Below are 71,356 nucleotides of genomic sequence, written 5' to 3'. Positions count from 1 at the left end.
GTTTGTTGTGTATTAAGAGAGCTGTGTTGTTGGCCTGTATTTGTTGTGTATTTAGACTGCTGTGTTGTTGGCCAGTGTTTATTGTTTTTTTAGGCTGCTGTGTTGTTGTCCTGTGTTTGTTGTGTATTTAGACTGCTGTGTTGTTGGCCTGTGTTTGTTTTGTATTTAGGCTGCTGTTTTGTTGGCCTGTGTTTGCTGTGTATTTGGACTGCTGTGTTGTTGTCCTGTGTTTGTTGTGTATTTAGGCTGCTGTGTTGTTGGCCTGTGTTTGCAATGTATTTAGACTGCTGTGCTGTTTGCCTGATTTTGTTGTGTATTTAGACTAATGTGTTGTTGGCCTGTGTTTGTTGTGTATTTAGGCTGCTGTGTTGTTGGCCTGTGTCTGCTGTGTATTTAGACTGCTGTGTTGTTGGCCTGTGTTTGTTGTGTATTTAGACTGCTGTGATGTCGGCCTGTGTTTGTTGTGTGTTTAGGCTGCTGTTTTGTTGGCCTGTGTTTGCTGTGTATTTGGACTGCTGTGTTGTTGTCCTGTGTTTGTTGTTTATTTAGGCTCCTGTGTTGTTGGCCTGTGTTTGCAATGTATTTAGACTGCTGTGCTGTTTGCCTGAGTTTGTTGTGTATTTAGACTGCTGTGTGTTTGCCTGTGTCTGTTGTGTATTTAGACTACTATGCTGTTGGCCTGTGTTTGTTGTATATTTAGACTGCTGTGCTGTTGGCCTGTGTTTGTTGTGTATTTAGATTGCTGTGTTGTTGGCCTCTGTTTGCTGTGTATTTAGACTGCTGTGCTGTTGTCCTGTGTTTGTTGTGTATTTAGACTGCTGTGTTTTTGGCCTGTGTTTGTTGTGTATTTAGGCTGCTGTGATGTTGGCCTGTGTTTGTTGTGTATTTAGGCTGCTGTGCTGTTTGCCTTTTTTTGGTGTGTATTTAGACTGATGTGTTCTAGGCCTGTGTTTGTTGTGTATTTAGACTGCTGTGTTGTTGGCCTGTGTTTTCTGTGGAATTAGACTGCTGTGTTGTTGGCCTGTGTTTGTTGTGTATTTAGGCTGATGTGCTGTTTGCCTTTTTTTGGTGTGTATTTCGACTGCTGTGTTTTTGGCCTGTGTTTGTTGTGTATTAAGACTGCTGTTTTGTTGGCCTGCGTTTGTTGTGTATTTAGACTGTCGTGTTGTTGGCCTGTGTTTGTTGTGTATTTAGACTGCTGTGTTCTTGGCATGTGTTTGTTGTGTATTTAGACTGCTGTGCTGTTGGCCTGTGTCTCTTTTGTATTATGACAGCTGTGTTGTTCGCCTGTGTTTGTTGTGTATTTAGACTGCTGTGTTGTTTGCCTGTGTTTTCTCTGTAATTAGACTGCTGTGTTGTTGGCCTGTGTTTGCTGTGTATTTAGACTGCTGTGTTGTTGGCCTGTGTTTGTTGTGCAATTAGACTGCTGTGTTGTTGGCCTGTGTTTGTTGTGTAGTTAGACTGTTGTGGTATTGTCCTGTGTTTGTTGTGGATTTAGGCTGCTGTGCTGTTTGCCTTTGTTTGCTGTGTATGTAGACTGCTGTGTTGTTGGCCTGTGTCTGCTGTGTATTTAGACTGCTGTGTTGTGGCATATGTTTGTTGTGTATTTAGACTGATGTGTTGTTGGCCTGTGTTTGTTGTGTATTTAGACTGCTGTGATGTCGGCCTGTGTTTGTTGTGTATTTAGACTGCTGTATTGTTTGCCTGTGTTTTCTGTGCAATTAGAATGCTGTGTTGTTGGCCTGTGTTTACTGTGTATTTAGACTGCTGTGTTGTTGGCCTGTGTTTGTTGTATATTTAGACTGCAGTGTTGTTGGACTGTGTTTGCTGTGTTTTTATACTGCTGTGCTGTTGTCCTGTGTTTGCTGTGTATTTAGACTGCTGTGTTGTTGGCCTGTGTCTGTTGTGTATTTAGACTGCTGGGCTGTTGGCCTGTGTTTGTTGTGTATTTAGGCTGCTGTGTTGTTGGTCTGTCTTTGTTGTTTATTTAGGCTGCTGTGCTGTTCTCCTGTGTTTGTTGTGTCGTTAGACTGTTGTGTTGTTGGCCTGTGTTTGTTGTGTATTTAGGCTGCTGTGCTATTAGCCTGTGTTTGTTGTGTATTTAGACTGCTGTGTTGTTCTCCTGTGTTTGTTGTGTAGTTAGACTGTTGTGTGGTTGGCCTGTGTTTGTTGTGTATTCAGACTGCTGTGCTGTTGGCCTGTGTTTGTTGTGTATTTAGATGGCTGTGTTGTTGGCATGTGTTTGTTGTGTATTTAGGCTGACGTGTTGTTGGCCTGTGTTTGTTGTGTATTTAGACTGCTGTGTTGTTGGCCTATGTTTGCTGTGTATTTAGACTGCTCTGTTGTTGGCCTGTGTTTGTTGCGTATTTAGACTGCTGTGTTGTTGGCCTGTGTTTGTTGTGTATTCAGACTGCTGTGCTGTTGGCCTGTGTTTGTTGTGTATTTAGACGGCTGTGTTGTTGGCCTGTGTTTGTTGTGTATTTAGGCTGACGTGTTGTTGGCATGTGTTTGTTATGTATTTAGACTGCTGTGTTGTTGGCATGTGTTTGTTGTGTATTAAGACTGCTGTGTTGTTGGTTCGTGTTTGTTGTGTATTTCGACTGCTGTGTTGTTGGCATGTGTTTGTTGTGTATTTAGACTGCTGTGCTGTTGGCCTGTGTCTCTATTGTATTATGACTGCTGTGTTGTTCGCCTGTGTTTGTTGTGTATTTAGACTGCTGTGTTGTTGGCCTGTGTTTGCTGTGTATTTAGACTGCTGTGTTGTTGGCCTGTGTTTGCTGTGTATTTAGACTGCTGTGTTGTTGGCCTGTGTTTATTGTGTAGTTAGACTGCTGTGTTGTTGGCCTGTATTTGTTGTGCAATTAGACTGCTGTGTTGTTGGCCTGTGTGTGTTGTGTATTTAGGCTGCTGTGCTGTTAGCCTGTGTCTGTTGTGAATTAAGACTGCTGTTTTGTTGTCCTGTGTTTGTTGTGTAGTTAGACTGCTGTGTTATTGTCCTGTGTTTGTTGTGGATTTAGGCTGCTGTGTTGTTGGCCTGTGTCTGCTGTGTATTTAGACTGCTGTGTTGTTGGCCTGTGTTTGTTGTGTATTTAGACTGCTGTGATGTCGGCCTGTGTTTGTTGTGTATTTAGGCTGTTGTTTTGTTGGCCTGTGTTTGCTGTGTATTTGGACTGCTGTGTTGTTGTCCTGTGTTTGTTGTGTATTTAGGCTCCTGTGTTGTTGGCCTGTGTTTGCAATGTATTTAGACTGCTGTGCTGTTTGCCTGAGTTTGTTGTGTATTTAGACTGCTGTGTGTTTGCCTGTGTCTGTTGTGTATTTAGACTACTATGCTGTTGGCCTGTGTTTGTTGTATATTTAGACTGCTGTATTGTTGGCCTGTGTTTGCTGTGTATTTCGACTGCTGTGTTGTTGGCCTGTTTTTTCCCTGTAATTAGACTGCTGTATTGTTGGCCTGTGTTTGTTGTTTATTTAGACTGCTGTGTTGTTGGCCTGTGTTTGTTGTGTATTTAGACTGCTGTGATGTTGGCCTGTGTTTGTTGTGTACTTAGACTGCTGTGTTGTTGGCTTGTGTTTATTGTTTATTTAGGCAGCTGTGTTGTTGGCCTGTGTTTGTGGGGTATTTAAAAAAGCTGTGTTGTGGGCCTGTGTTTGTCGTGTATTTAGACTGCTGTGTTGTTGGCCTGTGTTTGTTGTGTATTTAGGCTGCTGTGTTGTTGGCATGTGTTTGTTGTGTATTTAGACTGCTGTGTTGTTGGCCTGTGTTTGTTGTGCATTTAGATTGCTGTGTTGTTGGCCTGTGTTTGTTGTGTATTAAGAGAGCTGTGTTGTTGGCCTATATTTGTTGTGTATTTAGACTGCTGTGTTGTTGGCCTGTGTTTGTTGTGGATTTAGACTAATGTGTTATTGGCCTGAGTTTGTTGTGTATTTAGGCTGCTGTGTTGTTGGCATGTGTTTGTTGTGTATTTAGACTGCTGTGTTGTTGGCCTGTGTTTGTTGTGTATTTAGATTGCTGTGTTTTTGGCCTGTGTTTGTTGTGTATTAAGAGAGCTGTGTTGTTGGCCTGTGTTTGTTGTGTATTGAGATTGCTGTGTTGTTGGCCTGTGTTTGTGGTGTACTAGGAGAGCTGTGTTGTTGGCCTGTATTTGTTGTGTATTTAGACTGCTGTGTTGTTGGCCAGTGTTTATTGTTTTTTTAGGCTGCTGTGTTGTTGTCCTGTGTTTGTTGTGTATTTAGACTGCTGTGTTGTTGGCCTGTGTTTGTTGTGTATTTAGGCTGCTGTTTTGTTGGCCTGTGTTTGCTGTGTATTTGGACTGCTGTGTTGTTGTCCTGTGTTTGTTGTGTATTTAGGCTGCTGTGTTGTTGGCCTGTGTTTGCAATGTATTTAGACTGCTGTGCTGTTTGCCTGATTTTGTTGTGTATTTAGACTAATGTGTTGTTGGCCTGTGTTTGTTGTGTAGTTAGACTGCTGTGCTATTGGCCTGAGTTTGTTGTGTATTTAGGCTGCTGTTTTGTTGGCCTGTGTTTGTGGTGTACTTAGACTGCTGTGTTGTTGGCCTGTGTTTATTGTTTATTTAGGCTGCTGTGTTGTTGTCCTGTGTTTGTTGTGTATTTAGACTGCTGTGTTGTTGGCCTGTGTTTGTTGTGTATTTAGGCTGCTGTTTTGTTGTCCTGTGTTTGCTGTGTATTTGGACTGCTGTGTTGTTGTCCTGTGTTTGTTGTGTATTTAGGCTCCTGTGTTGTTGGCCTGTGTTTGCAATGTATTTAGACTGCTGTGCTGTTTGCCTGAGTTTGTTGTGTATTTAGACTGCTGTGTGTTTGCCTGTGTCTGTTGTGTATTTAGACTACTATGCTGTTGGCCTGTGTTTGTTGTATATTTAGACTGCTGTGCTGTTGGCCTGTGTTTGTTGTGTATTTAGACTGTTGTGCTGTTGTCCTGTGTTTGTTGTGTATTTAGACTGCTGTGTTTTTGGCCTGTGTTTGTTGTGTATTTAGGCTGCTGTGCTGTTTGCCTTTTTTTGGTGTGTATTTAGACTGATGTGTTCTGGGCCTGTGTTTGTTGTGTACTTAGACTGCTGTGTTGTTTGCCTGTGTTTTCTGTGGAATTAGACTGCTGTGTTGTTGGCCTGTGTTTTCTGTGGAATTAGACTGCTGTGTTGTTGGCCTGTGTTTGTTGTGTATTTAGGCTGATGTGCTGTTTGCCTTTTTTTGGTGTGTATTTCGACTGCTGTGTTTTTGGCCTGTGTTTGTTGTGTATTAAGACTGCTGTTTTGTTGGCCTGCGTTTGTTGTGTATTTAGACTGTCGTGTTGTTGGCCTGTGTTTGTTGTGTATTTAGACTGCTGTGTTGTTGGCATGTGTTTGTTGTGTATTTAGACTGCTGTGTTGTTGGTTCGTGTTTGTTGTGTATTTAGACTGCTGTGTTCTTGGCATGTGTTTGTTGTGTATTTAGACTGCTGTGCTGTTGGCCTGTGTTTTCTCTGTAATTAGACTGCTGTGTTGTTGGCCTGTGTTTGCTGTGTATTTAGACTGCTGTGTTGTTGGCCTGTGTTTGTTGTGCAATTAGACTGCTGTGTTGTTGGCCTGTGTTTGTTGTGTAGTTAGACTGCTGTGGTATTGTCCTGTGTTTGTTGTGGATTTAGGCTGCTGTGCTGTTTGCCTTTGTTTGCTGTGTATGTAGACTGCTGTGTTGTTGGCCTGTGTCTGCTGTGTATTTAGACTGCTGTGTTGTGGCATATGTTTGTTGTGTATTTAGACTGATGTGTTGTTGGCCTGTGTTTGTTGTGTATTAAGACTGCTGTGATGTCGGCCTGTGTTTGTTGTGTATTTAGACTGCTGTATTGTTTGCCTGTGTTTTCTGTGCAATTAGAATACTGTGTTGTTGGCCTGTGTTTACTGTGTATTTAGACTGCTGTGTTGTTGGCCTGTGTTTGTTGTATATTTAGACTGCAGTGTTGTTGGACTGTGTTTGCTGTGTTTTTATACTGCTGTGCTGTTGTCCTGTGTTTGCTGTGTATTTAGACTGCTGTGTTGTTGGCCTATGTTTGCTGTGTATTTAGACTGCTCTGTTGTTGGCCTGTGTTTGTTGCATATTTAGACTGCTGGGCTGTTGGCCTGTGTTTGTTGTGTATTTAGGCTGCTGTGTTGTTGGTCTGTCTTTGTTGTTTATTTAGGCTGCTGTGCTGTTCTCCTGTGTTTGTTGTGTCGTTAGACTGTTGTGTTGTTGGCCTGTGTTTGTTGTGTATTTAGGCTGCTGTGCTATTAGCCTGTGTTTGTTGTGTATTTAGACTGCTGTGTTGTTCTCCTGTGTTTGTTGTGTAGTTAGACTGTTGTGTGGTTGGCCTGTGTTTGTTGTGTATTCAGACTGCTGTGCTGTTGGCCTGTGTTTGTTGTGTATTTAGATGGCTGTGTTGTTGGCATGTGTTTGTTGTGTATTTAGGCTGACGTGTTGTTGGCCTGTGTTTGTTGTGTATTTAGACTGCTGTGTTGTTGGCCTATGTTTGCTGTGTATTTAGACTGCTCTGTTGTTGGCCTGTGTTTGTTGCGTATTTAGACTGCTGTGTTGTTGGCCTGTGTTTGTTGTGTATTCAGACTGCTGTGCTGTTGGCCTGTGTTTGTTGTGTATTTAGACGGCTGTGTTGTTGGCCTGTGTTTGTTGTGTATTTAGGCTGACGTGTTGTTGGCATGTGTTTGTTATGTATTTAGACTGCTGTGTTGTTGGCATGTGTTTGTTGTGTATTAAGACTGCTGTGTTGTTGGTTCGTGTTTGTTGTGTATTTCGACTGCTGTGTTGTTGGCATGTGTTTGTTGTGTATTTAGACTGCTGTGCTGTTGGCCTGTGTCTCTATTGTATTATGACTGCTGTGTTGTTCGCCTGTGTTTGTTGTGTATTTAGACTGCTGTGTTGTTGGCCTGTGTTTGCTGTGTATTTAGACTGCTGTGTTGTTGGCCTGTGTTTGCTGTGTATTTAGACTGCTGTGTTGTTGGCCTGTGTTTATTGTGTAGTTAGACTGCTGTGTTGTTGGCCTGTATTTGTTGTGCAATTAGACTGCTGTGTTGTTGGCCTGTGTGTGTTGTGTATTTAGGCTGCTGTGCTGTTAGCCTGTGTCTGTTGTGAATTAAGACTGCTGTTTTGTTGTCCTGTGTTTGTTGTGTAGTTAGACTGCTGTGTTATTGTCCTGTGTTTGTTGTGGATTTAGGCTGCTGTGTTGTTGGCCTGTGTCTGCTGTGTATTTAGACTGCTGTGTTGTTGGCCTGTGTTTGTTGTGTATTTAGACTGCTGTGATGTCGGCCTGTGTTTGTTGTGTATTTAGGCTGTTGTTTTGTTGGCCTGTGTTTGCTGTGTATTTGGACTGCTGTGTTGTTGTCCTGTGTTTGTTGTGTATTTAGGCTCCTGTGTTGTTGGCCTGTGTTTGCAATGTATTTAGACTGCTGTGCTGTTTGCCTGAGTTTGTTGTGTATTTAGACTGCTGTGTGTTTGCCTGTGTCTGTTGTGTATTTAGACTACTATGCTGTTGGCCTGTGTTTGTTGTATATTTAGACTGCTGTATTGTTGGCCTGTGTTTGCTGTGTATTTCGACTGCTGTGTTGTTGGCCTGTTTTTTCCCTGTAATTAGACTGCTGTATTGTTGGCCTGTGTTTGTTGTTTATTTAGACTGCTGTGTTGTCGGCCTGTGTTTGTTGTGTATTTAGACTGCTGTGATGTTGGCCTGTGTTTGTTGTGTACTTAGACTGCTGTGTTGTTGGCTTGTGTTTATTGTTTATTTAGGCAGCTGTGTTGTTGGCCTGTGTTTGTGGGGTATTTAAAAAAGCTGTGTTGTGGGCCTGTGTTTGTCGTGTATTTAGACTGCTGTGTTGTTGGCCTGTGTTTGTTGTGTATTTAGGCTGCTGTGTTGTTGGCATGTGTTTGTTGTGTATTTAGACTGCTGTGTTGTTGGCCTGTGTTTGTTGTGCATTTAGATTGCTGTGTTGTTGGCCTGTGTTTGTTGTGTATTAAGAGAGCTGTGTTGTTGGCCTATATTTGTTGTGTATTTAGACTGCTGTGTTGTTGGCCTGTGTTTGTTGTGGATTTAGACTAATGTGTTATTGGCCTGAGTTTGTTGTGTATTTAGGCTGCTGTGTTGTTGGCATGTGTTTGTTGTGTATTTAGACTGCTGTGTTGTTGGCCTGTGTTTGTTGTGTATTTAGATTGCTGTGTTTTTGGCCTGTGTTTGTTGTGTATTAAGAGAGCTGTGTTGTTGGCCTGTGTTTGTTGTGTATTGAGATTGCTGTGTTGTTGGCCTGTGTTTGTGGTGTACTAGGAGAGCTGTGTTGTTGGCCTGTATTTGTTGTGTATTTAGACTGCTGTGTTGTTGGCCAGTGTTTATTGTTTTTTTAGGCTGCTGTGTTGTTGTCCTGTGTTTGTTGTGTATTTAGACTGCTGTGTTGTTGGCCTGTGTTTGTTGTGTATTTAGGCTGCTGTTTTGTTGGCCTGTGTTTGCTGTGTATTTGGACTGCTGTGTTGTTGTCCTGTGTTTGTTGTGTATTTAGGCTGCTGTGTTGTTGGCCTGTGTTTGCAATGTATTTAGACTGCTGTGCTGTTTGCCTGATTTTGTTGTGTATTTAGACTAATGTGTTGTTGGCCTGTGTTTGTTGTGTAGTTAGACTGCTGTGCTATTGGCCTGAGTTTGTTGTGTATTTAGGCTGCTGTTTTGTTGGCCTGTGTTTGTGGTGTACTTAGACTGCTGTGTTGTTGGCCTGTGTTTATTGTTTATTTAGGCTGCTGTGTTGTTGTCCTGTGTTTGTTGTGTATTTAGACTGCTGTGTTGTTGGCCTGTGTTTGTTGTGTATTTAGGCTGCTGTTTTGTTGTCCTGTGTTTGCTGTGTATTTGGACTGCTGTGTTGTTGTCCTGTGTTTGTTGTGTATTTAGGCTCCTGTGTTGTTGGCCTGTGTTTGCAATGTATTTAGACTGCTGTGCTGTTTGCCTGAGTTTGTTGTGTATTTAGACTGCTGTGTGTTTGCCTGTGTCTGTTGTGTATTTAGACTACTATGCTGTTGGCCTGTGTTTGTTGTATATTTAGACTGCTGTGCTGTTGGCCTGTGTTTGTTGTGTATTTAGACTGTTGTGCTGTTGTCCTGTGTTTGTTGTGTATTTAGACTGCTGTGTTTTTGGCCTGTGTTTGTTGTGTATTTAGGCTGCTGTGCTGTTTGCCTTTTTTTGGTGTGTATTTAGACTGATGTGTTCTGGGCCTGTGTTTGTTGTGTACTTAGACTGCTGTGTTGTTTGCCTGTGTTTTCTGTGGAATTAGACTGCTGTGTTGTTGGCCTGTGTTTTCTGTGGAATTAGACTGCTGTGTTGTTGGCCTGTGTTTGTTGTGTATTTAGGCTGATGTGCTGTTTGCCTTTTTTTGGTGTGTATTTCGACTGCTGTGTTTTTGGCCTGTGTTTGTTGTGTATTAAGACTGCTGTTTTGTTGGCCTGCGTTTGTTGTGTATTTAGACTGTCGTGTTGTTGGCCTGTGTTTGTTGTGTATTTAGACTGCTGTGTTGTTGGCATGTGTTTGTTGTGTATTTAGACTGCTGTGTTGTTGGTTCGTGTTTGTTGTGTATTTAGACTGCTGTGTTCTTGGCATGTGTTTGTTGTGTATTTAGACTGCTGTGCTGTTGGCCTGTGTTTTCTCTGTAATTAGACTGCTGTGTTGTTGGCCTGTGTTTGCTGTGTATTTAGACTGCTGTGTTGTTGGCCTGTGTTTGTTGTGCAATTAGACTGCTGTGTTGTTGGCCTGTGTTTGTTGTGTAGTTAGACTGCTGTGGTATTGTCCTGTGTTTGTTGTGGATTTAGGCTGCTGTGCTGTTTGCCTTTGTTTGCTGTGTATGTAGACTGCTGTGTTGTTGGCCTGTGTCTGCTGTGTATTTAGACTGCTGTGTTGTGGCATATGTTTGTTGTGTATTTAGACTGATGTGTTGTTGGCCTGTGTTTGTTGTGTATTAAGACTGCTGTGATGTCGGCCTGTGTTTGTTGTGTATTTAGACTGCTGTATTGTTTGCCTGTGTTTTCTGTGCAATTAGAATACTGTGTTGTTGGCCTGTGTTTACTGTGTATTTAGACTGCTGTGTTGTTGGCCTGTGTTTGTTGTATATTTAGACTGCAGTGTTGTTGGACTGTGTTTGCTGTGTTTTTATACTGCTGTGCTGTTGTCCTGTGTTTGCTGTGTATTTAGACTGCTGTGTTGTTGGCCTATGTTTGCTGTGTATTTAGACTGCTCTGTTGTTGGCCTGTGTTTGTTGCATATTTAGACTGCTGGGCTGTTGGCCTGTGTTTGTTGTGTATTTAGGCTGCTGTGTTGTTGGTCTGTCTTTGTTGTTTATTTAGGCTGCTGTGCTGTTCTCCTGTGTTTGTTGTGTCGTTAGACTGTTGTGTTGTTGGCCTGTGTTTGTTGTGTATTTAGGCTGCTGTGCTATTAGCCTGTGTTTGTTGTGTATTTAGACTGCTGTGTTGTTCTCCTGTGTTTGTTGTGTAGTTAGACTGTTGTGTGGTTGGCCTGTGTTTGTTGTGTATTCAGACTGCTGTGCTGTTGGCCTGTGTTTGTTGTGTATTTAGATGGCTGTGTTGTTGGCATGTGTTTGTTGTGTATTTAGGCTGACGTGTTGTTGGCCTGTGTTTGTTGTGTATTTAGACTGCTGTGTTGTTGGCCTATGTTTGCTGTGTATTTAGACTGCTCTGTTGTTGGCCTGTGTTTGTTGCGTATTTAGACTGCTGTGTTGTTGGCCTGTGTTTGTTGTGTATTCAGACTGCTGTGCTGTTGGCCTGTGTTTGTTGTGTATTTAGACGGCTGTGTTGTTGGCCTGTGTTTGTTGTGTATTTAGGCTGACGTGTTGTTGGCATGTGTTTGTTATGTATTTAGACTGCTGTGTTGTTGGCATGTGTTTGTTGTGTATTAAGACTGCTGTGTTGTTGGTTCGTGTTTGTTGTGTATTTCGACTGCTGTGTTGTTGGCATGTGTTTGTTGTGTATTTAGACTGCTGTGCTGTTGGCCTGTGTCTCTATTGTATTATGACTGCTGTGTTGTTCGCCTGTGTTTGTTGTGTATTTAGACTGCTGTGTTGTTGGCCTGTGTTTGCTGTGTATTTAGACTGCTGTGTTGTTGGCCTGTGTTTGCTGTGTATTTAGACTGCTGTGTTGTTGGCCTGTGTTTATTGTGTAGTTAGACTGCTGTGTTGTTGGCCTGTATTTGTTGTGCAATTAGACTGCTGTGTTGTTGGCCTGTGTGTGTTGTGTATTTAGGCTGCTGTGCTGTTAGCCTGTGTCTGTTGTGAATTAAGACTGCTGTTTTGTTGTCCTGTGTTTGTTGTGTAGTTAGACTGCTGTGTTATTGTCCTGTGTTTGTTGTGGATTTAGGCTGCTGTGTTGTTGGCCTGTGTCTGCTGTGTATTTAGACTGCTGTGTTGTTGGCCTGTGTTTGTTGTGTATTTAGACTGCTGTGATGTCGGCCTGTGTTTGTTGTGTATTTAGGCTGTTGTTTTGTTGGCCTGTGTTTGCTGTGTATTTGGACTGCTGTGTTGTTGTCCTGTGTTTGTTGTGTATTTAGGCTCCTGTGTTGTTGGCCTGTGTTTGCAATGTATTTAGACTGCTGTGCTGTTTGCCTGAGTTTGTTGTGTATTTAGACTGCTGTGTGTTTGCCTGTGTCTGTTGTGTATTTAGACTACTATGCTGTTGGCCTGTGTTTGTTGTATATTTAGACTGCTGTATTGTTGGCCTGTGTTTGCTGTGTATTTCGACTGCTGTGTTGTTGGCCTGTTTTTTCCCTGTAATTAGACTGCTGTATTGTTGGCCTGTGTTTGTTGTTTATTTAGACTGCTGTGTTGTTGGCCTGTGTTTGTTGTGTATTTAGACTGCTGTGATGTTGGCCTGTGTTTGTTGTGTACTTAGACTGCTGTGTTGTTGGCTTGTGTTTATTGTTTATTTAGGCAGCTGTGTTGTTGGCCTGTGTTTGTGGGGTATTTAAAAAAGCTGTGTTGTGGGCCTGTGTTTGTCGTGTATTTAGACTGCTGTGTTGTTGGCCTGTGTTTGTTGTGTATTTAGGCTGCTGTGTTGTTGGCATGTGTTTGTTGTGTATTTAGACTGCTGTGTTGTTGGCCTGTGTTTGTTGTGCATTTAGATTGCTGTGTTGTTGGCCTGTGTTTGTTGTGTATTAAGAGAGCTGTGTTGTTGGCCTATATTTGTTGTGTATTTAGACTGCTGTGTTGTTGGCCTGTGTTTGTTGTGGATTTAGACTAATGTGTTATTGGCCTGAGTTTGTTGTGTATTTAGGCTGCTGTGTTGTTGGCATGTGTTTGTTGTGTATTTAGACTGCTGTGTTGTTGGCCTGTGTTTGTTGTGTATTTAGATTGCTGTGTTTTTGGCCTGTGTTTGTTGTGTATTAAGAGAGCTGTGTTGTTGGCCTGTGTTTGTTGTGTATTGAGATTGCTGTGTTGTTGGCCTGTGTTTGTTGTGTACTAGGAGAGCTGTGTTGTTGGCCTGTATTTGTTGTGTATTTAGACTGCTGTGTTGTTGGCCAGTGTTTATTGTTTTTTTAGGCTGCTGTGTTGTTGTCCTGTGTTTGTTGTGTATTTAGACTGCTGTGTTGTTGGCCTGTGTTTGTTGTGTATTTAGGCTGCTGTTTTGTTGGCCTGTGTTTGCTGTGTATTTGGACTGCTGTGTTGTTGTCCTGTGTTTGTTGTGTATTTAGGCTGCTGTGTTGTTGGCCTGTGTTTGCAATGTATTTAGACTGCTGTGCTGTTTGCCTGATTTTGTTGTGTATTTAGACTAATGTGTTGTTGGCCTGTGTTTGTTGTGTAGTTAGACTGCTGTGCTATTGGCCTGAGTTTGTTGTGTATTTAGGCTGCTGTTTTGTTGGCCTGTGTTTGTGGTGTACTTAGACTGCTGTGTTGTTGGCCTGTGTTTATTGTTTATTTAGGCTGCTGTGTTGTTGTCCTGTGTTTGTTGTGTATTTAGACTGCTGTGTTGTTGGCCTGTGTTTGTTGTGTATTTAGGCTGCTGTTTTGTTGTCCTGTGTTTGCTGTGTATTTGGACTGCTGTGTTGTTGTCCTGTGTTTGTTGTGTATTTAGGCTCCTGTGTTGTTGGCCTGTGTTTGCAATGTATTTAGACTGCTGTGCTGTTTGCCTGAGTTTGTTGTGTATTTAGACTGCTGTGTGTTTGCCTGTGTCTGTTGTGTATTTAGACTACTATGCTGTTGTCCTGTGTTTGTTGTGTATTTAGACTGCTGTGTTTTTGGCCTGTGTTTGTTGTGTATTTAGGCTGCTGTGCTGTTTGCCTTTTTTTGGTGTGTATTTAGACTGATGTGTTCTGGGCCTGTGTTTGTTGTGTACTTAGACTGCTGTGTTGTTTGCCTGTGTTTTCTGTGGAATTAGACTGCTGTGTTGTTGGCCTGTGTTTTCTGTGGAATTAGACTGCTGTGTTGTTGGCCTGTGTTTGTTGTGTATTTAGGCTGATGTGCTGTTTGCCTTTTTTTGGTGTGTATTTCGACTGCTGTGTTTTTGGCCTGTGTTTGTTGTGTATTAAGACTGCTGTTTTGTTGGCCTGCGTTTGTTGTGTATTTAGACTGTCGTGTTGTTGGCCTGTGTTTGTTGTGTATTTAGACTGCTGTGTTGTTGGCATGTGTTTGTTGTGTATTTAGACTGCTGTGTTGTTGGTTCGTGTTTGTTGTGTATTTAGACTGCTGTGTTCTTGGCATGTGTTTGTTGTGTATTTAGACTGCTGTGCTGTTGGCCTGTGTCTCTATTGTATTATGACAGCTGTGTTGTTCGCCTGTGTTTGTTGTGTATTTAGACTGCTGTGTTGTTTGCCTGTGTTTTCTCTGTAATTAGACTGCTGTGTTGTTGGCCTGTGTTTGCTGTGTATTTAGACTGCTGTGTTGTTGGCCTGTGTTTGTTGTGCAATTAGACTGCTGTGTTGTTGGCCTGTGTTTGTTGTGTAGTTAGACTGCTGTGGTATTGTCCTGTGTTTGTTGTGGATTTAGGCTGCTGTGCTGTTTGCCTTTGTTTGCTGTGTATGTAGACTGCTGTGTTGTTGGCCTGTGTCTGCTGTGTATTTAGACTGCTGTGTTGTGGCATATGTTTGTTGTGTATTTAGACTGATGTGTTGTTGGCCTGTGTTTGTTGTGTATTAAGACTGCTGTGATGTCGGCCTGTGTTTGTTGTGTATTTAGACTGCTGTATTGTTTGCCTGTGTTTTCTGTGCAATTAGAATACTGTGTTGTTGGCCTGTGTTTACTGTGTATTTAGACTGCTGTGTTGTTGGCCTGTGTTTGTTGTATATTTAGACTGCAGTGTTGTTGGACTGTGTTTGCTGTGTTTTTATACTGCTGTGCTGTTGTCCTGTGTTTGCTGTGTATTTAGACTGCTGTGTTGTTGGCCTATGTTTGCTGTGTATTTAGACTGCTCTGTTGTTGGCCTGTGTTTGTTGCATATTTAGACTGCTGTGTTGTTGGCCTGTGTTTGTTGTGTATTCAGACTGCTGTGCTGTTGGCCTGTGTTTGTTGTGTATTCAGACTGCTGTGCTGTTGGCCTGTGTTTGTTGTGTATTTTGACGGCTGTGTTGTTGGCCTGTGTTTGTTGTGTATTTAGGCTGACGTGTTGTTGTCCTGTGTTTGTTATGTATTTAGACTGCTGTGTTGTTGGCATGTGTTTGTTGTGTATTTAGACTGCTGTGTTGTTGGTTCGTGTTTGTTGTGTATTTAGACTGCTGTGTTGTTGGCATGTGTTTGTTGTGTATTTAGTCTGCTGTGTTGTTGGCCTGTGTTTGTTGTGTAAACAGATTCTGCTGGGTTGGTGTAGTGTCTGAGTTCGGTATGAGTGGACTCAGCTGTGTGTGTGACTGTTACTGCGTAATGAGACGGCTGTCTGGGCGAATTGGTTCGGTCCAACATTTCTGCATGTCAATTTGAACCTCACCAAGGACCATGTCTGTGAATAATGCGAGCAGTTTGCGATGAGAGAACTTTGCTGACATTTTGGAGTCAGGCCTGTTCTCAGTGTGAAAGACAAAGAGATCACAGAGGACAGAGCTTCCACCCAGGGTAGGAAGGAACCTGCCTGGAATCCAGTGGCAGCAGAGAAGCAGAGCTAACCATCACCCAATCCACTGGAGGTACAAGTCAGATCTTCAGTCCAGGAGGGGAGGGTCTCCATTGGAAACAACCCATAAACACAGATTTGTGAGAAGTCAGCCGTGAACCATTACGTTGGCAGAAATCCCCAATCTACAATTCCCCTGATCAATCTGCAAGTGCTCCGAACCTGTGACATTATGAGGTGAACACTTACAATACTGTATACAGTTCTGGTCACCACACTACCAGGAGGATGTGGATGCTCGGGAGTAAGGTTGTTGTCCGGTGTGAGGGATTTGTAAGCAATGAAGAAAAGTTGGATCGACTGGGTTTGTTTTCACTGGAATGCAGGGTGACCTGATAGAAGTTTATCAGATTACAGGGAGTTAGGTAGGGGTAGATGTAGATGTAGATGTAGATGTAGATGTAGGGGTATGGGTGGGTTACGCTTCGGCGGGGCGGTGTGGACTTGTTGGGCCGAAGGGCCTGTTTCCACACTGTAAGTAATCTAATCTAATCTAATCTAATCTAATCTAATTTAACAACCCTTGGATAAGCACTTGGATCATGATGGGATAGTGTAGGGGGAACGAGCTGTGAAGAGGTTGGCACAACATTGAGGGCCGAAGGGACTGTTCTGTGCTATATTGGTCTATGTTCTATTGTGAAGAGCGGAGATAGAGTGGAAAGTATGAGGCTTTTCTTTTTCCCAGGGTGGAGGGGTCAATTAATAGGGGACACAGGTTCAAGGTGCGAGGCGGGAGGGGAGTTTAAAAGTGATATGTGAGGCAGGTTTTTCAGACAAAGGGTGGTGAATGCCTAGAACACGCAGCCAAAGGAGGTGATTCAGGAAGCAAATACATGAATAGGAAGGGAAGAGGGATACGGATCCTGTAAGTGAAGACAGGTTTTGTACGGAAGGGCACAGAACGCCTGTGGGCAGCATCGGCTTGGAGGGCCGATGGACCTCTTCCTGTGCTGTACTGTTCTTTATTCTTGGTTCCAGTGAGGAACTTCCTCAATAGAGAAACTGGTGGAGACATTCCAGGGAATATTTCCAACTCTGATGGATTTCATCTTAGTCCAATGAAATTGCGGATGAGCTGGTGACACATTTCCAAATGTTGCTAGATTCTAGAAGGTTCCATCTGACTGGAAAGTGGCAACGATAACCCCTCTATTCCAGAAGGAGGGAGAGGAAGGTATCAAAAGCTGGAGAGCAGTTGGCTGGACATCCGTCATGGGCGACCGTGCTAGACTCCCTTATTGCTACAGATTTGGAAACCTCAAGAGAACCGGGAAACATCGGCACGGTTTTGTGAAAGGGGAGTAACGTCGAGCCCCAACGTGTTGTGAGTTCTTTGAGAGAGGCCACAAACTCTGTGGATAAGGGCCAGCCCAAAGGCAGAGTGCACTTTGATTTCGAAAAGGCATTCACATTAAAAATGATTGTACGAAGTATAACAGTTCAGGATGTAAGGGATCATATATTATGATGTGTAGACTAGTTGGTGGGCATACACCAGGGAGTGGTGTGCAGATATAGGCCTTTGTCGGATTGGCAGGGAGCACCCAAGTCCCACACCACATGCAGCTTTTACAGTTTGTATCAATGACATAGATAAGGGGATTGGGGACTTAGGGAGTGCAGTGGTACTGTCCTTACTTCTGAGCTAGGAGGCCTTGGTTCAAGTCCCACCTGCTCCACAGATGTGTTATAATATCTCTGAACAGGTTGATGAGAATTTGTATCCTCTTTAGCAACAGGCAAGGTGCAGTAAGGCTGGAGAACAGCTAAAGTTGTCCCTTTGTTTAAGAAGGGCAACAGGGATAATCCAGGAGATTACAGGCCAGTGAGCCTTACATCAGTGGTAGGAAACTTACTGGAGAAGATTCTTAGGGACAGGATTCACTCGCATTTGGAAAAGAATGAACTTATTAGGGATAGTCAGTATGGTTTTGTGAAGTCTCTCAAATTTTGAGTTTTTCGATGCAAGTGATGAAGACGATCGATGAGGGTAGGGCAGTGGATGTTATCCACATGGACTTTATATTTGATAAGGTCCTTTATGGTAGGCTGCTCCAGAAGATGGTGAATTAGCAAGTTGAATACAAAATTGGCTTGGTCACAGAAGAGAGGGTAGTTGCGGAAGGGTACTTTTCTGACAGGAAGTCTGTGACCACTGGTGTTCCACAAGGGACAGTGATTTGCGTTTTTAAACAAATGATTTGGATAAAAATGCAGGGAGTCTGACTAATAGGTTTACAGACAACACAGAAATGGGTGGAGTTGTGACAAGGGAGGAAGGTTGCCAAAGGATGCAGTAGGATAAATATTAGTTGGAAAGTTGGTGGAGAAATGGCAGATGGAGTTTAATCTGGACAAGTGTGAGGTGATGCATTTTAGCAGGTCAAATGCAAGCGGAAAGTATACAGTAAATGAGAGGGAGCATTCATTTACACAGGGATCTTGGGGTACAAGGACACAGCTCCTTGAAAGTGACGCCACAAGTTGGTAAAGATGGCACACGTCATGCTTGCCTTCATTAGCGAGGGTATTGATTATAAACGTTGGGAATTTGCTGCAGCTGTATAAACTTTAGCGAGGCCACATTTCCAAGAGCTGCAGTCCTGGTTACCACACGAAAAGATGGACGTACAGGCCTTGGAGAGGGTGTTAGAGGCATTAACCAGGATACTGCCACGGATTGGAGTGTGTTAGCTACAAGGAGAGGTCGGTCAAACCCAGATTGTTACTGTTAGAGTGTCGGAGCTGAGGGATGACCTGCCAGAAGCACATAATAAGACATGTGGATATTCTGGGTCTCTGTCCCAGGATGGAAATGTTCAATTCGATGGAGGGGTGGGGTGTAGGTTTAAGATGAAAGGGGTGTACGAGACAGAGGGTGGTAGGTGCCTGGAATGTGCTGTCAGTGGGGTGGTACAAGCAGATACAACGTCAATGTTTAAGAGGCATTTAGACAGACAAACAGGCAGGGAATAGAGGGATGTGGAGAATGTGCAAGAACGGTATCATGGTCAGCACATCCACGGTGGGCCGAATGGCCTGTCCCTGTGCTGCACTGGTCACTATTTAAAATGTCGAGCTGAGGAGAGTGAAGGGATAGTGCCACAAAGATCGACAGGGAAATATGTTGTGAAGAGGAGATTGCAGACAAGTCGTAGGGATGGACAGATGGACGATAATGTGGGGAGGTGCATGTGATATTGTTCACTCGAGCAGACAGAATAAACAAAAAAAGGCAAAGCAATACTTAAACAGACAACAATCGCAGGACACTGAGGTTTGGAGAGTTTTAGGCTTTTTTAAAAAAAAGTGCAGGAGTCACAAATAAAGTCAGTGTGTAGGTACAACAGGAAATTATGAAGGTTTATAGGACGGTTGAACATTAAAAAATGTCTCCTCTTATGGTTGCGGGGGGGGGGCAAGCCCAGAACCCGAGGGGTCACTCTTTTTTAACAGAAGAATGTTTCTCGGAGGGTTCAGATACTTTCGAACTCACTCCCTCAAAAGGGGTGGGGGAGGAAGGCAAAAATGGGGTTCATTAAACATTTGCTTTGGGGGCGCAGCAGTGGGAGTAAATGAACTCCTTTGCCTGACAAGAATCTCGGAAAACCAGGCCTGACGGGGAGTTTATGACCTATTCCAGTCTGACAAATATGTCTGGATGTTTCCAGCTTCTATCTTGAACGACTACTGAACAATTATGGCTTTTTGGTCTTTTCCAAAAGCAATTTTAAGCACACATTGCCTGTTTTGTAATCATTTGCTTCATACCTGCGTGCTTTGTAGCAATGACATAAGGGGATCGAGAAATAGTTATTTCATGAGGAAAAATAAAACCGAGTTTGGTGTTTGTTTTGCTGTCTTTCACGGCACTCCCGGGATTGGGGAATGGCAGATAGAGCCTGCCTGGTGTTTGCCGGTTTTTTTTGTGTAATGGGTGTTTCGGTGAGTGTGTGGTGATTCTCAATGACCAAGCACAAGGGATTGTGGGGAGTATGCCTAAGGGAAGGCTGTGGAGGATTTTGAGGTGAGTGAAGGTTTTCCGTGTGGGGGCCCTTGGCAGAATGTATGTTTTATTGCTCAGAACTGTGGCGTGTTAGTGAGCTTTTGTGCTATATCTCACAAGAACAGAGTCTGGTGTTAGACTGGTTTTATTTGTACAGTAAATATAAAAATACAGCGTGGTAGAACTCCCCGACTGTGATCAGCGACAGCTAGACATATAACAGAAGGTTAGAGAGAAGGAGCAGAGACCCCCATAGATCGTGGGCACACACTCTGCTCCACAGCACCTGAAACACGCAGAGACTGGCACATCACTTGTCCACACACAATTGAGACAGGCATAGAGCCAGCAGAGTTTAGTCACCATTTTAAATGTTAAATGTTTGGTTAACGGTCTGTCCCACCATGTTCCCCTCCCTCCCTGCAGAGTGTGGGTGACATTGAGCGGGCCCCAGCGCTGACCTGTGACTTGGGACTGTGTTCACCTCGAGAAGGCCAGGACTCCTGAGCAATACACGTTCATCGTCCTCCCTCTCACAGCAGGGGTGCGGGGAGTGTGGATGTGGCCCCACTGTCCTGGACAGGGTGTGTACCAGTCAGGTGGCTTGGGGTCAGGGGGAAGAGGCCCCGCAGCTCAGTCTCCCAGGGGGAGGGGGTGGCAGTGCCCAGTGCCCAGGAGAAGAGGGGGGAGGAGGACCGTCTGTGCCCAGGTAGAGGAGGTGGGGTGTCAGTACCTAGGGTGGTACCTGTCCTTAGAAGGGGACAGAGGTGCCTGTACCCAGGGGGGGGGAGGGGAAGGTGGGGGTGTCTGTGTCTGGAGGGAGGGAGCAGGGAGTGAGGGGCACACTGGGGCCCAGGGAATGGGCAGGGGTGGATGGGGCGGCGGGGATGTGGGTGTCAGGGGTCTGTGAAATCAGGCCAAAGTGACCCAAGGAGAATGGGCATCCCCATTGGTACGGAATGCCGCTACCCGTACCTGACAGAGGGGTGTGAGGGCGTGAGGGCGTGACATGGTATATACCCAGCAGCCAATCTCTCTCTCTCTCTTCCCCCCCCACCCCACCCCCCACTGCATTCTTCCCTTTCTCCCCCTCTCTGCCTCCATCATTCCCCTCAGAGGGCATGGGAGGTGAGAGAATGGAGGGGCAGATTCACCTTCCTGTGACATTATAATGTACAACCAGCGGGGAACTCCGCCAGGACAGTCAGTCATCAAAGGCCCACGGTCTCCATGGTGACATGCCCCAAAGGTCACTCCTGAGGGTCACAGTGTCAGAGCTCAACACAGGGGCATGGAGTACTGCTGGGGGTAGATAGGGGGAATGTCCCAGAGAGGGGCAGTGGGACTGCGGAATGGGGGGGGTGGGGGAACATCCCAGGCTGGGGGAGGGGAGGCGGCCGTGGGGCTGCTGGGGGAGAGTCTTTCTAAGGCCTCTGGTGTCACATCCTGTTGGGGAGCAGGGGAACAGGAATGGTGAGATGGGAATGCTGACAGGAAGCTGTCGATAAGTCCCAGCTCTAATAGGGAGTGTCCGCTTTCAGGTTCCTGTACAGGCAGCAGGTGAAAATCATTCCGAAGATCTGCAAAGATCAGAATGTGGTGTCAGTCATACCCAGTCTCCGTGTTCACCGTATCTTCACACCCCCCACTACCCCACACTCCATCCCTCCCTCCCTCCCTCCAATGGCATAGGGAGCTCCACGTTGGGACCATAACTGCATTGGGACCATACAGGAAATCACACAGAGAACTCCGCACTGGGACCATGGGGAAGATGACACAGAAAGCTCCACACTGGGACCATGGGGGAGATGACACAGAGAGCTCCGCACTGGGACCATGGGGAAGATGACACAGAAAGCTCCACACTGGGACCATGGGGGAGATGACACAGAAAGCTCTGCACTGGGACCATGGGGGAGATCACATAGAAAGCTCCGCACTGACCCATGGGGGAGATGACACAGAGAGCTCCGCACTGGGACCATGGGGAAGATGACACAGAAAGCTCCACACTGGGACCATGGGGGAGATGACACAGAAAGCTCCGCACTGGGACCATGGGGAAGATGACACAGAAAGCTCCGCACTGGGACCATGGGGGAGATGACACAGAGAGCTCCGCACTGGGACCATGGGGGAGATGACACAGAGAGCTCCGCACTGGGACCATGGGGGAGATGACACACAGAGCTCCGCACTGGGACCATGGCGGAGATCACACAAAGAGCTCCGCACTGGGACCATATGGGAAATCACACAAAGAGCTCCGCACTGGGACCATAGGGGAAGACCACGCAAAGAGCTCCATATTGGGACCAACCGGGAGATCACTAGAGAGCTCCACACTGGGACCAGGTGGTATCACGTGATCCTATTGGCTGGAGGAGCAGGCGCGGGGGGATAAATGGGTCTCTGTTGTCTGTGCATAACAGTGCTCCTACCTGGACACAGGCGATTCCTATTCCCACTGCTCCGATAATCTTCAAGTGGGCCATGATGAAGCCCTCCAGTTTGGTGATACAGCCTCCCTGTAAACAGAGCACATCTCAGATACAGGGAACACACAGCCTTTACACTGGGCTACAGGCCTGACCCCAGGAGAGTGGGCCCCAGGACACATCCCACATTGGTGCCCTGCAGCTGGGGGAAAGACCTCAACAATAGCACTGTCCGAGCTAATACCACTACAATCTGCTGGTTATCTTACAGATACAAGAGTAAAGTGTGTGGAAAGGGGAAAGACGACTTGGAATTCCGAGGGGACCGGATCTGGATCTGGAAAATGTGGGATCTTTACCGACCAGCCCAGTCTCTCCTGAACGGATTAGGATTTGTCTGGGGAGGGTTTAGACAGGGGTCTGGGGGTTATACTATTAACAAGGTGCAGAGAACTAGGTAAGATCGGATCACACCAGAGATAGAGAGGTGGTAGTGTTGGGTGGTGGGGGGGGGAACCAGAGGAAGGTGGTGTTGGGGGGGGGGGCAGAGGGAGGTGGTGTTGGGGGGGAGGGGGGGGGGGTGGGGGGGGTCAGAGGAAATGAAACAATAAAGACTAACCAAGGCTCCTGACAGAACTGAAAGACTCTTTCTCCCCACAGATACTGCCCAGCATTTTCTGCAGTGTCTCTTTTTAAATGTGATGCGTTGTGAGTGTATGTGAAGTGGGGTAAAATGAGCTACAGGTAACACAGGGAAATACAGGATCAGGATGGAACAGAGCTGGGTGAAATACAAGCTGGGCTTGCAGTATTCCTGCTGAAATACTGCCTGGGAAACTCAGGGAAGGTCAGGATATAGATGAAGGAGACTATGCAAGACCAGAGGAGGTGAATGGGGAAAGTTTATTTTGTTACAGCTCAATAACAATGGGGCTACCATCAAACAGTTGGGCACATTCCACACGGCAATGGGCCTGTAGGAAAGATGTACAAAGACATTCCAGAGAGTTACAACAAAAGTGCAACTTTGGCTACTCAAATGCAGCCTGGGATTGTAATAACAGAAAGGTCCGAGAGAGAAAGAATCCTTAGGAATTTGTCACTAGTTCAACAAGGAAGAAGATGGAGTTCTAGAGAATGAAACCCACACCGTCTTGTATGGAAACAGTGATCATAACGTTGTAAGGTTCAGGATAGCCATTGGCCTGGAGCAATCCAGTGGAAGAATGACTAAGGAGAGGGGTCAATGGGTTGGGAATGGATCTGACCCAGAGAAACTGGAATTGTCAGCTGCTTGGTCCATTCTGTCCTGACAGAGGAGATAGTACAGTCAAGGTATGTCCCCATGAGGCGCAAAGACAGTCAGCCAACCTCAAGCTGCCTGTGGAGAATGAGAAGAGATCGAGATGAAGGTGAGATCGAGAAAAGGTACATTTGAGAGATGACAGGTGGATGATACAGTCACAAACCGGGCTGGGTGTAGAAGGTTTGAGGAGAGGAGCATGAATAAACACGTCCGAGAAGCAAAGAGAGAGCGTGAGAAGAGGCCAGCAGCAAACAGGAAGGTAATCTAAATGGTCTGTGTCACCTTGGCAGTAGTAAAAGGGGAGGAGTGAGACCGACACATGGAGCAAACACGGGTTTTACACACTGAGCCAGGGCTCTTGGCCAAGGGGTGAAGTGGAGAGGTTCCAACCACCTTTACTGAGGAAGGTGCTGCTGCCCAAGTCACGGTGAAAGAGAAGGATGTTCAGATCCTCGACTGGGGCTAAAGATCGATTAAGGCAATGTCTGGGACCAGCTGAGAACTATCTCCGGGGACATGGAGTGAAGGCACAGGAAAAACGGTGGAAAAATAGGCCTAAATTTCTGAATTTCCCTTAAACTTGGTCTCTGCAGCTTCTCCCCTTTCCACCCACTCTCCTTTCCTCTCTCTTCACCCCCCCTGCCCCGGGCCCTTCCTATATCCTCCCACTGGCCCTCTCCCCACCCTCGGGCCCTCACCCCACACCCCACTCTCCCCTCCCTCGGCCCACTCCCCACACACCCCTCCCCCCACACCCCCCCCTCCCCACCCTCGGGCCCTCACCCCACACACCCCTCCCCCCACACCCCCCCTCCCCACCCTCGGGCCCTCTCCCCCCACACCCCCCCTCCCCTCCCACGGGCCCTCTCCCCACACACCCCCCTCTCCCCACACCCCGCTCTCCCCACCCTCGGGCCCTCACCCCACATCCACCTCTCCCCTCCCTCAGGCCCTCTCCCCACACCCCGCTCTCCCCTCCCGTGGGCCCTCTCCCCACACTCCCCCCCTCTCCCCTCCCTCGGGCCCTCTCCCCACACCCCGCTCTCCCCTCCCTCGGGACCTCTCCCCACACACCCCCCCTCTCCCCTCCCTCGGGACCTCTCCCCACACACCCCCCTCTCCCCACACCCCCCTCTCCCCTCCCACGGGCCCTCTCCCCACACACCCCCGTCTCCCCTCCCTCGGGACCTCTCCACACACTCCCCCCTCTCCCCTCCCACGGGCCCTCTCCCCACACACCCCCCTCTCCCCTCCCTCGGGACCTCTCCACACACACCCCTCTCTCCCCACACCCCACTCTCCCCTCCCTCGGGCCTTCTCCCCATATCCCCCTCTCCCCTCCCTCAGACCCCCACACCCCACTCCCTCTCCCACCCCTAACCCCCCCCCCCCCACCCCTAACCCCCCCCCCCCCCCCCATCACTCACCTCCACCCGGTAGATGTTGGATGGGTGGTCTCGTTTCCCACACCCTACCGTCATGGTCTTGCAGCAGCTGTCGGGTACAATGCGATCCCCAGACTGTCCCGAGGTCACCCAGTGGCTCTCCTGCCAATCCTTCGAGTTGTTGCTGCCACAGCACCGGAACTGAGGGGGTAACAGTGGGCACAGGGGGGTGAGTTACTGAGGGGGTAATACAGTGGGCACAGGGGGGTGAGTTACTGAGGGGGTAACACAGTGGGCACAGGGGGGTGAGTTACTGAGGGGGGTAACACTGTGGGCACAGGGGGGTGAGTTGCTGAGGGGGTAATACAGTGGGCACAGGGGGGTGAGTTACTGAGGGGGTAACACTGTGGGCACAGGGGGGTGAGTTACTGAGGGGGTGACACAGTGGGCACAGGGGGGTGAGTTACTGAGGGGGTAACACTGTGGGCACAGGGGGTGAGTTACTGAGGGGGTAATACAGTGGGCACAGGGGGGTGAGTTACTGAGGGGGTGACACAGTGGGCACAGGGGGGTGAGTTACTGACGGGGTAACACTGTGGGCACGGGGGGTGTGTTACTGAGGGGGTAACACAGTGGGCACAGGGGGTGAGTTACTGAGGGGGTAATACAGTAGGCACAGGGGGGTGAGTTACTGAGGGGGTAATACAGTGGGCACAGGGGGGTGAGTTACTGACGGGGTAACACAGTGGGCACGGGGGGGTGAGTTGCTGAGGGGGTAATACAGTGGGCACAGGGGGTGAGTTACTGAGGGGGTAATACAGTAGGCACGGGGGGGTGAGTTACTGAGGGGGTAATACAGTAGGCACAGGGGGGTGAGTTACTGACGGGGTAACACAGTGGGCACAGGGGGGTGAGTTACTGAGGGGGTAATACAGTAGGCACAGGGGGGTGAGTTACTGAGGGGGTAATACAGTAGGCACAGGGGGGTGAGTTACTGACGGGGTAACACAGTGGGCACAGGGGGTGAGTTACTGAGGGGGTAATACAGTAGGCACAGGGGGGTGAGTTACTGACGGGGTAACACAGTGGGCACGGGGGGGTGAGTTGCTGAGGGGGTAACACAGTGGGCACATGGGGGTGAGTTACTGAGGGGGGTAACACTGTGGCCACAGGGGGTGAGTTACTGAGGGGGTAATACAGTAGGCACAGGGGGGTGAGTTACTGAGGGGGTAATACAGTAGGCACAGGGGGGTGGGTTACTGACGGGGTAACACAGTGGGCACAGGGGGTGAGTTACTGAGGGGGTAATACAGTAGGCACAGGGGGGTGAGTTACTGATGGGGTAACACAGTGGGCACAGGGGGGTGAGTTGCTGAGGGGGTAACACAGTGGGCACAGGGGGGTGAGTTACTGAGGGGGGTAACACTGTGGGCACAGGGGGGTGAGTTACTGAGGGGGTAATACAGTAGGCACAGGGGGGTGAGTTACTGAGGGGGTAATACAGTGGGCACAGGGGGGTGAGTTACTGAGGGGGTAATACAGTGGGCACAGGGGGGTGAGTTACTGAGGGGATAATACAGTGGGCACAGGAGGGTGAGTTACTGAGGGGGTAACACTGTGGGCACAGGGGGTGTGTTACTGAGGGGGGTAACACAGTGGGCACGGGGGGGTGAGTTGCTGAGGGGGTAATACAGTGGGCACAGGGGGTGAGTTACTGAGGGGATAATACAGTGGGCACAGGGGGGGTGAGTTACTGAGTGGGTAACACTGTGGGCACAGGGGGGTGAGTTACTGAGGGGGGTAACACAGTGGGCACGGGGGGTGTGTTACTGAGGGGGGTAACACAGTGGGCACGGGGGGTGTGTTACTGAGGGGGGTAACACTGTGGGCACAGGGGGTGTGTTACTGAGGGGGGTAACACAGTGGGCACGGGGGGTAACACTGTGGGCACAGGGGGTGTGTTACTGAGGGGGGTAACACAGTGGGCACGGGGGGGGTGAGTTGCTGAGGGGGTAATACAGTGGGCACAGGGGGGTGAGTTACTGAGGGGGTAACACTGTGGGCACAGGGGGGTTAGTTACTGAGGGGGGTAACACAGTGGGCACGGGGTGTGAGTTACTGAGGGCACTGCCCTCCCAGCACAGGAGATGTACCCAGTGACAGTCTGCTCCCCACCCACGTGCTGTCACCAGCCTGTCACTCAGAGAAATAGTTGATTCCACCTCCCTCTCTTTCAAATAACTATTTAACCACAATGCCCCCCCCCTCCCCATTCACCACTCCCCCCATACCCCGATCTCTTATTAAACTCGTCTACCTGTTTCCCACCCTTTCTCTGTCTCTCTGCTAACCAGTTTATCCATTCCCAAGGCCTCTCTCCGCTAACCAGTATCACCCACTCCCCTTCTCTCCAACAACGACTTTAACCATTTCCTATCTCTTAAATAAAATGATTTTACTTTCCTTACTCTTCCCTTTGTTTAATCATTCACCAACTGTCTCAATAACTGGTTTAATAATTCCACTAGCCCCTCTCTCAAATAACTACAAATAATACACCACTCTCTCCGATAGCTAGTTTAACTGTACCCCTTCCCCTCTAAGATAACTACTTAAACTGTGTCCCACACCCTCTCTCTCAGAAAACTAGTTAAATCAGTCCTATTCGCTCTCTTGTAGACAACTAATTTAACAGGGTCCTACACCCTCTCTTTCACAAGTAACTGTTTTAACTGTCCCCTCTCTCGCTCAGATACCGAGTTTAACATTCACCAGCCCCTCCCTCTCCAGTAAGGAGTTTAAATTTCTTCGTTCTTCTCTCTCTGATGACATGTTTAACAGTTACCCCAACTCCCTCAGATAACCGATTTAAACGCTGCCCATATCTCTCGCTCAGATAACTAGTTTAACCATCTTTTCTCAATTATTTTCTCTCAGATTTCATTTTAATCATTTCCCACCCTCTCTTGCTCAGAAAATTAGTTTAACTATTCCCTAACTCACGGATAACTAGTTTAACTATTCTTCCACTCCTTCCCTTCCTCTCAGATAGCTTGAGTAACTATGTCCCCACTGTATCTCTCTCAGATAACTAGTTTATCCAACTCCACTCTTAAAACTAATTTAACCAATTCACAGCTCTCTCAGATAACCAGTACAACCATTCACTATTTCCTCGCTCAGATAATTAGATTAGCCATTCCCATCTGCCCATTCTCTCAGATAACTAGTTTAACTGTTCTCCATCACCTCTCTCTCTCGGGTAATTAGATTAAGCTTTACCCCAACACCTCTCTCAGATAACTAATTTCACCATCTCCCATCTCCACCCTCTTAGATAATTAGTTTATCTGCTCACCATGACCTCTCACTCAGATAACTAGTTTAACCATCTGCTCCTCCCTCACTCTGATAATTATTTAACTCATGCCCAATGCTCTCACTCTCAATTTAACCATTTATCATCTCTTTCTAACTAGGTTAGTTTCCACTTCTCCCTCATAACCTTTTTAATCGTTACCCACCACTTATGTAGATAACCAGCTTAACTATTGCACATCACATGTCACCTGTGTGTGTGTTGTGGTCTCTCTCACTCTCTCTGCCCACTGTGTTCACCACCTCCCACCCCTCTCCACAATACGCCTGCTCTCTCTCTCTCTCTCCCCCCCTGGGCTCTGTCAGTCCCCCTCTCTGTCAGATACGAACTCACTTCTTGCTGCAGTTTGTCGACTGCCTTGGTGATATGGAGCTGGTCTGGCATCCTGTACTTCTCTATCATTGTCACTCGCAGATTGGTCTTCAGATCATCGCTCAGCTGTAACAGAGCACAGACAGGGTCAGCCACAGACACTTAGCGAGGGAGAGAGAGAGACATACACACAAGAGGGAGTGATAGAGACGCAAAGAGAAAGAGGTGAGGGAGAAAATGACACTGCCAGAGAGAGGAAAATTATTTTATTGGTTAGTGCAATTCCAGGCTCTGACACTGGGTGTCAGTGTGGGACACAGAGTTGCAGTTCCTGACTCAGACACTGGGTGTCAGTGTGGGACACAGAGTTGCAGTTCCTGACTCGGACACTGGATGTCAGTGTGGGACACAGAGCTGCAATTCCAGGCTCTGACACTGGGTGTCAGTGTGGGACACAGAGTTGCAGTTCCTGACTCGGACACTGGGTGTCAGTGTGAGACAAAACGCTGCAGTTCCTGACTCGGACACTGGGTGTCAGTGTGGGACACAGAGCTGCAGTTCCTGACTCGGACACTGGGTGTCAGTGTGAGACAAAACGCTGCAGTTCCTGACTCGGACACTGGGTGTCAGTGTGAGACAAAACGCTGCAGTTCCTGACTCGAACACTGGGTGTCAGTGTGAGACACAGAGTTGCAGTTCCTGACTCGGACACTGGGTGTCAGTGTGGGATACAGAGCTGCAGTTCCTGACTCGGACACTGGGTGTCAGTGTGGGACACAGAGCTGCAGTTCCTGACTCGGACACTGGGTGTCAGTGTGGGACACAGCTGCAGTTCCTGACTCGGACACTGGGTGTCAGTGTGGGACACAGCTGCAGTTCCTGACTCGGACACTGGGTGTCAGTGTGGGACACAGCTGCAGTTCTTGACTCGGACACTGGGTGGAGCAGTGTTTGTGAACTTTGTTCCATTTTTATAAACATTGTTTTGGCTTTGGCCTCCAGATTTTTGTCATTGAGGAGAAAGTGCAAGAGTAACTGGATGGCAATCTGCAGAATTCACCCACTGGGTGCCAAGTGCTTAGTGGGCAGGGGACAGGAATTAATGGATTGATCTCCCAGTGAAATGTGAACTCAGTTTTACTCAGAGGGTGTGCTGCTGAATTCTCCACAAAGAATTCTCCCCCTCATTGAATGACTATCGACAGGTTCTCAGGAGCACTGTAATGAGATCAAAAGGACAGCGGAAATCTAAAAATGGGCAGAAGAAATACAAGAAATAGGTTAGCAAAGACAATGTCCTCTCAATGCATTTGCAGAACCCAGAAGCACAAAGTGTGAGACACAGAGTATTGGTATTTCGTGTCCAAACAGCAAGTCATCACATAAAGACAGATAGTACAGCTCCAATCCTAAACAAGAACTTGGTGTCTGTCTTCATTTGGGTAAACAGTCAGTATTATGGGAAAGGAGGAGGCAGGAAACTTAAAGCACATAAATGGAACGACATTGGCAATTAATAAACTTCAAATTAGAAGAATCAAAACCGTTCACCCACAATGTTGTCAGGGAAGGAATTCCAGGATTTTGACGCAGGGACAGTGAAGGAATGGTTTAGTCAGGATAGTGAGTGACTTGGAGGGGAACCTGCAAGGGGTGGGTGTTCCCATGTATCTGCTGTCCTTGTCCTTCTCGATGAGAGTGATCGTGGGTCTGGAAGGTGCTGTCTGAGGATCTTTGGTGAATTCCTGCAGCACATCCTGTAGACAGTAACACTGCTGCAACTAAACATTGGTGCTTGTTGGAGTGGGTGTTCGCGGATGTGGTGTCTATTAAGAGGTGGCTTTGTCCCTGGGTGGCGTCAAAACTTCTTGAGTGTTGTTGGAGCTGCCCCCATCCAGGGAAGTGGGAATATTCCATCACATTCCTGACTTGTGCCTTGTCGATGATGGACAGGCTTTGGGGAGTCAGGAGGTGAGTTACTCACTGCAGCATTCCCAGCCTCTGACCCATTCACTGAATTTATGTGGCTAATCTAGTTGAGTTTCTGGTCAGTGGTCGACCCCAGGATGTTGACAGTGATGACTGACATCCAACAGCTACGACCACCTTCCTATCTGTCAGGTATGACTCTAACCCCCGGAGAGTGTGCCCCCTAATACCCGTTGATTCCAGTTTTGCTCGGGCTCCTTGATACCACACCTGGGCGAACCCAGCCTTGATCCCAAGGGCTGTCACTCTCACCTCACCCTCTGGAATTCAGCTCTTTTGTCCACGTTTGAACTAAGGCTGTAATGAGGTCAGGAGCTGAGTGGCCCTAGCGGAACCCAAACCAGGGCATCACTGAGCAGGTGCTGCGTGATAGCACTGTTGATGACACCGCACAACACCTCTGGGTCAGTCTGTCCTGCCAGTGAGACAGGACATATCCAGGGATGGTGAAAGTGGTGTCTGGGACATTTTCTCGAAGGTGTGATTCCGTGAGTATGACTAGGTCAGGCTGTTGCTTGACTAGTCTGTGGGACAGCTTTCCCAATTTGGGCACTAGCCTCCAGATGTTAGTGAAGAGGATTGTGCAAGGTTTACAAAGCTCTTTCTGCTGTTGCTGCGTCCGGTGCCCAGGTCAATGTCAGGTGGGATCATTCTGTCTTGACATTCTCAGGAGCAGCTCATGTGAAGAGCGACATTTCGGTAGGAACGGGGATGTGAGCATAGGAACTAAAGAGTGGTTTTGAGGGAGGAGAGGGAGCTGGAGATTCCCATCCGTTAGATGGCAGCGGGATCAGGATCTGGAAGACTTCTTGGAAACAGATACATGGGAGAACTGGCTTTTCCAAGGAGACGATAGGAAGCTGCTGGAAGATTTCCACTCCAGTTAGCAGGTTGAGAGGCAGAGAGGCTGCAGGAGAGGTGGATCCAGACTGGGAAAAGGGGGAAGAGGGTAGTAGTACACTCCACTCCTGGGAGCTGGGAGATCGGAGTCGGTTGCACTAGTGTCAAGTCACCTCATCACCTGATGAAGGAGCGACTCTCCGAAAGCTAGTGCTTCCAATTAAACCTGTTGGACTATAACCTGGTGCTGTGTGATTTTTAACTTTGTCCACCCCAGTCCAACACCGACATCTCTGAATCAGCCCAGGTGGAGTAGGGAGCAGTGAACAGATACTGGAAACAGTGACACCCTCTGTATAGATTACTCAGTCAGGCATCAATCATACAGCTCCCTGACCGACAGATACAACAAATCAACCACACACCTTACCGGGGGGTGGGGGGGGGGAAATCAATCAATCAGCCCTTTCCGAGTCACACCCATCTAGTCACCATCAAACCGGCCCAGCTGAAGTCTGGGCGATAAGTTATCCGAGGACTCAAATCTCTGCCTCGGGAGACCAGCAACTCCCTCCCTCAGACCCCAGTCAGCCCCACCCTGAGGGGCTTCCCAATGTGGGGTGGGGTCTCCCAGAGTGCAGCTTACCTGTTGGTAGTAAACGTAGGCCAGAATTCCCGCCAGGATCTCCAGAACAAAGATAAAGAGCAGCAAGCAAAAATACTGGGGGGAGGAAGAGAGGGAAAACAACAACAGATTTTAGTTCAGCTCAAACACAGAGGCCCAGATCAACATCACACATCAGCCCGAGAGGGTGAGGGTGGACTGGGGGGAGAGGGGTGTGGGAGGAGAGAGAGAGAGAGAATGTGTCAGAGGGAGAAGGGGGGGCGGGGGGGGGAGGAATGTGTGTGAGAGAGGGAGAGAGTGAACCCTGAGATATAGGGACAGGGAAAGCCCCTCTGTGGGATTGGCCAGAAGCTGGGATTTCTGATCGGATATGGGCTGCAGGGATGTCTCACTGGAGCAAGGGAAGAGGCCGTGAATATATGAATGAAGAGAGAACAGTGTGAGAGTCGTTTGTCTAACAGCGCGGAGTGAGTATTGTGGGGGACTGACTGAAGCTAAATCCCTCACCTGAGCAGGAGTAATTCCATTCTGTTTAAACAACTCTCTCTTGGAGAGTACAGTGGGAGCAGGTTTACCACTGACTGGCTGTTAGAGGGTTAATATTGGCGACTTGGGGAGGGGCGAGGGGGAACCAGTTTCTCATTCCCCCTCCTCAGGGATTGTCCAGAACCTTCTTCCAGCACATGCTCAACCAACTTCAATATCCTGGGACAGCCCACTGTTTAAAATTCTCGATTGTAGCTTCACCAGGTGACAGAGACACTACAGCGAGAACAACAGGCAGCTGTAACCACGGTAACATACCATCTCGGGGGTTCCTCAAAACACACAGAGGTAGAAAGAGTAAGGGACTGTAACACACTCACACCATCCGGGGGGAGACAGAGAGAAACATAGACAGCAAGATTAATGCAGCAACAGAGAGAGATAGAGAAAAACAAGGGGATTAAGAGAACTTCAGAGACAGAGTGAGTGAGTCAGGGAGAGATAGAGAGAGAGAGAGATAGAGACAGAAAGATAGAGACATAGAGAGAGACAAACAGAGGGATGGAGACAGAGAGAGATATACACACATAACAGAGAAATACTATGCAAGAGAGATTGAGAGGGACAGAGACAAAGATGAATCCTGTCCCAGATTCACATCACCTCGCCATGACAACGCTTTGTAAACTGCAGACTGCACACAGACGTACACACCCAAAAAAAAACCCAAACAAAACTCGCATTCCACAGAGCTGAGTCACTGTTACAGTCGACTGTAACAGACACAGGGCCTGAGCACAATCCCAGTCTCCTGTTACAGACACAGGGCCTGAGCACGATCCCAGTCTCCTGTAACAGACACAGGGCCTGAGCACGATCCCAGTCTCCTGTAACAGACACAGGGCCTGAGCACAATCTCAGTCTCCTGTAACAGACACAGGGCCTGAGCACGATCCCAGTCTACTGTAACAGACACAGGGCCTGAGCACGATACCAGTCTACTGTAACAGACACAGGGCCTGAGCACGATACCAGTCTCCTGTAACAGACACAGGGCCTGAGCACAATCTCAGTCTCCTGTAACAGACACAGGGCCTGAGCACGATCCCAGTCTACTGTAACAGACACAGGGCCTGAGCACGATCCCAGTCTCCTGTAACAGACACAGGGCCTGAGCACGATCCCAGTCTCCTATAACAGACACAGGCCCTGAGCACAATCCCAGTCTCCTAGAACAGACACAGGGCCTGAGCACGATCCCAGTCTACTGTAACAGACACAGGCCCTCAACACAATCCCAGACTCCTGTAACAGACACAGGCCCTGAGCACAATCCCAGTCTCCTGTAACAGACACAGGCCCTGAGCACAATCCCAGTCTCTTCAGCTCTTTGTGGTAGATCTGTTTTATTTTGTGTTTATTTGATTTTAGTAAATCAGTTGCAAATTTTTTCCATAGGCATAGTGATTTCTCTTAAAGCAGTTATTGCGGCCTAGGGTTTAATGAGTTATTTCTCATGTATATTTTTGGTTTTTAGGGCCAAGCTTAGAATATCTGAAGCATTTTTTAAGTCTTAGGGAAATGCCCATCGCTTATAGAGGTTTTGTTGTCTTACTTTGAGTTTTGAGCTATCTGATGAATTCTGAAGAAGGTGGCTACACCGGCCAATGGTTCTGAGAAGGGAAGGGCATAGTGAAACTAGCCTACCTTAGAGTGAAGGGTTAGTACCAGGCCAGTAATGTTGGGATAAAACCCTGAAGAGGTGACGCAAAGCTCAGAGGAAGCTGCCCACAATCTCAATCTATGAACTGAAGTCATGAATAACTTAATGTACTGCAGTGACTTGGAGACAGCAAGGACTGCATCTGCTGGAAGTCAGAGTCAATAGATGTGAAGCTGGAAAAGCACAGCATTTATTGCTCCTGATGCGGTCTCCTCTATATCAGGGAAACCGAATGCAGACACGGGGACTGGTTCGCAGAGCATCTGTGCTCTGCATGCATCAACCAACCTGACTTTCCAGTTGCCATCCATTTTAAGTGCCCCTCCCACTCCCCAGTGACATGTCCATCTTTGGCCTCCTCCAGTGGCAGATTGAGGCCATACATAAAATGGAGGAATAACACCTGATATTTCAACTGGGGAGCTTACAGCACAATGGCATCAATATTGATTTCACCAGCTTCAAAGTTTCTCCACCCCCAGCCTTATCCCATGTCCAGCACCACCATCCCCCTCACCTCCCTGACCTGACCTTACCTGTCTATATTCCTACTCACCTAAACACTCCACCCCTCCCACTGACCAATCACAATAGCCCCCCCCTACCTGCATTACCAGCCCACCCCTCTCCCTCTATCTAGTTCTGGGCTCCCTCCCCCTCCCCCATCCAGATGAAGGGTATCAGTCCAAAGTGCTGACCCCCCTGACCCTCGGATGACGTCTGGCCTGCTGTATTATTCCAGCCTCCCACTGACGTAGCCCACTGCAGTGTTGGGGACAGGGTGAGTGTCCTGTGGGAGTGCTGCTTGTGGGGATTATCCAAAGGTGAGCTTGTGGGTACTTTCCAGAAGCTGCTGCTTTTCCCTTCCATTGATAAAGGAGTGTTTTAGGAGTGACGGGATTATATTTTTACCATGAACCTGTCCTCCAAGTGACATAGTTTGGTTTATCCTATTTTACCTTCACTTCCTTTGTGAATAAACTTCTGATTTCATCTCAGAATAAAATCTGACGCATCGTGCACTGAACTTCCAACGGGAGACCGGTTCGTTTCAACAAAAACACAACACAATCTGATCCATCCAGCCAGTTTCCTATCTGAGATTGGATCTGTTCGTTCAGCCAGGACCAGACCAACAAACTGCAGGGGGCGGGGGTTGCACTTCCTGTCACTGGGAATCCTGCAGTCTCCTACCTTCTCCCTGCACTGTCAGTGTGAGATGTCTCAGCCTGCCTCCTCAGACCGAGCTGGTTGGGAAACGCTGGGAGCTGGTCGGGGAAGGGGGAGCTACCACTGAGCAGGGAGAGATAACCGCACAGTCAGTAACATCCCATGTGGGGTCAGGCTGCTGTACAAACAGGTTACTGTCAGGCAGACAGCAAACACTCTGACCATTTCTGTCACCTCGTCCCCAGGTTAATGGTTCATAAGTGCATTGTAGTCAGTGCAAAACTACCAAGTACTCATGGTGGTCAAAAAACTCATGGACTGTCATCAATAGATTACAATGTACTGTAACTGCAGAGAAACCACAGTGTACAATAACTAATATATTTACATGAGACTCTACAGTGTCCTGTAACAGAGAACCTGGTGGGCAGCAACAAAATGTTTTCTGAGATGACAGTATATAACGAAGAAAATACCATCTACTGTAACCAAGGCTATTGTACCACAGCAGAAACTACAATCTACTGTAACCAAGAAACTAGTGTACACCAACTGAGACTCCAATTACAGCATACAGTAAACATGAAACTACAATATACTGTAGTTGAGAGTGTGGTGCTGGGAAAGCACGGCAGGTCAGGTAGCATCTGAGGAGCAGGAGAATCCATGTTTCAGGCATAAGCCCTTCCTCAGGAATTCCTGACGCCAGCCCTCACTGTCTGCTACAATATACCGTTGTCATAGTAACCATGACCCTCCAGCGTACAGTATTTGACAATCGGCAGGTTGTGTCAATTGAAAATCTGCAGGTAATTGTGAATCGATGGGGTGCGGTGACTGAGAAAATAAGATTTCTCGGGAGATGAGAGTTTACAGTAATTGAGAAATGATGTTTTCAGTGATTGATATTACAGGTACTGTACAATTCCCTGGAGTATAAGGAACTATGGGAAGTGGGAGGAAGTGGGTTAACTGTCGCTAATCCAACAGACAGTGAGTAAAGCAGGAGTCATTAATATCCGGCCTCCACCCAGTAACGGGGCACCAGTAGTAGGCTGTTTCACTGACTCAGTCAATCTGCAGCTCAGTGTGCAGTAATTCTCTCGTTAGTAACGCTGTGTACCCACCAATAATTCCCAGCAATACACCGACGTGTGTTCAAATCCAGCCCCTCATCTCCACAGTTTGTGACCCCCCCCCATTAAAAACAAACTGGTCAGAGTCTACCGGTTTACCTGTCCGACAGTGCTGTACTGTCCCCTTTATGGAAGGAGGGGGTACCCACAGGCAACATGACAGCAGGCTGCCGTGAGGGGGGTGGGGGTTTACACAGAGTGAACACTGAGAGGATGTATCTCTTACAGGGGAAATCGAGAAACTGGGTGGGGGACAGTTTCACAACAACAGCTTTCCCATAAATGTCAGACAAGGAGGAATGACCTCTCAAGGAACCTTAATCTTCGGATCTGTGTCCCACAGTGGGGGGGTTGACCGAGGGGAGGGGGAGGGAGGAGGCTGACCGAGGGGGAGGGGGAAGAGGCTGACCGAGGGGGAGGGGGAAGAGGCTGACCGAGGGGGAGGGGGAGGGGGAGAGGCTGACCGAGGGGAGGGAGGAGGCTGACCGAGGGGAAGGGGGAGAGGCTGACCGAGGGGGAGGGGGAAGAGGCTGACCGAGGGGGAGGGGGAAGAGGCTGACCGAGGGGAAGGGGGAGAGGCTGACCGAGGGGGAGGGGGAGAGGCTGACCAAGGGGGAGGGGGAGAGGGAGAGGCTGACCGAGGGGGAGGGGGAGAGGCTGACCGAGGTGGGTGTTCTGATCAATGGGGTGTCAAGGGCTCAGGGACCTTGTTGGACAGTGGGATTGAAAGCACTTCAGAATGGAATGGGGGAGTCGCGATGAGGGGCTGAATCACATCTTCCTGCTGCTAGTTTGTCTGATTTTATGATAAAATGGCCCCAAAGGATCACCTGACCAGGAAGGTTAGTCAGTGAACAAACAGCATTTCAAATTAGGACAGACCTGTTAGCACAAAGCAGTGAACTCTCTCACACAGACACACACACACAGCCAAGGTGAGGTTAAAGGTTAGAGTGCAGCTTGTTACTCTACCACTCTCAGTAGGCTCCTCCTCTCCTTAAAGGTTGCACAGCAGCCGAGGATCCCAGTCAGCATGACGATGACCCCAGCCACCACCAGGATGTACGCAGTTGCAGCATAGGTACTGGAGGACAGCAGGCTGATATAGTCACTCTTCTCAACCAGGGTCCAAATACCAACCGCCATCACCACACCACCAGCCAGCTACAGGAGAGAACACACAGTGAGGGAGCCCACGAGGGCATGGCTTATAGGGCACGTGGAGTTGCTACTGTTCAGATGCTCCAAGCACAACCGAAATCCCCAGGGAGTCTGGAGCAGGCAGTGAGTTATATCATCGTTAATCCAGCACTAATAACCATAATACAGAGAGAGACTCCACCATTGCCCAGGTACAACACTTACACTCTAACCTCACACTAATGGCTTCCTTCTGCCCCCTCAGCTTCAGTTCACCCACACCACTGGGCCGTTACTAGATACAGAGTAAAGCTCCCTCTACACTGTCCCCCATCAAACATTCCCAGGACAGGGACAGCAAACTCGCCAAATTTAAGGGCAGTTAAATGGTAATTGGATAAATAAATGGATGACGTGGAATAGTGTAGGTTAGATGGCCTTCAGATCTGTTTTGTAGGTCAGCACAACATTGAGGGCCGAAGGGCATGTAGTGTGCTCTATTGTTCAATGTTCTTCCACAGGGTTAGACACAGAGTAAAGATCCCTCTACACTGTCCCCCCCATCAAACATTCCCAGGACAGGGACAGCACAGGGTTAGACACAGAGTAAAGCTCTCTCTACACTGTCTCCCCCCATCAAACACTCCCAGGATAGCCCGTGCCCAGCGTCGGGGTGGGGCCCGTACCCAGTGTTGAACAGATATTAAACAACAACTATCCCATCAGGCAGCCTTCCATCCTGTACCACACACTGTCGCATTTTACACTTTGTGAGCTGTCAGAGTGCAGCCCCCATTCCATCCCAGCCCCACCCTGCTCAGACCAGGACCGTAAACTGTCCGACTTACCCAGAAGAAGAAGTTGAAGATGAACAGCAGGTACTTGAGGCAGATGGTGCCACACGTGTCATGTTTCTCAACGTATTCACCCATTGTCAGTTCCTGTTCACTCTGTGGAGAGGGCAAGAGACATCAGCTCACCGTGTACACACTCAGGCTTATTCCAAACAGAGAGTACAGGGCCCACCCCGACCCCGGGCACAGGGCCCACCCCGACCCCGGGCACAGGGCCCACCCCGACCCCGGGCACAGGGCCCACCCCGACCCCGGGCACAGGGCCCACCCCGACCCCGGGCACGGGCCCCACCCCGACCCCGGGCACAGGGCCCACCCCGACCCCGGGCACAGGGCCCACCCCGACCCCGGGCACAGGGCCCACCCCGACCCCGGGCACAGGGCCCACCCCGACCCCGGGCCCCACCCCGACCCCGGGCACGGGCCCCACCCTGACCCCGGGTAAGGGCCCCACCCCGACCCCGGGTAAGGGCCCCACCCCGACCCCGGGCCCCACCCTGACCCCGGGTAAGGGCCCCACCCCGACCCCGGGTAAGGGCCCCACCCCGACCCCGGGCCCCACCCTGACCCCGGGTAAGGGCCCCACCCCGACCCCGGGTACAGGGCCCACCCCGACCCCGGGCCCCACCCTGACCCCGGGTAAGGGCCCCATCCCGACCCCGGGTACAGGGCCCACCCCGACCCCGGGTACAGGGCCCACCCCGACCCCGGGTACAGGGCCCACCCCGACCCCGGGCACGGACCCCACCCCGACCCCGGGCACGGGCACTACCCCAACCCAAGGTATGGGCCCCAGCCCCACCCTGACCCCGGGTAAGGGCCCCACCCCAACTCCGGGCACCAGCCCCACCCCGACCCCGGGTACAGGCTTCACCCCGACCCCGGGCACCAGCCCCACCCTGACAATGCATACACGCATGAACCCACTGTGTTCCCGGGGGGTAGACTCTCCCTGTCTTGTCCTGTGTACAGTATCTGTGCCCAGGGTCGACTCTCCCTCTCTGATTCCGTCTGTTCAGTCTATAGGTCCCCTGCCCCCTGACTGGTACCCAACTGACTGGGAACTGTCTGCATTTCTGTGTGGATTTCTTTCAGTTTTGGTGTGTACAGTGAGTGGTTTGGGTTACAGCCCATTGTCATGGTGTTGGGATACACCCTTGAGTGAACCCATGCTTCAGGCTAATGATTGCCTGCTCTCACACATCAGAGAGTTCTCCAGCCCGTGGTTGCTTGTCAGTCTGTTACATTAAAATCCTGTTTAACCTAAGCCAACCCTATAACGCTGTCAGTCTCGTATAAAGCTGCATCGATTACTGTGCTTTCAATACTCACCCTGGCCTCCTCTCGTCTGAGTCTTTAGGGATTCTAAGTTCTCTAGCCTATAAAGTGTAGAAACAGGCCATTTGGCCCAACAACTCCACATTGGACCTCCGAAGAGTATTTCCCCCATACCCATTCCCCTACCCTATTACTCTACAATTCCCATGACTAATGCACCTAACATATAATCTAACATGGCCAATTTGCCCTATCCTGCACATCTTTGGACTGTGGGAGGAAACCCACGCAGACACAGACAGTCACCAGAGGCTGGAATCGAACCTGGGTCCCTGGTGCTGTGAGGCAGGCAGCAGTGCTAACCACTGAGCCACCATGCCACCCAGCCCATATGGCTGACGTTGTATGGTCACTGCATCAGAGTCAGATCAGTTTTCCTTTGTGCGAATCCAAGGAAAGTGAAGGGACCAGACGGAGAACCAGGCCGTGCACTCAGAGCACGCGCAGATCAACTGGCAGAGGTCTTCTCGGACATCTTCAACCTCTCCCTGCAGCAGGCCACTGTCCCGGCCTGTTTCAAGAGGCCAACATCATCTCTGTGCCTAAGAAGGCTCATGCAGCATGTCTCCATGACTACTGCCCAGTGACCCTAACTTCGGTGGGCAGGAAGTGCTGGTCATGGCATTAATCAACTCCAGCCTCCCCACTACTCTTGACCAATTTGCCTATCGGACCAACAGGTCCACATCAGATGCCATATCACTTGCCCTTCACTCCTCCCTAGAACATCTTGACACAAAGAACAGCTCCATAAGAATCCTACTCATTGACTACAGTTCAGTCTTTGACACTATTATCCTCTCGAGAATGATTACCAAGCTTTCTGATCTTGGACTAAGCCCCACTCTCTGCAACTGAATCCTCAGTTTCCTGACCCACAGGCCATAATCAGTGAAGATTGGGGTCAATACTTCATCGTCACTAACACTCAACACTGGAGCCCCCTATGGGTGCGTACTCAGCCCCCTACTGTACTCACTGTATACCCATGACTGCGTCGCCAAATATCAGACTAATGCCATTTACAAGTTCACTGATGACACCACTATAGTTGGTTGAATCTCAGATGGCAACAAAACAGACTATAGACTGGAGGTGGAAGACCTGGAAAAATGGTGCACTGAGAATAACCTAGCTCTCAATGCCAGCAAAACCAAGGAACTCATTATTAACTTTCGGTGGGATATTACTCATGCCCCCCCTACACATTAACAGCACAGAGGTGGAAAGAGTGGAGAGTATCAAGCTCCTGGGAATGGTCATCCACAACAAGCTTTCTTGGATTCTTCATGTGGACGCATTGGTTACAGAGGCCCAACAACATCTCTTCTTCCTCAGGCAGCTGAGGAAATTTGGCATGACGGTGAATGCCCTTGCCAACTTTTATCGGGGCACCATCGAGAGCATTCTGTCTGGATGTATCACTCCCTGGTATGGTAACTGTACCATTCAAGATCGGAGACGGTTACAGAGAGTGGTGAACTCGGCCTGGACAATCACAAAGGCCAACCTTCCATTTATAGAATCCATCTACCAGGCCCCGCTGTCAAGGAAAGGGCGCCAGCATTCTCAAAGATCCATCCCACCCTGGCAATGTTTTTCTACAACCTCTACCATCGGGGAGAAGGTACAGAACCCTGAACACATGCACCAGCCAGTTTCGAAACAGTTTCTACCCTACTGTTGTTAGAATACTGAATGGGCTCACAAACTCTTAACATTCACCTGTATCTGTGTTTTTGCCGCTACTTAACTCTGTGATCAGCCTGTATTGCCTGCAAAACAAAGCTTTTCACTGTGCCTCGGTACATGTGACAATAAATTCAATTCAAGACAATTCAATGTAGCAATCTCTCCTTGGACACTGTCCTGTAGCTTATTATCACAGCCCCCTCTGGCTTCAGTCCTTGCATTATTCTTTGTGAGGGCTGCCTCAGGGTCAGAGTACCTTCTTCCCTGCTGGAGTATTTTATGATGTGTATTACTGATGACAGGAACAGGTAAAACTCGGGCAACTGAATAGTAATGGAAGGTAAACAGGAAGGGTTAGACAGCAAATATTATCGACTTCTTTCTCAATCATGAAAAGATAGAAACAGCGGAGGTTCAAAGAGGTCTCGTCATCTAAGAACACAAGATTATCCAACGAGAAATCCTTCAAAAACAAAATCACTCAACCAAGCTAGGCAGAGAATGCTGGAGAAACTCAGCAGGCCTGGCAGCCTCTGTGCAGAGAGAGAGAGAGAGAGAGAGAGAGAGAGATAGCTGAAGAGTCATACAGGAGTTGACACACTTGATTCTGTCTCCCTCTCCACAGATGCTGTCAGACCTGCTGGGAGACTCCAAATTGTTTCAGATTTCCAGCCTCTGCAGTATCTCAGTCCTAAAGGGTGACCCCTTATCTTGAAGGACCCCTGGCTGCCCCACCATTGGGAACATCCTTCCTGCACCTTACTTGTCTAGTCCAGTTAGAATTTTTATAGGTTTTATTGAGACCTCCCTCTCATTCTCTTCTGTGCTAACTCCAGGCCATCTGGAAGCTGCACACAGGAAGGACTGCCATCTTGCCTCTTACAAATTCAATGCCCAATAATACTGGTTCCATTGACCCTCAAATACCAGCAGTAACTCATCTCCAGTGATCTATCGTTGCCCACCCACAGCTCTAAGACAAAGGAGCTGCTTTCAGACATCAAACACATTTAAAAAGGTCAACACAGCACAAGAGTCCAGCCTCCGAGAATGGTGCTAGGATTGTGTCCACCACATTGGCTGGAGTCAGGTCCCAACCCACACGCCTGTAACTCCCACTGCCTCGATCTCAGCAGTGGGCACTTGGCCAAGACACAGCTGGCACGCGAACCCAGCACCAGTCACCAGCCAACAACACAAGGGAAGGTTTTCAGAGTGTGAGTAAACAGTGGGCAGCTCCAACACAGAGGCTGTGACACCGAGTGGAGCAGACCCCGCAAAGATACAATCGGAGATGTTAGTGCTCAGAAAGAAGCCATTCAGCTCCCCCTCCCCCCAACAGCCCCTCCACTGCTCCATGCGCCTACCACAATACTGCCATTACCAGCTGACTGGTTCCTCTCCATCCTTCACACTGCTTCTCCAAGAGATCTCCTTTAACGGCTCAGCTATGAACGAGCACTGGGAGAACGTGGACTCTAATAACCCGCTGTACACAAACATTCCCCGGATTTTCGACATCCAAAATATTCAAATCAGGAACCTCGGGAAACATCCGTTAACCTCCTGAACACTTTCCTAATGTTGAACACTTCCATTAGACATCCCATACTTTCTCCTCTCCAATTCCTCATTTCCAAGGCTTTTAAAATTCATTCACAAGACGTGGATGTCGCTCGGTAGGCCAGAATTTATTGCTCAGCCCTAATTGGGGTTAACAGTCAACCCCATTGCTGTGGGTCTGGAGTCACATGTAGGCCAGACCAGGTAAGGATGTCAGATTGCCTTCACCTGAAGGACATTTGTGAACCAAACATAAAATGCTAGAGATCGATGATGACGAAGAGTCATCTAGACTTGAAACGCTATCTTGCTCCCTCTCCATGGATGCACCCTGACCCACTGTGATCTCCAGCATCTTTTGTTTTCAGTACAGATTCCATCATCTGCAATGATTTATTCAACATTATTGAACGAAATGGATTTTTCCAATAATCAAAAACAGTTTCACGATTGACATTAGGTTCTGACTTAGAAATTTCTTTTATTGAATTCAAATTCCACCTGCTGCAGTGATGGGACTTGAACCCACATCCCCAGAACATTACCTGGGTCTCTGGGTTAACAGCATTGCTCTCGATGTGGACTTCTGTAGACTGGGGAGACAGGACACCAACACCAATTCATGGAGCATTTCAGGGAACATCTCTGGGACAAACCCACCAAACAACTCCACCGCCCTGTGGCTGATCACTTCAACTCCCCCTCCCACTCCCACTCCACCAAGGACATCCAAGTCCTGGGCCTCCTCCATTGCCATTTCCAAGCCACTTGACTACTGGAGGGAAGATGGCCCATCTTCCACCTGGGGACCCTCCAACCACACAGCATCAACATCAACTTCACCAGTTTCCCTAGCTCCCCTCCCCCCACCTTATCCCAGATCCAACCTTCCAACTCAGCACTGCCCTCTTGACCTGTCCCACCTGTCAATCTTCCTTCCCACCTATCCACTCCACCCTCCTCTCCAAACTATCACCATCATCCCCCACCTGCATCCACCTATCGCCTTCCCAGTTACCATCCCCCCCAAGCCCCATCCCCACTCTCCTATTTATCTCCCAGACTCCTGGCCCATTTCAGCCCCTCTCACATTCTGTTTAATGTTCCCTCCTCCACAAAAAAACTGAATGACATCTGGAAAGCTTGCTTAATGTCACTCTGTGAAGTTTTAATCATTTTATGCACAGTGAAGAAGAGTTTTTTTTTCTATAATTCTTCTTTGACAGGTTGCAGTTGGGCTGGGTAAAAACAATGACTGCAGATGCTGGAAACCAGATTCTGGATTAGTGGTGCTGAAAGAGCACAGCAGTTCAGGCAGCATCCGAGGAGCAGTTGGGCTGGCCTGTCCCTAGCTGAGGGGGTGAATTGCTGCCTTCTTGAATCACTGCAGTCCATTAACCATTATTAACTTGTTCTGTGAGCCTGAGTGAGTAACTCAACTGAGGGCTGATCCTGTCTCCAAGCAACATCCAATAGGCTGGCAGAGTGGACCAAGTGGTGGCAGCTGGAATACTGGATGGGAAACCGGGAGGTTATGGGAAGAATAGAGATGCAGACAATTTTCTAAAGAGTGAAAGGTTTTGGAGATGTGAAGTACAAAGGGACTTGGGAACCAGAGTTCAGGATTCTCTGAAGGTGAAAACAAAGGTTCAGCTGACAGCTCAGAAGGCAAATCCAACGTTTGCATTCATTTCGAGGGGACTAGAATACAAGAGCAGGGATGTACTGCTGAGGCTGTACAAGGCTATGGTCAGACTGCATTCACAATATGGTGAGCAGTTTTGGGCCCTGTATCGAAGGAAGGATGTGCTACCCTTGGAGGGGGGTCCAGAGGAAGATTCCCAAGATTGATCCTGAGGATGAAGGGCTTGTCCTATGAGGATTCTGGGTGTATACTCGATGGAGTTAGAAAGATGAGGGAGGGGGGGAATCTGATTGAAACTTACAGAATACTGAGAGGCCTGGATAGAGTCGACATGGAGATGATGTTTCCACGAGTAGGAGAGCAGAGGACCTGAGGGGCACAGCCTTGATGGGATGGCCCTTTAGAACTGAGATGAGGAGGAACTTCTGCAGCCAGAGAGTGGTGAGTCTGTGGAACTCATTGCCACAGAAGGATATGGAGGCCACGTCATTGAGTGTATTGAAGACAGACAGATTGGTTCTTGATTTGTAAGGGGATCAAGGGTTGTGGGAGAATAGGGTTGAGAAACATATGAGCCAGGGTCGAATGGTGAAGACCTGTTGGGTGAATGGCCTAATTCTGTCCCTCTATCTTATAGACACGTGCTGTAGGCACATTCACAATGCACTTAGGGAGGGAATGCCAGGATCCTGACCCAGCGATAGTAAAGGAATGGCGATATATTTCCAAGGTAGGATGGTGAGTGATTTGGAGGGGAACTTGCAGGGGAGGGTGTTCCCATATATGTGCTGTCCTTGTCCTTCTAGATGGAAATAACGGCAGGTATTTGGAAGGTGCTGTCAGAGGGTGTTTGGTGAATGTCTGCAGTGTATCTTGTAGACAGTAGACACTGCAGCTACTGAGTGTCGGTGGTGGAGGGAGTGGATGTGGTGCTTTATCCTGGATGGTGTCAAACTTCTTACATGTCTTGAATGGGAGCTGTCCCCATCCAGGGAAGTGGGGAGTGTTCCATCACACTCCTGACTTGGGCCTTGTCTAAAGAGAAATTTACACAGATTCCTGATGTATACCACAAGCTACATTTTGACAATCTGACAAAGACCATTGAGCTCCACAACGCCAGCCTGTGACACTTTCTCAAATGCTTTCTGTGGGTCTGCTCAACAGCCCTGACCATTTCTGCTTGTTGGGCTGGCCTGACAAATGCTCAAACCAGAACACTCTGTAAAACAGGCTGAAATAACTTGGGAGGAAGTCTCTATTTAGCCAGAACACCCACTGCTCGTACATTCGCTGATCTGTACAAGATACCAGCTTCCTGGTAAAAGACCCCTATGATAGTGGAAGTGGTCGATGAATTTATAAAATACAGGTTGGTGTCTGCATGAGTGCTGACTTAGTGACTACATTAGAGTGGTGCTCGAAAAGCACAGCACGTCAGGCAGCATCTGAGGAGCAGGCAAATCGACGTTTCAAGCAATAGTCCTTCATCAGGAATTTCCAGCACCAATCTAATCGCCAGCATCAGCAGTCATCACTTTCACCTCGCTGACTTAGTGACATTAGACAAACCTTTCGCTAACCTGTGCTGAGAATCCATTAAAAGCTTTAGAAACACTAACAGCCCCCATCGTCACTTTGTGTGTGAGGCCAATTATAGCTAACTAGCTCATCCTCTTCCTCTCCTTCTGAACTTGGGCACAGCGGTTGGATGGAGTGATGGGAACAGGGAGATGGAATCGCAGCACTAGCAGTGAGCTCAGTAACCTCCTCAGTCTCAGTTTGCTGTGGAATTAGCCTGTCGTTGTAACTCCTGTTCCCAGGTAAACCTGCCTCAGTGGATGATTAGATTAGATTGGATTAGTGTGGAAACAGGCCCTTCAGCCCAACAAGTCCACACTGACCCTCTGAAGAGTAACCCACCCCCCTCTGACTAACAACTATGGATAATTTAGCTAACCTGCACATCTTTGGAACGTGGGAGGAAACTGGAGCACCCAGAGGAAACCCACGCAGACACAGGGAGAATGTGCAGACAGTCGCCCGAGGCTGGAATCGAACCCAGGTCCCTGGCGCTGTGAGGCAGCAGTGCTAACCACTGACCCACTGTGGTGCCCCTTCATTCAGTCCCTCTTACTGTTGCTCATACCCCCTCGTGCTACTAGGCTGTGCACTGTTCTCCCTCTCTCCCAGTCTCTCTCTGTGTCTGCTACCAATATAGCTCTTGGGATTGTTTCCATGGATTCAAATTCCTGATGCTTTTCTTGTAAAATACTAATACCTGGAGCCACGCAGGGGCAGGCTGGCAGCTTCCTCCTCAATAATCCCCAGGTCCTTGTTTAAACAAGGCCCAGTTGATGTAACCAGGGCCTCAGGCAGTGTCTCGAGGTGAGCTCACCTCTGTTACCACAGACAGCATACACAATCCAAGATGGCAGCGTGTTTGTGATCACAACCAGGTAATGCTGAGGTTGAACAATGTCGGGGGGTGGGTAGAGGACATCTCACTGAAATCACACTTCCGATACCTGCTCCCAACTTCTCGGGCTACTTGAGAAAAGTAATTGGTTCACAGAATTCTCCGGGCGTCCCTTTAACTGTCTCTCCCAAACACAAAGCCATTCCAAGCATTCCAGCCATCCTGGAGAGGGAGGGAGGGATTGTATCAGTGAGGAGCAGTGTGTCTGTGCCTCGTTCACTCTCTCTCTCTCCAGCTTTCAGATGGTGAAGTATTTATTGGACAGAGCAGAGGACAATGTAAACTCTCCCACAGTGAGCCCCTCGGCAAGGGGCTGTTTTAAGCAGCTGACTCTCCCCTTCCCAAAGGGTGGGGAGAGTGACTGTGCAGCCTGAGACACTGTTTCCAGTCACAACAGGTCAGTGTGGTTAATATAAGGTAAAGTTCAGATCTGACTGCGTGCTGGGGATAGAGATTTACAGCACACACCACTGACTGCAGCTCTCATACAATTAGGCATTCAAACAGGAGGATTGAGAGCAGACTGCAGAAACAGAACGTGAGGGGAATGATAACACATACTGATCGATTGCATACAGTGTTGTTACACACAAACTCCCCCTCCCCAGTAACCCATCAACTCCCCTAATGGATGTTCCCAGAGTGTGAAAAGACCAACACAAGTTATTGTCCAGTTCTGACATCAATTCTCAAGAGTCTCCCTAACTCTACAAACTGGATATGAGCTCCGTTCACCAATCTATCCACATAACGTCTTCATTTCAAGGATCTGGATTCTATTCTTTGATTATCCAGCATGTGTCATGATCCACCAAAGAAAATCCAACAAAAACACTGCTCACAGAACTTCATTGCCAAAACAAGTATTTATCAGGGGAAGGCTTCAACATTCACTGCGATCGCTGAACTTGCAATGTTTCTACCCCAAAGGCCACAAACACACAGGCACCTTACTCCAGTTCAGGGCCTGATCCAAGAAGGCTCACACAGTTTCCTTCGAGACTGTTTGTGAACAGCACCAGCTGTCATCAGTCTGCACAGTGCACAAAACCAAGTCTGAAAGCCCCACCTGCTGAATCAACAACTCTCCAGTTAGGACAACCTGGAGCAGAGGTCAGACATATAACAAAGGAGCACAGGCAAGGAACTTCAACTACCTCATCCAGCCACACTAACTCCCTCTGCACCTCCCCCCATCAAAACCTCCCAGGACAGGGACAACACGGGGTTAGATACAGAGTAAAACTCCCTGTACACTGTCCCCATCAAAAGCTCTCACCACAGTGACAGCATGGGGTTAGACACAGAGTAAAGCTCTCTCTACACTGTCCCTGACAGGACAGGGACAGCATGGTGTTAGATACAGTGTAAAGCTTTCTCGACGCTGTTACCAACAAACTCCCAGGACATGGACTGCACGGGGTTAGATACAGAGTAAGGCTCTCTCTACACTTCCCAATCTGCCTGAGTTCCACTCTTGTAAGTGCCCTGTTCCCCCTTTTATCAATCTGATATTCAATGCAGCATTTAGATTTGAGGGAGCTGGTGTGGGGTGGGGAGATGAGGTCAGAATTTCCCAGGACTGAATGTTGGGGAAGTATGGTTTGATTGATATCTCAGGCTGAATGCCGGATTATCAGCACAGTAACTGGCTTATCTTCACCAACATATTTTCCAGTTTTAATATCCCAGGAAGTGTGCACACTCGTACTGTTTGGAATATTGGACTTTATCTTCACAGTCAGGCATAACAGCCCTATGTACTGTCTCAGTGTTCCTGTCCACATTATACTAACAATGAGTCAAAACACGGTGCTCCAACTGACAAAACCCACTTTAATGCACAAGGTCTGACTGAAACAGCCTCTTTGGAGACTGGGAAAACACTCCAGCAGTTTGTTCTGATTCAGTGACCCAGAATAACTACAAGCAGACAGCTGTCTTACCCAGAAATAGGCAATCCTTGGACAACAGGGACTGCCATTTTTACACAGCAGGATTCCACACCCAGTAATAACTGGGTCCAGAGTCTCCCAGGCTTTAAGAGATCAGGATCCCAGCTGCAGTTATAACCAGGTACACAGGCTTCCCAGAACAGGATCACACCTCCCCCTTTGCTGGGGGAGTTTACTCTGAACTCGGAAAGGTCCGCTTTGCGGAGTTCTGCCCTCCCTGTTCCCCACTAGCTGTTCCCCAGGCTCTTACCCCGTACTGTAGGCTCGGCTCGGCTCTGCTCACTCTCTCCCTCTGTCTGTGTCTGTCCCTGGGTCCGGGGCCGCTCGCCGACTGACTCGCTCGGATTACACTCGCCAAAAATGACAAAGGATCGACACGGCCGCCCCGCCTCAAACTAACCCCTCCCTCAAACCCAGAGAAACACAGCAGCAATGTCAGACTCACCCGGGGGGGGGGGGACACAGACTGAGAGCACAGGGCAATACTGATAGGACTGCATTCACCTAGCACCCAGAGAAACACAGCAATGTCAGACTCACCCGGGGACACAGACTGAGAGCACAGGGCAATACTGATAGGACTGCATTCACCTAGCACCCAGAGAAACACAGCAATGTCAGACTCACCCGGGGACACAGACTGAGAGCACAGGGCAATACTGATAGGACTGCATTCACCTAGCACCCAGAGAAACACAGCAATGTCAGACTCACCCGGGGACACAGACTGAGAGCACAGGGCAATACTGATAGGACTGCATTCACCTAGCACCCAGAGAAACACAGCAATGTCAGGCTGACCCCTGGACACACACTGGACACACACGGCAATACTGATGGGACTGCATTCACCTAGCACCCAGAGAAACACAGCAATGTCAGGCTGACCCAGGGACACACACAGAGAGCACAGGGCAATACTGATGGGACTGCATTCACCTAGCACCCAGAGAAACACAGCAATGTCAGGCTGACCTGGGGACACACACTATACACAGAGAGAGAGGGCACAGGGCAATACTGATGGGACTGCATTCACCTAGCACCCAGAGAAACACAGCAATGTCAGACTCACCCCAGGACACAGACTGAGAGAGAGAGAGAGAGCACAGAGTAATACTGATAGGACTGCATTCACCTAGCACCCAGAAAAACACAGCAATGTCAGGCTGACCCCTGGACACACACTGGACACACACAGAGAGCACAGGGCAATACTGATGGTGCTGCATTCACCTAGCACCCAGAGAGACACAGCAATGTCAGACTCACCTGGGGACACAGACTGAGAGCACAGGGCAATACTGATGGGACTGCATTCACCTAGCACCCAGAGAGACACAGCAATGTCAGACTCACCCGGGGACACAGACTGAGAGCACAGGGCAATACTGATGGTACTGCATTCACCTAGCACCCAGAAAAACACAGCAATGTCAGGCTGACCCAGGGACACACACAGAGAGCACAGGGCAATACTGATGGTACTGCATTCACCTAGCACCCAGAAAAACACAGCAATGTCAGGCTGACCTGGGGACACACACTATACAGAGAGAGAGAGAGAGGGCAAGGCTGAGCCAGGGACACACACAGAGAGCACAGGGCAATACTGATGGTACTGCATTCACCTAGCACCCAGAAAAACACAGCAATGTCAGGCTGACCTGGGGACACACACTATACAGAGAGAGAGAGAGAGGGCACAGGGCAATACTGATGGAACTGCATTCACCTAGCACCCAGAGAAACACAGCAATGTCAGGCCAGCACCAGGACACGTCATCGATATACACAGAAAGACCACAAGGCAATACTAATGTAATCACATTCATCTAGCACTTGGTTGACACACACAAAGAGACCACAGGGCAATACTAATGTGACTGCATTCATGAAGCACCCAGAGAAACATAGCAATGTCAGGCTCACACAGGGACACAGACTGTATACATGCAGAGAGAGCACAGGGCATAATTAATGTAACTGTATTCATCTAGCACCTAGTGAAACCTAGCAGGCCAGAACCACACACCCCCATCCCACCCCCACCAAGGCACCTAGTGAATGCACAGAGAGAGATCACAGTGAAAAACATGCACATAATCTGGTTTATTAGTGCATTTTAAGGTAGGAAGTCAGCCCCTCCCTGGGTTTGCCCTCTGAAAGGACCCAGCAATACAGCCAGGTGCCACAGAAATACCCACAATCCTCTGGTCAGAGGACACCTCACAGAGCCCTCCAAACTGACATTGTGAGGGATGGACCCTGTGCCAGAATTAACAAAGCTGTCTCACAGGCTAGTCAAGTAACAGCTGGACATAGCCATACTCGTGGAATCCTACTGTTTCATATAATATATATATATATAGTATCATATATAACAATACTGATGAGAAGGGGGGAGATAATGGTACATAATTTTGTAGATAACACAAGGACTGGCTGGATGGTTAACAGGGAGGAGGATGGTGTTAGATTACGGGAGGATATAGAGTCTTAGAGATGTACAGCATAGAAACAGACCCTTCAGTCCAACCCATCCATGCTGACCAGATATTTGCCATCTGCCAGCATTTGGCCCGTATCCCTCTAAACCCTTCCTATTCATAGACCCATCTAGATGCCTTTTAAATGTTGTGGTTTGGAGATGCCGGTGTTGGGCTGGGGTGTACAAAGTTAAAAATCACACAACACCAGGTTATAGTCCAACAGGTTTAATTGGAAGCACACTAGCTTTCGGAGCGACGCTCCTTCATCAGGTGGTAGTGGAGGGCTCAATACTAACACAGAATTTATAGCAAAAATTTACAGTGTGAAGTAACTGAAATTGAAAAATTAATTGTCTGTTAAGCCTTTCATCTGTTAGAATACAGTGATAGTTTCACTTCTTTCGTGTGTAAATCACAAAACCTTTTTTTAAAAAGTTGCATTCTCGGGTTAGCTGTTAACAATGGTGATAGCTAGATAATATGTTGAAGGTGTTGGCCCCCTGTGTTCTCTGTCTATGCCAAGATGTTTAGATTGATTCAATCTAAAAAGTGAGATAACGGAGTTTAACATGAATTTATAGCTCAAAACCCTCCAATCCTGGCAACATAGAGTCATAGAAATGTACAGCATGGAAACAGACCCTTTGGTCCAACCCGTCCATGCCGACCAGATATCCCAACCCAATCTAGTCCCACCTGCCAGCACCCGGCCCATATCCCTCCAAACCCTTCCTATTCATATACCCATCCAGATGCCTTTTAAATGTTGCAATTGTACCAGCCTCCACCACTTCCTCTGGCAGCTAATTCCATACACGTATCACCCTCTGTGTGAAAAAGTTGCCCCTTTGGTCTCTTTTATATCTTTCCCCTCTCACCCTAAACCTATGCCCTCTAGTTCTGGACTCTCCCACCCCAGGAAACATCTTTGTAAATCTTTTCTATAAATGGGTTGGTCAATGGGGAAGATCAGAGGCAGATAGCATTGAATCCCGATAGCTGTGAGGTCATGCACTTTGAAAGACAGAACAAGACAAGGGAGTACTTAATGAATGACTGGACACTAGGAAGCTCAGAGGAACAGAGGAATTATGGGCCGCTTGTCCACAAATCCCTAAAAGTGGCAGGACAGGTCAATTCAGGAGTTAAGAGGTGTATGGGACACTTGCCGTTATCAGTGGAAGCTTAGATTTTAAGGGCAGGGAGGTAACGTTGGAGCTGTACAGAGCGTTAGTTAGGCCACAGCTTGAGTACTATGTGCAGTTCTGGTCACTGCACTATAGGAAGGACATGATTACACTGGAGGGTGGGCAAAGGTGATTCACCAGGATGTTGCCTTAGATGGATCAGTTTAGCTATGAAGAGAGGCTGGATAAACTTAGGCTGTTTTCTTTGGAGCACAGGAAGTTAAAGGGAGACCTAACTGAAGTGTATAAGATTATGACGGGCAAGGACAGGATGAATAAAAAGCAGCTGTGCCCTTAGTCAATAGATCAATAACAAGAGGGTGTAATTTTAAAGTGAAAGGCAGGAGTTTTAGATGGGATTTGAGATAAAAGTTTGATTCCCCCAGAGAATGGGGTAGGCCTGGACTTCCCTGTCTCGGAAAGTAGTTGAAAGTAGACAGGCAGGAGGCTGGAAGAAGACAGCAGGCCAGGCCGCATCAGGAAGTGGAGAAGTCGACATTTTGGGATTAACCCTTCTTCAAGAGTGAAGCAGGAAACCTCAGCACTTTTAAAAAGAACTTGGATGAGCATTTGAAATGTCAGAGTGTTCAAGGCTGCGGGCCTATTGTGGGAAAGTGGGGAGCTTGTAGATAGGTAGGCACAGACTCAATGGGCCGAAAGGCCTCTTCTGTGCCATCTGACTTTACGACCCTGCCTGGATCCAGTAGAAGTGTGTAGCCCAGTGGTGTGCAGTCAGGAAGGAGAAAGCATTGGCACTTTTCCAAGTGTGGCGGACATAGAGAAACACTTTAGAGCCATGTATGTGTTTTGGAAATGTTGTCACTGTTGTAAGAAGAACAACAGACAGTTTGGAAACAACAACATCCTCCCAGAAGCTGTGTGACAGTATAGGAACAAAAGAACAGGAGGAGGCCATTCAGCCCCTTGAGCCCATTCCATCATTCAATGAGATCATGGCTGATCTGTGACTTGGCACCATAGATATGCCATAACATAACATAACCTCAGGCATCATTCTTATCAACCTGTGTTGACCTTCCAAGGCCTATATTCCTGATGAAGGGCTTTTGCCCGAAACGTCGATTTCGCTGCTCGTTGGATGCTGCCTGAACTGCTGTGCTCTTCCAGCACCACTAATCCAGTATTTGGTTTTCAGCATCTGCAGTCATTGTTTTTACCTTAGATATGCCATTGGCCCATGTCCCTTTCCTTAAAAAAAATTGTCAATCCCTGATTTAAAATAAAATATTAGGTTTTATCTTACAATAAAATTAACAACTGATCCAGCATCTACTGCAGTCTGGAAGAGATTTCCATTTATATGTAGAAGTGACTGCTAACATCTCTCCTGCACTGTTTCACCTTAATTCTCAGACTATGTCCCTGGTCCTAGAATCCCCAATCAATGGACAGAATTTATCTTTATTTACCCTGTCTTTTTTCTGTTAGTACCTTGAAGATTTCAATCAGATCACCCCTTATCCTTCTAAATTTTAGAGAAAACAGGCCTAATTTGTATAATCTGTCCTCATAACATAACCTCAGGCATCATTCTTATCAACCTGTGTTGACCTTCCAAGGCCAATATGCCCTCCCTAAGATATGTTGCTCATGTCTGCTCACAGTGTTCCAGCTGGGGTCTAACCAGGGTTTTAATAACTGCAGCATAACATCTGCATCCTCGTACTCCAGTCCTCGAGGCATAAAGGCCAGCATTGCCTTTAGCTTTCTTGGCAGAACGGATTAGGGAGAACACAAAGGCATTTTACACTGATGTGAGGAATAAGAGAATGGTTAAAGAAAGAGTAGAGCCGATCAGATATAGCATAGGGAACTTGTGTATGGAGTCTGAGGAGTTGGGGAAGCTCTAAATGAGTTTTTTGCTTCTGTCTTTATGAAAGAAACAAACTTTGTAGTGAATGAAACCTTTGAAGAGCAGGTGTGCATGCTGGAATGGATAGAGATAGAGGAAGCTGATGTGCTGAAAATTTTGTCAAACATACAGATTGGCAAGTCGCTAGGCCCGGACCAGATTTGTCCTCGGTTGGTTTGGGAAACGAGAAATGTGATTGCTTCGCCACTTGTGAAGATCTTTGCATCTTCGCTCTCCACTGGAGTTGTACCTGAGGACGGGAGAGAGGCAAATGTAATTCCTCTCTTCAAGAAAGGAAATAGGGAAATCCCCAGCAATTACAAACCAGTAAGTCTCACGTCTGTTGTCTGCAAGGTGTTAGAAAGGATTCTGAGGGATAGGATTTATGACCATCTGGAAGAGCATGGCTTGATTAAATGCAGTCAACATGGCTTTGTGAGGGGCAGGTCATGCCTCACAAACCTTATCGAGTTCTTTGAGGATGTAACTAGAAAAGTTGATGAGGGTCGAGCAGTGGATGTGCTGTATATGGACTTCAGCAAGGCATTTGATAAGGTTCCCCATGGTAGGCTCATTCAGAAGGTCAGGAGGAATGGGATACAGGGGAACTTAGCTGTCTGGATACAGAATTGGCTAGCCAACAGAAGACAGCGAGTGGTAGTAGAAGGAAAATATTCTGCCTGGAAGTCAGAGGTGAGTGGTGTTCCACAGGGCTCTGTCCTTGGGCCTCTACTGTTTGTAATTTTTATTAATGACTTGGATGAGGGTATTGAAGGATGGGTCAGCAAGTTTGCAGATGACACAAAGGTTGGAGGTGTCGTTGACAGTATAGAGGGCTGTTGTAGGCTGCAGCGGGACATTGACAGGATGCAGAGATGGGCTGAGAGGTGGCAGATGGAGTTCAACCTGGATAAATGCAAGGTGATGCATTTTGGAAGGTCGAATTTGAAAGCTGAGTACAGGATTAAGGATAGGATTCTTGGCAGTGTGGAGGAACAGAGGGATCTTGGTGTGCAGGTACATAGATCCCTTAAAATGGTCACCCAAGTGGACAGGGTTGTTAAGAAAGCATATGGTGTTTTGGCTTTCATTAACAGGGGGATTGAGTTTAAGAGTCGTGAGATCTTGTTGCAGCTCTATAAAACTTTGGTTAGACTGCACTTGGAATACTGCGTCCAGTTCTGGTCGCCCTATTATAGGAAAGATGTGGATGCTTTGGAGAGGGTTCAGAGGAGGTTTACCAGGATGCTGCCTGGACTGGAGGGCTTATCTTATGAAGAAAGGTTGACTGAGCTCGGACTTTTTTCATTGGAGAAAAGGAGGAGGAGAGGGGCCCTAATTGAGGTATACAAGATAATGAGAGGCATAGATAGAGTCGATAGCCAGAGACTATTTCCCAGGGCAGAAATGTCTAACCCAAGGGGTGATAGTTTTAAGCTGGTTGGAGGAAAGTATACAGGGGATGTCAGAGGCAGGTTCTTTACACAGAGAGTTGTGAGAGCATGGAATGCGTTGCCAGCAGCAGTTATGGAAGCAAGGTCATTGGGGACATTTAAGAGATTGCTGGACATGCATATGGTCACAGAAATTTGAGAGTGCATACATGAGGATCAGTGATCGGCACAACATCGTGGGCTGAAGGGCCTGTTCTGTGCTGTACTGTTCTATGTTCTATGTTCTATTATTGTCTGTACCTCTTTATGGCATTGTACAGACCTACACACCTGAACCCCCAAGTCTCTTTGGACAACCATTGTATTTAACTTCATTTCTTCTAGAAAATACCCTCATCTATCCTTTCTCAGTCCACAATGGATCATTGCTTATATTGAACTCCATCTGCCGCAGTTTTGCCCATTCACCTGGTCTATCATTATTCCTTTATAATTTTATGCGACCATCTATGCTCTCTACAATGTCACCGAACTTTGTGTCATCAGCGATTTTGAATACATAACTTTTGATACCATTATCCAAAGTGTTATTAAATAATGTGATTAATTGAAGTCGGAGCACAGATCCTTGTGGGACACCACGGGTCAGATCCTGCCCCGTTTCAGTTACCTACTCATTCACCCTCCGTTCTGTCACCTCTCACTCAATTTCCCAGCTTGTAAATAATTTGCCCTCAACCCCATGGACTTCTACCTGAAATAACAGTCTCCCATTGGGACTTCATCAAATGACTTCTGGAAGTCCACATAAACAACATCTATAGACATTCCCCTGTCCACTACCTTGGTCACCTTGACTGGGGTGGAGGGGGCAGGTAAGTATTATTCAGGACACTAGAGAGATCTCCTCGGATCTACAGTGCCATGGGACCATTTCTATCCACCCAAGCAGACAAATAAATTCTCAGTTTACCATCTTATCTGAAAGACAGTATCTCCAACAGTGCAGCCCTCCCTCAGTACTGATTACCACCACCCACTGCCCCATCCCGTCCCCCCTCAGCTCCGTGTTGAACACCAGTGGATGAAGCACCAAGGGTCACAAGGGCGCAAAATATATTCTGAATTTCAATGTGCACCAGCAAGAGTGACTCGGCAGCAGGACTACTGATCGGGTTGGCCAGGTCCTAAAGGACATAGCTACTGGACTGGGTCTGTGGGAACCAACAAGACCTCATCCTTACCAAACTACCATGACAGTATCGGTAAGAATGACCACCACACAGTCCTTGTTACAAAATCCTAGTTTACAGATACCCTCCATCATGTTATCATAGTCATAGAGCCACTAGGGTGCTGCAAGGAGGCCATTTGGTCTATCAAGTCTATGCTGGCTCTTTGTAGAGCAATCCAGTCAGTCAGTTCCCTGTAGTTCAGTGCATTGATTTTCCTCTGACCCATCCCATTTACTTTTGTAATCATTCCCGGTTCTCCCTCCCACTCCCCCCGTCAAGGCAGCAAGTCCCAGCGTCGTTGACATTCCCTGCCTAAGGAGATTCTTTCTCTCCCAGAAAAATGGAAGACACTTGCCAGTGGACATGGTCTGTTGGTCCAAACTATCTGCAGGGACACTGGAGAAGCAAGCAGAAACAGAAAGCACAACAATACATGAAGAGGACCCTGAGAAAACAGAGGCAAGGGATTCCTGCACAATCCCAGTCCACTGCCTTACTCTGCAGCAAATGTGACAGAGTCATAGACTCCTACAGCATGGAAACAGACCCTTCGGTCCAACTCTCCATGCTGACCACACACCCTAAACTAATCTAGTCCCATTTGCCAGCACTTGGCCCATATCCTTGTAAACCCTTCCTATTCACATACCAATCCAGATGCCTTTTAAATGTTATAATTGTACTAGCCTCCGCCATTTCCTCTGGCAACTCATTCCATACACATACCACCCTCTGTGCAAAAAAAGCTGTCCTCTAGGGCCCTTTTAAATCTTTCCTGTCTCACCTTAAACCTATGCTGTCTAAATTTGGACTTCCCTGACCTGGGGAAAGAAGCTTGGCTTTTCACCCTATCCCAGCCCCTCACGATTTCACAGGCCTCTACAAGGTCAGCCCTCAGCCTCTGACACTCCAGGGGAAAACAAGCCCAGCTTGGCGGACTCTGTTCCATTCTCAGTTCCGCATGTTGACAGATTTCAACTGTTAGACTTTTGGGAAATTTTCCAGATTATTACTCACCACCCAAGAATTTCTGACTATTGTTTTCCCATGTCTAGAATCAACTGGGTAGGGATATTAGTTAACAGGTTAGGGGAGGTGACACAGGAGGGAGGAGGCAAGGACTATGGATTGTAATGTGATAGAAATGACAGAGGAATTGCCTCTATCAGTGGTTGTGTTTTGAGGAGGAGCAGAACAAGAGAAAGAACTTTCTCTGTCCGTGCAAACAACAGGGCCATGTTTCAGCATGCAGTGTGTGGGGTTGGAGAATGCCTGTGTATGATTGGGTCTGGCTGGAATGCACAGGCCGTAGGAGAGAGATGCAGGCAGTGTTATTATGAGCCGAGCACAGATCGAAATGCAATCTGTGAGAGGACCACTATTGTCCTTCATCCAGAGGAGGTCACTGGGTGGGCTAGGGAAATAATACATCTGCCAGTGAAAAGGCCAAGGGAGAGATAAGAAAGAGGGAGAAGGAGTGGGAGAAGAGGGAAGGAAAAGGGAGAAAGCGAATGGAGACAGAAGGAAGAGGGGAAGACAGAGAGCGAGCGAGAGAGAGAGAGAGAGACAAGATAAAAAAGTAGAGCAGGAAAAGTCTGGGAAGTGAGGGAGGAGGAGGGAGTTTGGGAGGAAGCCAGAGGGAGCAAAACCAGGGAAGATGGGAAGAAGATGAGAGCAGGAGGAGAAAAAGAGGGAGAGATAGGAGTGAGCAAGGGAAAAGAAAGCAAATGAAAAGTAAATATATATTGTTTTACAGTAAATGACAGAACCTTTAGTAGCATCTAGGCATACAGGTCCACAGTTCCATGAAAATAGCAAAACAAATGGATAAAGTGGCCAAGGAGGCAGATGGCATCAGTCAGGGCTTAGAGCATAAAAAATGGCAAATCATGTTGCAGCTGTATAGAGCTTTAGTTTGGCCACATTCGGAATATTGTGTACAGTTCTGGTCACCACAGAAGGATGTGGAGGCTTTGGAAAAGATGAAAAACTACAGTAACTTATCAGTAGAGAAAATGTGTTAGGGAAACTACTGGGACTAAAGACTGATAAGTCCCCTGGACCTGATGGGATACATCTGAGGATATTAAAATAAGTAGCTACGGGGATAGTGGATGCGCTATTGCAATCTTCCAGAAATCCATTAATTCTGGAAAAGTCTCAGAGAATTGGAAAACTGCTAATTCAAGCACACTTATTCAAAAAGGGACTGGGACAGAAAACATCCCACAAAGGCTAGTTTGCTTAACACCTGTTGTTGAGAAAATGTTAGGGTCTATTATAACGGAAGTAATAGCAGAGCATTTAGAAATATATAACATGATTTAGCAGAGTCAGCATGACTTCACAGAGGGAACATCATTCCAGTCAAATTTATTATAGTTCTCCCAGAAAGTCACAAACAGGATAGAGAAAGGGGAAGCAGTGGAAATAATATATTTGGATAAGATAAAGCCATTGGCTAAAATATTTAGGTGACGCATTAAGATCTCATCGGGTTGGTGGTGGTAGGTTCGCATGAATAGAGGATTGGCTAGCTAATAATGGAGTTGGGATAAGGAAGACATTTTTAAGGATGGGAACCAGTGGAGTGTTACAGGGATGAGTGTTGGGATCACAATTGTTTACAATATATTTTAATAACCTGGATGAGGAAAGTGAATGTACTGTAGCCAAGTTTGTGGATGACGCATAAGTAGGTGGGAAGGCAAGTGGTGAGGATGGCACAAAGACTCTGCAGAGGGATAGAGAGAGGGTAAGTGAATGGGCAAAGACTTGGCCGATGGAGTGTGAGAAAATGTGAAGATATGCCCTTTGGCAGGAAGATTAGTGAGATTGCTATTTTTTAAATGGGGAAAGACTGCAGAAAGCTACAGCACAAAGGGATTTGGGAATCTCTCCAATTCAGGAGAATAGGGAAGGTAACTGGAATGTTGGCCAGTATCTCAAAGAGAACGGAGAATAAGTACAGGAAGGTGATGCTAAAACGATACGAGGCACAAGCCGGACCACAGCTGAAGTATGCTGTGAACAGGTTTGTTCACGTTATCCAAGGAAAGATAGACTGGGAATGGAAACAGTCCAGAGAAGGTTCACTCGGCTGATAAGGGACTGTCTTATCAGGAGAGGTTGAGTAGGTTGGGCCTGTACTCATTGGAGTTGAGAAGAATGATGTTATTGAAACAGACCAGATTCTTCAGGGGATTTGACAGGGGAGATGTGGAGAGGTTGTTTCCCTTTGTCGGAGAGTCTACGATCAGAGGGAATAATCCCAGAATAAAGGGTCACACATTGAGGACAGAGATAAGGAGGGATTTCTTCTCTCAGAACGGAAAGAATCTGTGGAAATCTTTACCATTACAGGGTTGTCGGGGCTGGGCTGTTAACTATAATCAAAGCTGAGAGAGAAAGCTTTTTAATTGGGAAAGGGGATGGAGAGTTATGGGGAAAAAGTGGAGTTGAGGATTATCAGATCAGCCATGACCTCATTGAATGGCAGAGCAAATTTGATGGGCTGAATGGCCTGTTCCTGCTCATGGCCTGAAGCTACGAGGGAATTTTGAGTGAGTGGCTCTGTTAAGTTGCAATGATGATAATGGTGCTCCGCTTGACAGGTTTAAGGTGAGACAGGAAAGATTTAAAAGGGCCCTAGAGGACAACTTTTTTACACAGAGGGTGGGGCACGTATGGAATGAGTTGCCAGAGGAAATGGTGGAGGCTAGTACAATTATAACATTTAAAAGGCATCTGGATGGGTAGGTGAATAGGAAGGGTTTACAAGGATATGGGCCAAGTGCTGGCAAATTGGACTAGATTAGTTTAGGGTGTGTGGTCAGCATGGATGAGTTGGACCGAAGGGTCTGTTTCCATGCTGTAGGAGTCTATGACTCTGTCCTGTTGTTCTGTTCCCATGTTCTCTAGCTCCTGTGACAAAAATACTGCTGCTGATCAGGAGAATGTCCTGCCTGCTGCACACTGGGAAAGTGCTGGTGATTTAATCTGTCCCAGTGTTCTCTGTTCACTGATTGGATGCCTGAAACTGAAAGCTGGGGCGATGTTACAAAGAGATAATTGTTTGCTGATTAAATGAGCTGATGACAGGTCTCGTCCCCCTTAGCTCCAGCACCACCTTGCTCTGCTCTGTCAGTTCCTCTCAAGTTTCAGTGATTAAACAAGCACTCTCCTGACTGGAGATATCTCCGCTACCCACCACTCCAGTGTGTGTCAGTCTGTCAAGTACAAAGTCACTTCTTCAGATATCACAATGGTGGGTTTTATTGATGTTCTCATCATCTTTCTAGTGAGCAAATTACATTGTAATGGAGAATGAGAGAGATTAGAGTGACTGAGAGAGAAACAGAGTGAGAGAGAGAGACAGAGACAGAGACAGAGGAAGGTGTAGATAAAGACAGAGAGTCAGAGAGAGAGAGAGAGAGAGAGAGACAGAGATAACAAAAAACAGAAGGACAGAATGAAAGACACAGAGAGGCAAAGAAACAGAGAGAAGGAAAGAGATATGGAGGGCAAGTATGATACACCTCGTGAGGCACAAAGAGAGGTAGGGAGACCATAGAGAGACAAACAGAAGGAAAGAGTGGTGTGGGAATTGTTTGTAATTTTAAGTAGGACATTATCTTCAGAAGAAGGAATTAACTGAGAAGCAACAGGAATAAGTGAGTCAAGGTGAATATAATAAAGGAACATTTGTAAGTAAAGTAGGGTAAGGGAAGTGCAAATAGTGTAAGGGAAGTAATGTAATGGTATTTTTACACTAACATTATTATATTCTCTCAGAGAAGAGAGTTACTCAGGGGCTTGAAGGAAGTCATGGCAGCTGTAGTACACTCCTACTGCACGAGGTGACAAATCATGGGAGCTTTAGTTGTCTTGGTAACCATGTGGGCAGGAAGTGTGTCTAGATGCAGCTCCATTTCTGAGATGGAGCTGTGGGCGAGTTCACTGTGAAGTATATGTGACGTTGACTATGATGTGGATAGCACGTTCAATGAGGTGGTCACACTGTGGGTGATGACTGAAGAGGCGGTAAGTGCATGGGTGAGCTCCAGCTAGAGTAAAGGAAGACAGATAGAGCAGGAGACCCCTGCAGCCACCCCACTTTCAAACAGATAAATCCTTTGGGATACCGTTGGAGGAGATGACTGTGCAGGGCAAAGCAATGGCAGCCAGTCCCATAGAGTGGGCCAGCTGCATTAAACAGGAATGTGGGTTGGGGGCACAAATTCAGGCAAAGGGGAATAATGGCATCATTGAAACATGGTGGAGAGAGGGGCAGGACTGGGAGCTCACTATTCCAGGATACAGCATCTTCAGGTGTGACAGGGAAGGAGGTAAAAGAAGAAGGGGTGTTCTAAAATTAATGAGGGAATCAGTCTTAGCAGTGCAGAGAGATGACATCTTAAATAGCTCCTCAAATGAAGCCTTATGGGTAGAACTTAAAAACGAAAGAGGAGCTATCACATTGCTGGCAGTGGACTGCAGGCTCTCTGTTTAAGAGCAATACAGGCGCGTGTTTGTAGGCAAATTTCAGAGAAGTGTATAAGTTACAGAGTAAAGATTGCAGGGGATTTTGACTTCCCCAACACTATCCGAGGTAGCCACAGTGTGAAGGGTTTGGAGGGAGCTGAATTCTTCAAATGAATTGAGGACAGTTTTTCAAGCTGGTGTGTAGACGGCCTGTAAGGGATGGGCTGGTTCTGGTCTTAATGAAGCTGGGCAAGTGGTTGACGTGTCAGTGGGAGAGCATCTTGCAACCAGCGATCACAACTGTGTTAGATTCAAGATTGTTATGGAAAGGGGCAAGGATGGGCCTGAAATCAAAGCTCTCAACTTGGGGAAGGCTGGTTTTAATAAAATCAGAAATGATCTTGCCAGAGTGGGCAGGGAGGCAGATGCTTTCAGGAACGATGGGGTGCATTGAGGGAGGAAATTTGGAGAGTATGGGGCCAACGTTTTCCAATCAAGAGAAAGGGCAGAACCACCAAATCCTGTGAACCATGGACATCAAAGAATATCCAGCAATGGGTTAAGAGAAAAAGGGAGACTGGTGGCAGATACAGATGGCTCTATACAGCAGAGTCACAACAAGTGTATAGAATGTGCATGAGGGAACTTAAAAGGGGAATTAGGTGGTGCTAAAAAATGGATATGAAAGGATACTGAAAAAACAGTTATTTAACAATTAATGATAACGTGGGAAAGAGTAGGTGTATTTAAGGATCATAGTGGTAAGTTGTCTGTGGAGCCAGAAGAGATAGATTGGCTTCTAAATGACAACTTTGGGTAAATGTTCACTAGATGAGAGAGATAATATGGGTATAGAAATCAGGGAGAAAGTCCGTGATAAAATCAAAGAAATGAGCATAGTCAGAAGGGAGGTTCTGAGTGGTCTGTCAGTCTTAAAAACAGGTCAATCTCCAGGACCAGATGAAATGCATCTTTAACAGAGGCAAGGGTGCAATTAGCAGGGGCTCTGTCAGAGAATTGTCCAATTACAAATCGAGACTACATACGGATCTTGTGGAATTGATGAACACGATATTGTGGGGAGGAAAAATTGACCGGACTGATACAAAACAGACACTTTGCACAGTTAAGTTAAGGATTCTCCTCCCCGAGCAGTAGGTACAGTCAGTTTCACAGGGTTACAGCACCGTCACATTAATTACAAGACCATGCAGTTTTGATTATTGTTAATAGGAAACAATTGCTTGTCCGGCTGTATCCATCGTTAACAATTGTAACAGGAGGTTTAGCCAATCTGCAGAAATGGGTTCTAATGGCCAGCATCCTGGCTTCAATAGGTGCCTAGGGTAGTGTTCATTCTTGTCAGGTATCTTGGTGCCACCTAGTCTGTGTGGGCTTTGTGGTTATAGTTTATTTGGAAGCACTAGCTTTCGGAGCGCTGCTCCTTCATCAGGTGGTTGTGGAACATAAGGTTGTAAGACACAGAACGACCAATACCTTTATGGATGTAAATTTGTCATAGTATTGGATCACAAATCCCTGCTAGGTCTACTTTAAGAGGACAGGGCCACGTCTACCATAGCTTCAAGTCAAATTCAGTGGTGGGCCCTTATTCTAAATGCGTACAATTTCAAGTTGGAACATGATCCAGGAGGCCAAGTGGCAATGCCTTGAGCCACCTCCCACTGGCAGATACACCATCAGTGGAGCCTCCTCTGGAAGGGTTCATTCTGGATTTCAACTGCATCAAACACAAGGATGGTGATTGAACGTTTGTGAGCTTCGATTGCAATACAGGGATTCCCAGAGGTGTTGGTCACTGTCAATGGGTCATCATTTACCAGCAGGGAGTTTGAGTCGTTCCTAAGGTCAAATGGAAATCAGGATATGAGGACAGCTCCACACCATCCATTTCCCAATGACCTGTGGAAAGAACAGTCCAGACTCTGAAAGCAGGTTTAAGGAAGCAGCCTGCAGCTTCACTCGATACCAAACTGTCCTGGTTCCTGTTTGGTTACAGGACCCTCATGCAACTACAGGTACAGCTCCCAGCGGAGTTTCTAATAGGGAGAGGACTCTGCACCAAGTTAAATCTGATCTTCCTAGTCCTGGCGGGGAGGGGGAAACAGCAGCACAAACACCAATGCCGGACACAAGACCCCTCTAAGTGAGAGAGGCAGTTTACTTCAGGGAATGAAGTTTGGTGTTGAAACCACAGGAATGGCCCTTCATGTGTCAGAAGCATGGTTGATGGGTGGTCAGGTCCTGTGAGGTATAAAGTATGGGTTGGGGAGGTGGCCCTGAACAAGCATGTGGACCACATGGAAGCTGCAACCTTACAAACAGGGCAGGAGCAAAACATTACCGGCCTTTCAAAACATCGGCAAAGCTGTCAGAATTCGTGGGCTGTCTTCCTCCACCTAGCGTCAAAGACATCTCAGAGGACAAGATGGACACAACAGATGTTGGAGCCTTGACACTGTTACCGCCTGAAGATGAGTTTCGGTAGAGATGCTGTGGGTGCATCATGTGGCCTACGGTCTGGTAAATGCCACCAATATCCAAGGCAGTGTGAGAGGAACACAACCTGGTACAAAAACACCCCAGGAGAGGCTGCAGGATAAAGAATGGGCCTACATCCCATAAATTAGAGGGGAGAGATGTAGTGATAGGAACGAGGTCGGCCGGGTGGACCTCATTGTTTTGTTTTGATGTATTGTAATGTGAAAAGCTTTGTTTATGAGTTCCCTGATTAGGGCTGTTAACCTGGTCCAATCAGGAAGCCCTGGCTGACAGATATAAACAGGACTGTCAGGGGATCTGCTCACTCTAAGAGCTGACTCTGAGGGAGCTGGATCAGTGTCAAGGACTCTCCCCACCTGTAAATAAAGGGTGACTTAGTGTTGGGATACCAGCCTTTGTGGAGTCATGTCAAACCGAAGAGCCTTTTTCTGTGCTGTGGATCTTTATGCAAAAGAGAGACAGGGAGAGAGAAACCCAAGGAAAGAGAGAAAGAAGGGGGGAGGTAGAGAGACACCAGGAAATAGAGAATCAGAGACAGAAGCATAGGATAGAAAAAATACAGAGAGGGGCGAAAAGACAGTGTGTGGAACAAAGTAGAAAGAGAGAGGCAGAGTGAAACAGAAACATAGAGAAGCAGCGAGAGAGGTACAGAGACAATTCAAATGAAAGCGAAATAGGAAACCATATTGAGAAAGACACAAACAACAACAACAAATAGCTTTTAAATAGCACCTTTAACACAGAAAGACTTCCCAAGGTGCTACACACAAGCAAACTTTAATCCAATCCACACAGAGAGATATGAGCAGTTGCTTTAAAGGCTTGGCCAATGAGGCAGGGGTGTGAATACATAGGCTGAGATGAAGAAAACATCAAACTTGTATTGATCTAGCATGTTTGCAATCCCAGGATATTTACAGTGCTTTACAGTCGATGAAATACTCCTTGAAGCCAAGTCAGCATTATATGAAGGTTCCCACAAACAGCAATGTGCTAAATGATTGATTACGAATATGCTTGGAGAAATATTAGCCAGGGCATCTGGTAGAACTCCTTAAGTGTTAATGCCAAACACATACAGACAGATAGCCAACTTGAAAGCTGAAGAGGCAGAGATTGAAAAAACAAGATTGAAAGAACAGGAGCAGGCCATTCAACCTACACACGGTCAAAGAAACTGTTAACCTACTGCCAGAGCAGGGGTGGCACAATGACATGTTTTGTGGAGTATTTACACAAAGACAGGCCTTTGTGTTTTCATCCAGTGGCTGTTGTTGATCACTTGGAGGCAGGGCTCTGATATTCAGCCTCAGCTGTCCTCACACATAGCCCTGGCCTAGGCTGCCCAGTTCCTCCCTGCTGGGGTGCAGGGTCACAAGCCTTCGGCCTTCTCCTCCTCCAGCTGCCTCTAAGGCCCCCGCACTGAGCAGTGGAGGAGAGGTTTCGGCCTGCTTGGCTCTGTGCTGCTGAAACATCTTTGCCCAAGTGGACAGAGAGCTGAAGTCAAGTGAGAGATGAAGACCCATTCTGATTCACATCATGGTTCAGTATTGAAGGATGCTATTCAGACCCAGGAGGGATTTGACTCAAGAACAGGATCATTCTTTTGTCCACTGGAAAAGTTAATAAAGACATTGTTTTCAAACATATTGCCATTTTGATTGGTGAGGAACTATCCTGTTTACTCATGTAATAAAACATGCTTTATAAAGTTCTCCAGCAATGCATCCCACAAATGGCAGGAATTTCCTGTCATCCCACTCCCTGGCTCTTTCATTTAATTCTGAAACTGCATTGCCCTTTTGAGTGTTTATCTAATTCCCTTCTGGTACTTATGATCTGCAGAATTCTGAAGCAGACTCATCAGACCTGAAGCATTAATTCTGATTTCTCTCCACAGGACCTGCTGAGCTTTTCCAGTAATTTCTGTTTGTGTTCCAAATTTCCAGCAGTGATTTTGGTTTTTCATTCCAGGTTATACCTTACTGGATGAGAATATTCTCCCTGTCCCCCTCCTTTCCCTGCTTCTCTGGCTGCCTATAACCTGGAAAAAGCAACCACTCCTTTATTAAAACTCTAGCAAGTATGGAACAATCTCCCCTGAGCGTCCCGTTTCCGAGGACAACAATCCAGCTGAGAAATTGGGCACATGTACACTCCTTATTACAGGTGTCCCTCAAGGATGGCACATATGTGGATTTTATACTGCCACTTGTTGCTGGGTCTCTCCTTAGGGATGGCATTACCACACGTGAGCAGCTATGGCAGCTGGATTTGAAAGGTGTGGCGTCAGGAGCATGGACCTCTGACCTCTCACCAGGTTTGAAACTCTGTATATCAATTCCTAACCCTTCTTAACCTTGCAAGGCTAAATCCAGGTACAGGCTCATTCAAATGCTTTCATCAGTTAATGATAAGTTTGTTGGAAAGATGGAGCCAGAGCTTCAACAATCTACAGCTATCGCTTTTCGACCCTGAGACCCTCAGGATTTCTCAGGTTCTAACCCCTACGTTTCTCCAATACTTTTTTCTCTTCTAATATTAATTTGAAATCACTTTCTCTTCTTCCCTAGCCCTTTGCTCTAACCCTGGGGTACGTTTTGTACCTTCAACTGTGAAGACAGGGGCAAGTTATTTACTCAATCCCCTGTCATTTCCCAAGCCACGACTATAAATTCTTCTGTCCCATCAGCTGGACAGACCCAGCAGAGGCACAGTGAGATACAGTCAGGACAGACTTGCTCTGGGAGTCCTCAACATTGACTCCAGATCCCCTGAAGTCTCATGGTTTCAGGTTAAACACGGGCAAGGAAACCTCCTGCTGATTACCACATACCAAACTCCTTCAGCTGATGCATCAGTAATCCTCCATGTTGACTAACACTTACAAGAAACACTGAGGGTGGTAGGGGTACAGATATTCTAGCTGGGAGATTTCAATGTCCACCATCAAGAGTGACTCAGCAGCAGTACTACTGATCAAGCTGGCCGGGTCCAAAAGGACATAGCCGCTAGACTGAGTCTGTGGCAAGAACCAACAAGAGGGAAAAACATACTTGACCTCATCTTTACCAATGTGACAGCTGCAGATACATCTGTCCATGACAGTATCAGTCAGAATGACCACCGCACAGTCCTGTTGGAGATAAAGTCCCACCTTCACATTGAGAATAACCTCCATCGTGTTGTGTGGCATTATCACACTGCTAAATGGGACAGAATTCGAACAGGTCTAGCAACTCAAAACTGAGTTAAGAATCACACAACACCAGGTTAGAATCCAACAGGTTTCATGGAATCCCTACAGTGTGGAAACAGGCCCTTCAGCCCAACAAGCCCACACCGACCCTCTGAAGAGTAACCCACCCAGACCCATTCCCCTCTGACTAATGCACCTAACCCATATATCCTTGAACACTATGGGCAACGTAGCATGGCCAATTCACCTAACCTGCACATCTTTGGACTGTGGGAGGAAACCCACGCAGACACAGGGAGAATGTACGAACTCCACACAAGCAGTTGCCTGAGGGTGGAATCAAACCAGGGTCTCTGGCGCTGTGAGACAGCAGTGTTACCCACTGAGCCATCATGCCCCATTTATTTGGAAGTATAAGCCTTCAGAATGCTGCTCCTTTGTCAGGTGGGGCAGGATCATCATACACAGAATTTAAAGTAAAAGATCAGAGTGTCATAAAACTGATGCAATGTATTGAACAACCCTCAATTGCTGTTAAGTTTTAATCACTTAGAATGGGTTGCAGGTTTTGATTCATTGATATGTTAGCCCATGACTTCTTTCAAGTCAAATTCCCGAGATAACTTAAGACTGGGCATCCATTCGGTGCTGTGGGTGATCAACAGCAGCAGAATTCTATTCCAGCACAATCTGTAACCTCATAGCCTGACATATTGCCAAGCTCAACCATTACCATTAAACCAGGGGATCAGTCTTCTGCTGTATATCTTGACCTTTTACAGCAGAATTGGTTTGTGATTTGACCCTCACCCCCCATTGAATTGACACTCGCAATTTGTCTCACCTGGTTTGAAAACAGTGGACCCATTAACAAATCCTGCTTCTATTGTTGTCTTATGTCCCATGGTTGTCATGCCTTGAAGAGACTTTGTAAAGGCCACTTTTATGTTCTTGGACCATGCACTAAGAATGAGAGTAGATACTGTACTAAAGCAAGGACGCTTTGGAAGAAGATGTTGTGGTTTTAATGATGTGTTACTGGAATACATAGAGTCATAGAGATGTACAGCACAGAATCAGACCCTTCAGTCCACCAGTCCATGCAGATCAGATATCTTAAATTAATCCAGTCCCTTTTGCCAGCATTTGGCCCATATCCCTCCAAACCCTTCCTATTCATTTCTCCATCCAGATGCCTTTTAAATGTTGCAATTGTACCAGCCTCCTCTGGCAACTCATTCCATACACGTACCACCGTCCACGTGAAATGTCCCCTTCTGTCCCTTTTATATCTTTCCCCTCTCACCATAAACATATGCCCTCTACCTCTGGACTCCCCCACCCAAGGGAAAATACCTTTTCTATTCACCTTATCCATGTCCCTCATGATTTTATAAATCTCTATAAGGTGCCCCCTCACCCTCCGACGCTCCAGGGAAAACAGCCTGAGCCTGTTCAGCCTCTCCCTGTACCTCAAGCTTTTCACGCCTGGCAATTTTCTTGTAAATATTTTCCGAACCCTTTCAAGTTTCACATCATCCTTCCTAGAGGAAGGCCAGAATTGCACACAATATTCCAAAAATGGCCTAACCAATGTCCTGTACAGCCATAACATGACCTCCCAACCCCTGTACTCAATACTCTGACCGATAAATGAAAGCATACCAAACACTGCCTTCACTATCCTATCTACCTGCGACTCCACTTTCAAGGAGCTATGAACCTGCACTCCAAGGTCTCTTTGTTCAGCAACACTCCCTAGGACCTTACCATTAAGTGTATAAGTTCTGCTTTGATTTGCTTTCCCAAAATGCAGCACTTCAAGTTTTTTCCAAATTTAACTCCATCTGCTATTCCTCAACCCAATTGGCCCATCTGGTCAAGATCCCGTAGAGGCTGAATAGGCTGTTTTCCCTGGAATGTTGGAGTGGAGACTTTTCCCAAGGCTGGAAATGGCTATCATGAAGGGGCATTAGTTTAAGGTGATTGGAGGAAGGTTTCGTGATGTGAGTGCGTGGAATACACTGCCAGCAATGGTAATAGAGTCAGATACATTAGGGACATTTAAGAGACTCTTCGATAGTAAAATGAAAGGTATGTATGTTAGCCTGATCTTAGAGGAGGATGAAAGGTCAGCATAATATCGCGGGCCGAAGGGCCTGTACTGTTCTGTGTTCTATGTCTACCTGCAGCTCCTTTTCAGTTTTGTGGAAGGGGCTACTCCTTTAGTTTTGGTTACACTTCAGCCTCACCGCGGGGAGTGGAGGAGGGTTGGAGGTGGATGACTCAGAGTCTTCTCATGGCTTCGCTCCTGGGCCTGGCCAAGGTGGCCATTAACAGATCGAAGCAGCGGGCCAGGGAGGGGCTTGTTGTTCCTGACTGTCTGTCCCTCTTTCACGGTTACGTCTGTGCTCAGGTGTCCCTGGATCAGGAGCACACAGTGACCAATGGGGCGCTGGTGGGCATCATTGTCCCAGGCACTGTTATTTCAATCTAATGAGTTTCTGTTTTATTGTGTAGGCTTCTGTTTGATTGTTAATTTGTGTCTGTTTTCAATAGAGTGAGCCAGCAGCACGGGCTGTTTTGTTAGTGCTATTTGCCAAAATCCAGTCTTGGTTGAAACAGTCCAGTGTGTGTTCATGGCAGTTTTGTCCCGAGACAGTCCTTCAATTGATTTCTTCCAAGTGGCATCAGTTGGTGCAGGTCAGGAGTGTTCGGCCTGGTGACAACTTTGTGATTGGTTTCTGGGCAAGTGGCAATCGCCTTTTCTCGTGACAGAAGGATCCAGGCTGCTAAGGGAAGGCCTGTCAATCTCTCTCCCTTCCTCCTGTGTACAGAAGTCACAGAAAAATCCCCCATCACCCCCCCCAGACCAGTGGCTCTTCTTACTCGCCACTTTCCTCCCCACTGCTGTCTGAAAATCTCTCCTGTTGATAGGGATCCAGGGAGAAAAGACAGCTTTAGCGACACCAAGAGAGGGAATCCTTACCCAGTGAAGGAAAGACTGAGAATCATGTACAACCACAGTCTCGTATTCTCATCGAAACGTCAGAAGGAATTGAAAGGAGCTGGAAGAAAATAACTCATTGATGTCTGTTCTCAGAACTGGGTTGGAACTGTGTCCCTCTGAAATAAAACCCAGATTGGTTGTGTGTCTGTTTGTGTGTGTACAGGAATTGTAGAAAAAAGTGAGAGTTTGAGTGTTATAAATGGGCAGTACATATTTCTTTCTTGTCATTGGTTAAAAATTGTTTCATTATAAGCAGTAGTTTTCTTATTAATGAAAACCCTGATGTGCATATTCTTCTAACCTGAATTAGACAGTTAAATAAAATCGGGCAACTCAGTGGTTTCATCCAATCCTCACATCTGTCATGACTCTGGGAATACA

The 71,356-nt window shown here is 47.4% G+C and overlaps 1 protein-coding gene across 1 annotated transcript; it reads right to left on the bottom strand.

Annotated features, from left to right (window-relative positions):
* Positions 1 to 19,249: 19,249 nt before the first annotated feature.
* On the bottom strand, positions 19,250 to 48,996 carry LOC140493436 (CD151 antigen-like). Its single transcript, XM_072591873.1, has 8 exons — positions 48,829 to 48,996; positions 37,901 to 38,002; positions 36,885 to 37,076; positions 31,419 to 31,493; positions 27,965 to 28,069; positions 24,295 to 24,453; positions 21,565 to 21,651; positions 19,250 to 20,700 (listed from the first exon to the last, which is right to left on the bottom strand). The coding sequence occupies exons 2-8, from the start codon at positions 37,982 to 37,984 to the stop codon at positions 20,638 to 20,640; spliced, it is 765 nt and encodes a 254-aa protein (XP_072447974.1). The 5' UTR covers positions 37,985 to 38,002; positions 48,829 to 48,996; the 3' UTR covers positions 19,250 to 20,637.
* Positions 48,997 to 71,356: the final 22,360 nt, after the last annotated feature.

Source organism: Chiloscyllium punctatum, chromosome 22, assembly GCF_047496795.1.
Source record: "Chiloscyllium punctatum isolate Juve2018m chromosome 22, sChiPun1.3, whole genome shotgun sequence".
NCBI lineage: Eukaryota > Metazoa > Chordata > Chondrichthyes > Orectolobiformes > Hemiscylliidae > Chiloscyllium > Chiloscyllium punctatum.
Note: the sequence above shows the minus strand (reverse complement) of the source record. Positions and strands in the feature narration are given on the sequence as shown.

Excerpts from the sequence above, each read along its gene's own strand:
- LOC140493436 (XM_072591873.1), bottom strand. The coding sequence starts at position 37,984 with ATGGGTGAATACGTTGAGAAACATGACACGTGTGGCACCATCTGCCTC. Across the intron at positions 21,652-24,294 it reads CCAACATCTACCGGGTGGAG|GGAGGCTGTATCACCAAACT; the intron begins GTGAGTGATGGG and ends CTCTGTTTACAG. Across the intron at positions 20,701-21,564 it reads TAGGAATCGCCTGTGTCCAG|ATCTTCGGAATGATTTTCAC; the intron begins GTAGGAGCACTG and ends TGATCTTTGCAG.